At 54.0% G+C, this 65,180-nt stretch overlaps 1 protein-coding gene across 3 annotated transcripts; it reads right to left on the minus strand.

The window, feature by feature from the left end:
* Positions 1-32,196: 32,196 nt before the first annotated feature.
* FGF1 (fibroblast growth factor 1) lies at positions 32,197-54,284 on the minus strand. Of its 3 annotated transcripts, none has more exons than XM_041489952.1 (4): positions 54,055-54,284; positions 38,158-38,349; positions 34,453-34,556; positions 32,197-33,794 (listed from the first exon to the last, which is right to left on the minus strand). In XM_041489952.1, the coding sequence occupies exons 2-4, from the start codon at positions 38,324-38,326 to the stop codon at positions 33,600-33,602; spliced, it is 468 nt and encodes a 155-aa protein (XP_041345886.1). In that variant the 5' UTR covers positions 38,327-38,349; positions 54,055-54,284; the 3' UTR covers positions 32,197-33,599. The 3 variants fall into 3 exon arrangements, with proteins under 3 accessions (XP_041345886.1, XP_041345885.1, XP_041345884.1); XM_041489951.1 differs by lacking the exon at positions 54,055-54,284 and adding an exon at positions 51,201-51,526 and having other exon boundaries at positions 32,197-33,791; XM_041489950.1 differs by lacking the exon at positions 54,055-54,284 and adding an exon at positions 51,201-51,317.
* Between the last annotated feature and the right edge of the window lie 10,896 nt (positions 54,285-65,180).

Raw genomic sequence — 65,180 nt, forward strand, 5'->3', positions numbered from 1 at the left:
TTTTTTAATTTTCTTTGTTCCTCATGAGGTCTTTTTTGGGCACCTTCCTCCTCTCTGCTGTTCCTGGTTCCCTTCAGAGTTTTCTTCCTTCCTGTGGGTGGGGGATTTATCAGTGTCAGGGTCTGGCACACAAGGGACACTCACAGCACCTGCGAGGGGATGCATTTCCTCAGCACCCTAATTAGCCCTGGCTGCTGATGAACAAAAGCAGATAGTGCTTGAGATGAATGTGACTCATTCCAGTTCAGCTGATAGCACCCTTTTGTTCCTCCTTAGCTTTCTGACCTTTAACAGGACCCAGAGAGTTTGGGGAAAGCACCTCCAGAGCTCCTGTTCCTGGCAAGGAGGGAAGTGAGGCTGGGTGCTTGGAACAGGGGGAAAGGTGGGCATGGAGTGACAGGACAAGGGAATTCCCCCTGCCAGAGGGCAGGGCTAGATGGGATACAGGGGAAAAATCCCTCCCTGGGAGGGTGTGAGGCCCTGGCACAGGGTGGGCAGAGCAGCTGTGGCTGCCCCTGGATCCCTGGCAGTGCCAAGGCCAGGCTGGACAGGGCTGGGAGCACCTGGGACAGTGGGAGGGGTCCCTGCCATGGCAGGGCTGGAATGGATGAGATTTCATGTCCCTTCCATCCCAAACCAGTCTGGGATTATCTTTCATTTATCTTCAAATGGGCAGTGAGTAAACCACAGACAGTGAGCAGGACCTCACTGATTTAGGAAAGCTCTGAGCAGCCCAAGGGGTTCCTCACCTGGGCACCCTGCAGAGCCACCCTGGGCCCAGGGGAGCCTCCCCAGCCCGGGGTGAAGGGCACCAGCTCTGCCAGCACTGGCAGGACGCCGGGCTGCCTTGGCTGATCCTCTTTTACGGTGTTTTGGTTCGCTGAAAAAAATATTTTGTTGTGAGGAACTCCAGATGGACGTGAATGTTCTCAGGGGTGGAGGGAACAAGTGGAGGGAGAAAGTTAGTCATCGTCCTGGCAGGAGAGAGCCAGCGAGGACAAGCACTGGATGATGCACAGGGCAAAAATAGCCCGAGTTCCAAATGGAATGGGATGTGACGGCCGAGTTCCTCCGAGGGAAAACACTCCCGAGTCCTCGGGCACGTCCTGGCTGTGTTTGGTGGCTTTGTTCATCTGGGGGGGAAATGGGAAATGGGAAAGTAGGGAGGAGAAACTGGTGTGAATTATTGGTCCGGAATTTTGGGAATTTTGAGATTTATATTTCAGTCCAGTCTAAAACCCCACTTTTTCAGCTCTAAAACAAAGCCCTCTGTCCATCTAATAGAAGCGAACTTCCCTAGACCATCAAGTTATGTCCAGTGTCCCTTGAAAGGGTTAATGTTACAAGGGAAAAGTTATTTGTACTAATTTTTGACCTGTTTATCCTTTGGTTTTGTGAATTTCTTTTCATTAAAGCATGTGTTGAAAGAGACTTGAGATTTTACCTCAAAACTTGTGTCAGTTATCGAAGTAATTAGCACCACAATGAATAAAGTTTAGAAATGACCCTGAATTTTCATAATCAAATCAAATCTTGGCCCCCAGAATTGCCAGGAATGTTAAATTCTTATAGCTGGTCTGCAAATTGATATCCCTGACAGGAGCTTGGCAGCCAGAGGGGCAGGGAACCCTCAATTTTTTTTGTCCTATCTCAACAAGTTCAGTGATATGAGTAATGAAATGATGTGGATTTGTCCTACTTGTTTGACCCTGGGGGTGTTTTAGGCAGGAGGCCCTGGTCCAGCTCTGTGGGCTCTTCTGAAGGGCTCTGGGGTTGGAGGCTCCAAAGGGAAAGGTTTTGCTGTCTTCAGAAATTTTAGGGAGATTTGTAGAGCAGTGGAACAACACAAGGTTGAATGGAACCCCCCACCTCAGTCCGCTTTTCCTGCATTCCCCATCCCAGGCACTTTACTGCTCCGGCCACACTTTTTTCTTAAAAATATTCCTTAGAGGGTGTCATGTGTCCCTTTTCTCTCTCAGGCTCTCTTATTAAGCCTGGAGTAGCTTTAGCACCTTTGAACAAGTCAGTTTTGCTGCGTCCAGCAGAAAGCAGTGAGATTATTTAAGGACAGCCTTGAGGAGGGGCTGCGCGCTCTGCCCGTCCCGTGGCGTGTCTCTGTGAGTGTGGGGTGCCTTTCCTCGCTCCTGTGTCATTGTCCTGGTGCTTTCCAGCAGGAATGGTTTGATGTCAGCGCTGCAGGATCCCCAGGGAGCCCCGTGTCTGGTGGATGTTTGTGATCGGTGTGTCCCGGACGTGGCTTCTCCCTCTTTGAGGTTTTTGTGCCTCAGGGCTTGCACTGACTGCTCCAGTGGAACAGCGTGTATCTCCAGTGGAAGTGTTTTTGTTTTCAAAGGCAAGCAGCACATTGTGGACACATGGAAGTGTGTGGCTTTCAAAAAACCAACCGCTATTTCTGGATGCTTGAAGAGCCGGCGTCGGCCAGTTTGGGGTATTTTTAGCAGCAGAGACTGGACCATTTGATATGGAGGGATTAAGGTTTGGTGATCTGGAGGCTGCAGATTTCAGTTTCAGGTGTTGTCATTTGTTCCTTGGCGATGGAAAAGCCCTGGGCTATTAAACTCCTGTCTCTCCAGCCCTGGAATAGCAAGTTAAAGCATCCCTGGAGAAATGAGGATTTGATGCCACTCAGACAGGCTCAAGCTATTGCAAGGCAAGCTGACCCTAAGCTTGATCTTAGCCCAAAACAAAGTCCAGTCCTAGTCTTTGGCCCTGTCAGTCACTTGTGAGGTCTGAAAGGGGACCCTTGAGGTTGAAAATCTGTCTAATAAAACGTACTTTCATTAGAATGAAGCAATATTATTAAGATAACTAATGCTATTATGACTTAAAAGAGAATCTGTGCCAGCAATTTCTTCATCTGCTTCTCTTTGGAGGACAAGCTCACCCTCCTAATTATTGTGTTCCTGTTCTTAGGCATACGAGTAGTGAGAGCATGACAATAGGCTGGGATTTAATGTATGCACAGGTTAAGTGAATCCATAATTTTCAGGAGAGTGGTGAGGAGAGAATTTCCTACGTGCTGCTGACTCTGCTTGCAGGAGGACGTGTTGGTCCTGGGCGAGCTGCTGTGTGTGACAATGGGATCCCTGGACAAACAGTGCTGCCTTCTCCACACACAAAAAAAAATGCACCAAGGAATTTTTAGCACGTTGTCATGCAGCACTCTCTGTTTCCTGGCTTCTACATTCAAGCTGTGTAATAATATTTATATACAAATGCTGACTGTGATTTTCCACCCCGGAAAAAGGAGATGTCATTTAAAAGTGCCGTGTGTGATGTAAAGCAGAGATTTGACTCGCGGCCTTGCATATGGTGTGGGCGTGGATTTTAATTGTTTGAAAAGAGATCGTTTCAAAAAATGTAACAGTCTTGCTGCAAAAGCACATTCTCCTGGAGGAAAGGTCATTTTGCTCTTTAGAAGTTGCTTTTGGATGGGAGCAGAGGGTCCTGCTCTTGCCTCTCCTCCTTCCTACCTTTGGAAGCATCCTGGAGAGCAGAAGTCTCTCGCTGTGGGGCAGCTCTCAGGCTGTGCCCAAGGTGGGATCCAGTGCCAGGGGAGCTGCAGTCGTGGCTGGATGTGCCCTGGCACATGGAAGCTGGCTTCCCCACGAAGATCCACGCTGCCCCATGTCCCCGGAACCGCCGCCCGTGTCCTGGTTTTCCTGAGTCAATGATCACACAGCCTCTTCAGCTTTTCTGGAGCTGGGATTTATAAACAGCTCCAAGACAAAATCCCTGCTTTTTGGCTCCAGCCAAGGAAACTGTTCTGGTATCTTGCCAGTTGCCAGCACATTTCTAATCCTGGTGTCCTGGGGCCCTGGTTTGCACGTTGAAATCTCTGTTCCTACCAGGCTCTTGGTGGACTGAACACACAGAAAACAATGACTTGCTGAGCTGGGATGTGTTTGCTCATCTTCTGATCCACGCTTGACCAAAGAAGGTTGGATCATGGCTTTGTTTTATCCTGCTACAGTGACAGAATCCAGATGTAAGGATCCTAAATCTTCAGTGGTCCTGGTTTTCTCCTTCATAAACCCTTTGGAAGCAGGGCTGTCACTCTGGCTGTGCAGCTCCTGGTCTGGCAGGGTCCTACACCTCTCTGACTCATTGGGTTACAGGGGTACCTGTGCCCAGCTGCATTTCCAGATAATCTCAACAACAAACCAGAGGGGTCCAGAGAAGAATTAGGTATGGAATAAACAATAGGTGGCATAAAACTCATCTGCCAGCATGTCATGAGAGACTCTCACAGCAAAGATGCTGCAGCTGAAGTTTGGTTGGCAATTGTTGTATTACATTTTGCAGGTTGCTTGATCCTGGTTCCTTTTGAATGGCATTTCTGGAAGAAAAAAACATAAATATTTTTATGTGCTAAGTTCAACAGAGATCCACATCCCAGAAATGCTCCTCAGGAGAGTCAGGGCAGTGTGTTGGTGTCGGGTTGGGCTGTGCTGTCAGCAGGGTCTGTCACAGCAGAGCCAGGCCTGCCCAGGAGAGGTCCAGGGCTTTGCCCAGGGTGAGAAATCCTTGGTGGCTCTGTTCTGTGGATGTTCCTGCAGGGATCCTGTTCCAGGAGCTGTGTTCCTGCAGGGATCCTGTCCCATGAGCTGTGTTCCTGTGTGGATCCTGTCCCATGAGCTGTGTTCCTCTGTGGATCCTGTCCCATGAGCTGTGCTCCTGTGTGGATCCTGTCCCATGAGCTGTGCTCCTGCAGGGATCCTGTCCCAGGAGCTGTGTTCCTGCAGGGATCCTGTCCCAGGAGCTGTGTTCCTCTGTGGATCCTGTCCCATGAGCTGTGTTCCTGCAGTGGTGCCCGTGCAGTGCCCAGCGTGGGCAGCAGGGCAATAACCTCGTGTCAAACACCTCTGCAGCTCGTTTGCTTGGGAGTTTGTTGTGGTGGCTGCCAGCACTGGCTTCTGGCTCTTGCTCCAGCTGTGCTCCCGTTTTCTGCAGCTGAGGGCTGAGTTACTGTGCTGAGATACACAGAGTTTCTCCAGGTGCCCACATGAGGGGATTTATCCACTTCCAGTTGGAATGAGCTTTATCTCGAGGTGGGTGATTTGGGCTGCAGCAGGGAGGGGGATCCTGGCTTTGCACAGGCAGAGTGACACAGCTTTAAACCCCTGGGCTGGAAAGGACGGTGAGAGCCAGCACTTCCTCCCCTAAAGCATTCAAAAGCAGCTTTAAATCGGATTAGGATTTAACAATCACTTCATGGTTTACTCACTGCAGGGAGGATCAAAGCCCAAGGAGGACTCTTCAGCTGTTTGCTTTTCCTTTATGTAGAAACTTCACCATGGCTGCCCTTAAACCCCCACTAAATACAATAAAACAACTCCCTTCTCAGAAAAGCAAATTACTTAACCACAGCCTAAAATAAGGTGTTCATTATCTGGTGACACTTTTTTTTCTCTATTTGCTATTTTACTAAGCTCCCATTCTGAGGCAGTGCAGGAAGCAGCTCTGCATTCCCAGCTCCAGCTGGACTGATCCTGGGAGACCCCAAAGCTGGAATATGGATTTACCTTGATGTGCTGTGTCACCACTGTGCTGGGCAAAAAAAGGTTCAGCATTTACTCTGTGGAATAGTGGTGTGGTGTCTCAGGGAGCAGGGACTGCTGCAGTGCTGCACAGATGCTGTAGGGAATTTTCCTTGCAATTTGGTGGAAATGTTTTTAAAGTCCAAGAGGTCTGTGTACATTTTCCTGCTCAAGATGACCAGAGGCTCATCCTGCTGGGAGAGGCTCAGAGACCTAAGCAGCAAGGTTTAAAAAAAACAGTGGTAATGGGAGAGGGGAAAATAATTTTGTGGCTAAAACAGAGCACGTGTCTGTCCCTCTGGCTTCCTCCTATTGTCGAAATACAGATTTATCTGAAAGTGGCACAGTTGTAGAAGTGGCACTTGGGGACTTTGATTAGTGGTGGCTTAATGGTTGGACTCGATCTGGGAGGCCTTTCCCAACCTCAAGGGCTCCATGATCCTGGGGTGCTGAGCCAGAGATGCCCATGATTTGTCTGGAGGCTGATGCCTCTTTTCTCCTCCCCATGTAATGTGGTTTAGCTCAGAAAGGGAACTAAATGCAGAATGAGGATTAAACTGTGTAAGCCTGATGGATGTTTTGTAGGTGATGCTTTGCAGAAAATCATTACTTTGAAATGTTGGAATGGAAAAGAACATTTTTCAGGCTTTTCAGACATAACATGTTTTGGAGAAGAAGCTTGGAACAGATGTACCCATAGTTTATTCCATTTATCATATTAAAAATAAAGAAAAGACAATTTCAGCTCATTTACTGCTTTATTAGTTCAAACAAACAGCTTTTCTAATCAATGTGTATGGCAAGCACAATGCTTTCATAATTGGCAGTGGTGGCTCCAAAATGAATGGTTCTGTCCTTGTTTGTGGTCTGTAACAAGTCACAGTTAATACACTGGTCTAATCCAGCCTTATCTCCTGTTCATTTCTGCGCAGAAAAATTTTAACCTTATTTTTAAATTTTAAAACATTTGAGGGTTGATTTTTTTCCCCCCCATCCTTTTGAGAAAGTGCAGTTGGAAACGAGGAGAGCTGCACAGGGAGCAGTCCCAAGGAGAATGGCTCAGCTGTGTCTAGGGGAGTCTTTTGCTTTTATTTATCTGGAGGTATTTATTGATTTTACCTTCCTTTGCAAAAATACTGATTTAATTTATGAGGTGATAGAAGAGGCTGGGAGAACAATTTTACTTATAAGAGAGCAGAATTGTCCAACTAATTGCCCAAGAAAAAGAGAAAAGATCTGCTGATCTACCCCTGCAGATGTTTCTCATCTGGAATACAGACCAATTCCAGACATTTATTTTTTTGATTACTGTTTATTTTGATGCTTTATTACACGGTCATTGCCAGGAAGGAAATGGTGCTCAGAAACCCAGCAAGATGTTTTTTTCTACTTTGGTACTATTTATTCAGTAACAATTTGGGGTTTAACCCCTTTCTCCCCCTTTTCTCTGTCTGATTGCGAGCCCTCACTTCCATCCTTCACCAGGAGCGGCAAAACGCGCTGGAGCTGGGCTCAGCCCCGTCATGGCTGGTTTTAAACTCCCTGGAATTTTATAGAGACCTTAATGCTCATTTCCAGATTGTAACTAATAAGAACCTGTTGGCTTTTTTTGCCACCTAGTGCTTCTGTCCCTGCATTACTGTGTGTGTGAGGAGTGAGGAGCCCTGTGGTGCTCCCCGGGAAACGCCCGCTTGGCTCGTCACAGCAGCTTCCTTGCACGAGTGGAACAAACTCCAACCCTCCCTGGCTCTCCCCTCCAGAGCCATCAAAGGCTGTGGAAAACCTTCTGCGTGCTGAGTGGGAGAAAGCAGGGAGCACCTCCTGCTTCTGGTCTGACTTTAAGGCCGGTGATCCTTCCTCCTGGCAGGTGCTGAGCTCGCTGGTGCCTTGTGAGTTTGACAGGATGGTGCACGTTCCCACTGCGGACAGAGCTTCAGGTCTGATGGCTGGGCAGACAGAGCACCTCTGTCCTCTGGGCTGGCAGCAGTGATGCTCCAACACCCCCGAGCCGTGCTTCCATATGATTAAAAATGGCTGGAAAATTAAACACACGCAAAGCCAACAATCCCACGGCGCTTTATTTCTTCAGATTTCTCCCGTAGCTGTTGGTGTGCCAAATCTGCCTCAGGCACTTGCACTTACACCCACAGGTACATGTGATTTGTAATTTTAGGTGATGCTGTGCATTGTAGCTGGAAATGGGCTAGCCCTGGATCCAAACTGGGTGTTTGCAAGAGCCCCAGCTGGGTTTGGGGCTGTGTTCATGCCGAGGGATGTGCAGCCCCTCCTTTGCCTGTGCAGGCTGTGCCTTGAGCAAACCCCAGAGCACAATGGAGCCGTTCTGCTCCAAACGGGAGCAGGAAGGTGGGCGGATTAGGAAATATTTTATATTAGGGATTTTCCTTCCACTGAGCCGTGTCACGTTCAAGTCCCACCATTGCTTTATGGCCACGTGCCTGTCCCACTCTGCGAGGAACAGACCCGCTGCTGTCCATCTGTCCCTGTGTCTGTCTGTGTGTCCCAGGCAGGGCCCTGCTCAGGCTTGGGGTCACCAGGGGCAGTGCTTGGCAAGGCTCTGCAGTGCCACGGCTGTGGGATACAGCAGCACTGACAGGCTCCTGCAGTGGGTGATATATTGCCCTTTGGTTCCTGGTGATGGCATCCAGACCTCCCAACCTTTCATAATCCACAAATGGAAAAGTGGCACTTAAAATGAATTTATTCAGGTGGGAGCGCTGTAAAACATGAAAATAAGGCTTTTGACTTGCTGCACCTACACTTGAGTGTCAATGAAAAGCTTTTTATTTGGTTTTAGAGCCAGACTTGCAGAAGTCAATGTGCCTTGTGGTCTGGCCCTGTGCGTTACGGGAGCCAGACTGGAACAGGGCACGGACAGCGAGGAAGGGATTGGGAGTGAAGCTGCCCAGTGAAAGACCAGCAAACCTTTGAGCATCTTAGAGGGCAGAGTTTGCCTGGGGAAGGCTGAAAATGGGAGGGGAGAGATGAGCGAGACAAAACCCCAAACGAGATTCCTTTGGGATCAATAAGCCAGTCTTTACTTGCCTGCCATAGTTTTTGTCCCTGCTTTGTGCAGGATCTCCTGGTGCTCCCTGGCTGCTGCTGCCTCCCTGCTGGGCAGCACGGGAGCATCTTTTGCCAGCTCTGTCCAGCCCCAGAGGCTGTGATGGAGCAGGGAATGGTGGTGGAGGAGCAGCAGCGAGCAGGCGCCGCTCGCCTTTGACCACTTCTTTGATTTGCCACTGTCCTCAAACACAAGGTCATTTACAGCCTGCCGGGGCTGCCAGACGAGGAAGTTACCTTGCGAAGGAAGGAACCAGCCCATGCTGTCTAAATATTGTCAATTGTGTGCTGAATGGAGGCCACAGCCTGAGGAACCTCAATAGTAGCTCTTTGTGTCCCCGGCTGCCTCCTGCCAAAGTACTTTCCATAATTAGGAGTAAAACATATTTACATTCCTGCCGTGCTCGGTGCCGGCACACACCTGTACGTGTGGGGGTGTTCATGTGTGGGGTGCAAGCATTTATATTGCTGTGCTTTTAGAGTGAGCATTCCTGCCTGGAGTCGTGGGAATGGTGCAGCAGCCGCTGGAGGTAACTGGGATGTGTGGGACAGTCAGGGGTTGTAGTGGTGAGAGGAGAAGAAATCCAATGGATTCCCCCTCTGCCAAGCAGGAGCATAATCCCCGTATAGAGAGATACTGTACTTTGTCTGAATCGGAAGGTCTGGCCTGAATGCTCCCTTTTAAAATTCATTGACGTTTGCATGGAAACCAGAAAAATGGGCTTAAGTCAAGAATGCAATAACCTCACTCAAAACCCTCCATGGCAGGCACTCACCCGCTTCCAGCCGTTCTGCTCGCGGGAAGATAAATGGAGGGGTGCAATCCTGGGTATGGCTCAGAATACACTGGGTGATGCACAACAGCTTTTCCAGGCACGTTTCTCCACCTCCCTCCATGATAAATCGCAGCCAGACATTGATTAGTTCAGTTTGGGGGGGAAAAAGGAGTTGTGCAGGACAACTGGATAGTTCAGCAGAGAGATTCCTGAGCCGAGGCCAAGGGGGTCACGTGGCGCTGGCACCGCGCCTGCTTCCAGCTGCTGGGGTTCATTAGGAGACAGCCAAAACACATTAATTAGTCTTCTAACATAACTGTCCTGTGCAGGCAGTGCTATGGCTTCCGCAGGGGCAGAGGAGATGGTCTGTAGGTTGTGAGAGTGGCGGAGCCTCCGTGTCAACACGTGTCCCCTGCCTGAGGCTTCCAGGAGTCCCCCTGGGTGGTGGGATCGTGCTGGGGAGACCAGGGCAGAGGAGGCAGCCTGCTTTAGGTTTGGGCTTTCCCAAAGTTCAGTGTGTCTTCACAGCCAGGTTCTGTGTAGGAGGTTGCAGCCAGGTGGGGATCGGTGTCCTCTCCCAAGAGCAGGTGACAGGACAAAGAGAAATGGCCTCAAGCTGCAGCAGGGGAGGTTTGGGTTGGATATTGGGGAAAATTTCTTCCCTGAAAGAAGAATGGAGTCCCCATCCCTAGAGGGATTTAACAGCTGTGTGCATGTGGCACTTGGGGACATGGGTTACAGGTGGCACTGGCAGTGCTGGGGAACACTTGGACTCGATGACCTTAGAGGGCTTTTCCAACCTGAATAATTCTGTGATTTCTCCCATGATTTTATTTCTATATGAAGTCTCCTCTGACAGGTGTCCCCAACAGTGATTTCAGACAAACACCCTGAAATGGCTGCACTGGTGCTCCTCTTGCAGAGCAGTCAGAAGAGACACCCACAAATGTACCCAGGTAATCCCTGCTCCTGTTGCAAACCTCGTGTAAAAATTCTGCAGAAATCCAAGGAAAAAGTCGTGCTCAGTCTAATCATGAGTTCACCTTTCCTCCAGAAGCTTTCTGAGCTTTCAGGCACTTAATGGAAACACCAGTGCTCGCACTTGGAGGGCAGGCTGGAAAGTTTGCGTGGGCCTGTGTGTGTGCCTGGGAGTCAATTTTTGTCCGTCAGAATCCTCTTTCCATTATGCTTTTGTCAGACTTTGCCTCTGTAAAGGGAAATTTGGACTTTCCATGTCAAAGCCCTCTGCAAATGTTACCCAAGACCTCTCATCAGTGCTGTAGTTTGTACAGGAGCACATCCCAGTGCTTGCCCAGGAGTGGGGAAGGCAGTTCTAACATGCCTGCCCTTTGAGGGAAATGTCTGTTATTTGGGATTTTTCATTCTTTCCTCCCTCAGCGTTCAGCATTTCGGATGCAGCCTCATGCTCCTGCTCTCTTTAACAGTCTGTTTTTCCTCTAACCACTTCCAGCTCCAAAACCTCTCCACATCTTCTCAATGTAAATACACTTCCCTTGCCCAGAGCAGGCTGGGGAGACAGTGGTGACCTTCAGCTGAGAGCAGAGCATTTCAGTTTGACCTACTTTGCTGCAGAGTGGGTTTGGCCGTGGCAGGGCAGCTCTCTGCTCCCTGCCCTCCTCTTGGGGAAGGTCCCTGGGGAGATGTCCTGTGTGAGTGGGAGAGCAGGGCTCAAGGAGATGGAAGCTTCAGGCCCTGAGCTGAGGGGATGTTTGGGTTGCTGGGTTTCTCCCTAGTGCCAGCTTTTATATTTGCAGCTTTAGATGTTTGATTGTGCCTTTAAAACCTCTGCCACAGGTCAGTAACACAAAATGCCCATCACAAAATACTTGTTTTTCATTCACTGCCCCGTTTTTTTCCTCTTTGCTTGCTTTCCTCAAGGCTGGTTGTGTGAAGGGAGAAGCTGCAGGAGGAGCCAGGCTGCTGTGCTCCTTCCCAAGGCTCCTTGGCTGCACCAAGAAAAGCCATGCTTGCTTTGTCAGGTCTCCCTTGTCCTTGTAAGAATTTCTGGGCAATGCCAGTGCAGCTGTGGCTTTGCCTGGGTGGCACAGGGTGCCCAGAGAAGCTGTGGCTGCCCCATCCCTGGCAGTGTCCAAGGCCAGGCTGGAGTGACCTGGGCTAGGGAAAGGTGTCCTGCACACTAGGATAACTCAGCTCTTTAGATTTTGTCATTTTCTGCAGTACTGGTTTCTCAGAGGGCTGTGGGGTGGCCCCTCTGGAAGGACAATTGTCTTTTGTTAGGGGACATGTGTCTTTAAAACCAAGTTCTCTCCTTATCTCAAGCTTAAAGTGCAAAATTCCCAGGTTGGAAGCAAGTTAAAATTTCCTGTTCCAGCTGCATCTGCATTCAGTCTTGGAAGCAGATACTTGGCTGCAATTCTAAAAAAAAAAAAAAAAAGAATATAAATTGATATTGCAGGTAAGAAGGAGCAACTGAGGAAAAGATCCTTTCAGAAGCACTTCAAGCAGTTTTCAGGATAATTTTCACTTATTTCCGAATAATTCCTACCACTGGTCACCCAATAAAAATAACAAACCCAAACTCAACCCCACGTCCCTGCTGATAAACAGCGTGGACTGGCTCGTAGCTTATCTAATGCCTGAACATCTGTTTCTCCCTAGCTGAGAGGTTCCCTTGGATGAGTTAATGCAATTCCCTACGCAAAGGTTAAACAAAGTTGAGAGGCTCCAAGCAGTGGCTTTGTGCCACGGGGCCTGTGCTGCACAAACAGCTCCGCTGTGAAATGTCCCATCCCAGCTCAGGAGGGGAAAAAAGTGAGCCAGCCTCAGCCTGGGCTGCAGCAGGGTTGGACTCGATGGTCTGAGAGGGCTTTTCCAGCCTTAGTGACCCTGGGATTCTGAGTTTCTAGATGTGGAAAGGGGGCTTGCAGCGTGCACTCTCCCTGGGTCTGAAGAGCTGCTGCTGGGGCTGAGCTCTGCACCTGCTTCCCCCTGCCTGGGCTGTGCCCTCAGCTTCCCATGGGATGGGCTTGGGAGCTGCAGGCCTGTTCTTAGTGGCTGGTGTGCACGGGATTATTTACATTTTGGATTATTCAATAGGGTTATTTACATTTTTGATCACTTAATAGGGTTATTTACATTTTTGATCATTTAATATCATTATTTACATTTTTGATCATTTAGTAGGGTTATTTACATTTTTGATCATTTAATAGCATTATTTACATTTTTGATCATTTAATAGGGTTATTTACATTTTTGATCATTTAATAGCATTACTTACATTTTTGATTATTTAATACTGTTTTGTCCTGGACAGCAGGACCTTTTATGGCTGGACAGCTGGAGGTGGGGAGGGCTGCAGGGTGATGGCAGCACCGACTCCTGGAGCTGCTGGGCTGGGCTGAGCCCTGGGGGTTGAGTGCCACAGCTGCTCCAAGTGACACAGACACAGCCCTTCCCAGGGGGATGTCACCCAGGCTCGGGGGATTGTCACACAGCTGTACCCTGGTGGTGAGACCAGGGTGGTCTTTGGGGTGAAGGACCCCCAGCTCTGCCCCTCTCCCCCATCCCCTGGCAGGGCAGGCTGGCTGTGAGCACAGCAGCTCCCTGCAGCCCAGCATCCACCCTGGGGCTGTGCAGGGTCCAGGAGCTGTGCCCAAACACCACATCCACACTGTCACTTCTGTGCCCTGTCCCTTGTGTCTCGGCTTTCAGCTCCTCTGGCTCCACATCCTGCGGGGCCGCGCTTCACACGCGGGGCAGGAGCATCAAAGGGGAGACCCTGAATAAAGCCCCCACTTTATGACATCTCTTCAAAGTGCCTTTTTAGGAGTTCAAAGGACACGAGGAAAGGAGGGGATCAAAATCAAAGGAAGATTGGGGGGAGGGAAATTAAAGCCTCAGAGGAACTTTATGGCAAGTTTTCTGTAACACTTTCAGTGCCAAAATCACAAGTGTTCCCAGCACTGACTTCCCTGGCCACCAGATTTCCTGTTTACCTGCTTTCAGGGCAGCCCAGCAGCTCTGGGTAGCTTCAGCCCCACGCACAGACACAGGGCACCCACAATTTCACTTTTGCATTCATTTTTTTTTTATAAGAACAAAACTTGCCATTCTGGTCCTTCAGGCCAAGGGGGAGATGTTTGTTCCGAACTGCCTGGGAGTCCTGGGGCTGACAGCAGAGCTCACCTTCAAAGAAAATCTTCTTTTTTTGCTTTCAGGAAATGCATCTTGCTCTTCTCTTCCTGTCTTCTACTGCAGGACCATCATTTTATCCATGTTTGGGAAATTTCCATTACTGCTGGGGGAAAGGGGACTTCTCCTCCTGAGTGAAGACTGGGATCTGACTTGAAGCAAGACAAGAGAAGCAAAGCCTCTGTGTGAACATCACAGGTAACATCTACAGACTGCTTTGCAGGGAAGAAATACAAACCAGTGAGGTATAAAGTGCTTAATAGTCACTTAGCTCCCATAATTTTATCAGTTTCCTGTCTGTTTTTAAACAGAATAAAAGAAAAAAGTGATGTACAAAGCAAGGGAAAGAAATCAGGCTGGTTTCAAACCCTTTATAATGCTGGGCTGAGGTGAGCTGGACCCACATCCTGCTGAGGGGAGCACAGTGGGACAGGGATGAAGCTGGGAAGGACTGGGGTGCACCTTATACTTTTCCAGGCTGAGTTGCAATTTGGGGAGCTTTCAGACTTGTTTCTTTAAATGGAAAGACTGAGAAAACAAATTAATTGTCTGAGAAAATGAAAAGGTGTTGGTGGAGGGAGGGAAGGCTCAGCTCAGAGGAGCTGTGGAGTTTCCTTGGGGCTCCTTGAGCCATGCAGGAGCAGCCTGTGGCTCCAGTTTGGTGCTCCCATGTTTAAACCATCAGTTAAGAAATGCATTTCCTCCACAGGAGGGACTGTTTCTTCATCCCACTGCTTTTCCAGACTCCCCACTGTGTGTTCCTGCAGGAATTCTCCTGCCCAGGTGAGCTCACCTGCACCAAGTGCTTTTCCCACGAGTCCTTTCCAGGACTGCTGCCCAGAGAATGGCACAAAGCTGCTGCTGAGCTCCCTTCTCACTAATTCATTCTCCTCTTTTTGACATACTGAACTACACACCTTGCACTCTGTGCTCTGCTTTAGGTGGGCACCCAAAGTAGTTTGGAGTGGTGCAAGTATGGAGATAAAACTCAGTGTGTGCTGGACTGCTGTGGAGCTCTGGTGCTGTGCTGTGTGGGTGGTGGTCTGGAGGACAAATGCTGCCAAAAAACCAAATTAAATTGCTTGTTTTTCACCTAGAGAGGTCCCAGTTTCACTAATAATCACTGCAAAGGACACCTCAAGGTGAAAATCAGTGTTAAATATATCTCAGCAAAAAGACAGTTTCATTCACTGGTAACTGGAAGGGGGAATTTAAGGCATGTGGAGTAACTAATCAGCTTGGAACTTGCCTGGAGACTGGGGCTAGGGCCTGTAAGGTTTGTTTACAAGAGGGGATTTGCATGGAGGAGAGACCCCTTACTGCAGGCTCTTTACATCAATTGCTTTGAGGCTGGCCTGCCTCGATGAACAGATGGCTTTATTTCCCTCTCCAGGCCACCTGGGGGGATTTCCTCTCCAAGCAGTGGGGACAGGCACCCAAAATCCCATCCTGGGCTGTGCCGGGGGGGGCAGGAGCCCCAGGGGCCCCCCAGCCCCACGGCTGCTCGCTCAGCATCCCCAAACAGTGCTGCTGGGAAGGACGTGGCAGTGTCCAGGAGGTTCCTGGTGAACTCCCATGGGAATTGGGAGCCTGCTGATGATTTCCATGGACCTCGCCCAGAAACAGGAAGGGCTGGGTTGGGCTCCCCTCTTGCTCAGCCCTGGATGGGCAGCAGGGCCACGGCCGAGCTGGGAATGCTCCTGGGACAGAGCTGGGAATCTGGGAATGCTCCTGGGAATGGGCTGGGAATCTGGGAATGCTCCTAGCAAAGGGCTGGGAATGCTCCTGGGACAGAGCTGGGAATCTGGGAATGCTTCTGGGGCTGGGCTGGGAATACTCCTGGGAATGCTCCTGGGGCTGAGCTGGGAATGCTCCTGGGAATGGCCTGGGAATGCTCCTGGGACAGAGCTGGGAATCTGGGAATGCTCCTGGGGCTGGGCTGGGAATGCTCCTGGGGGCTCCTGGGGCCAAGCTGGGAATGCTCCTGGGCCTGGGTGTTGTTCTGCTGGGGGAAGAGCAGTGGCTCAGCAGGCTGAAGGCGTCCCTGGGCGATGGCTGGGGCTGTAGCACAGAGCTGTTTGCTCCTGGAGCATCTCTGTGCCCTCCTTGGGCTCACTCCCGCAGCTCCAGGTCCCTCCTGGGCTGGGGGCCCCGGAGCTGGACACGGTGCTCCAGCTGGGCCTCACCAGAGAGGAGCAGAGGGAGGCATCCCCTCCCTCAACCTGTGCCCACCCTTCTTTTGGGCTGGCTTTCAGGTAATAAAGGCTTGGTGCTCCATGGCAGCTCCGTGGGGCTACAACAGAGCTGGAGGTGCAGGAGATCAGGTGGGCTGCAGCATGGTCTGGGTTCTAGCTCTGTGCCAGGTCTTTATTTTATTTTTGTCAGTGTTGCTAAGAGATGATTCCCCCCTGGAAGCTGCAGGACCCACACAGATGCAAACTGGCTGAGGAGGGAGGGAGGCTCCCTGAAACCCAAAGGGAAATGAAAATCTGTTTGGGAATCCTCAGCCAGCTACACACAGGCACTCCCAGAAAACCAGTGCTGGGCACAGGATATGGAAGGTCCTGGAGCGTGGCACCTCCTGGCACTGTTTGCAGTGTCCTTTCCTAATGAAACTGTGTTTTTGTGCTTTTCATAGGCTGCAAATGGTTATGCACATTCCTAAATATTTTCCTACTTCCCTTTTCGGATGTCTAACATTATGTATTATTTTCTGATACTTACCTAACCCGGGAAATCTGTTTTCCATCTCACTTTAGCCAAGGTTTTCCTTTAAACCACTCCTTCCCAGTATTTTCCTTTAACACTTCTGGTTTGCTGAGTGAACTTTGCAGTCTGAGGGTAAATGAAAGTGAAAATGTATTGCTTGTCACACACTGGCTGTTCAGAGAGGGTTTGGGGTTTTTTTTCCCCCCTCTGGATTTGAAGAGGGAGATATAAATCATTGATTTAAAACCAAGGTAATTTAACAAGATTATAGGAGAGGGAAAATCCACTTCCTACCCAAAGTAACAGTCTCTTAGGTCTCTCCACCTACACAAGCCATATGCATCCTCCGAGCTGCCCAAGATCCTCTTTTGTGTTTTTCTGGCGGGACTGTGGTGTAATAATTGAAGTCCACATGAAAACCTTTCTTGGTGGGTCTTTTAATTACTTTGTAATTGGTCAGAGTTACCATCCCTCAGCCCCCAGCCTCCTCCCTGTGTTTGGAAAGTCCCAGCTCAGAGGGATGTTCACAGCTCGGAGTGCCAGACCGGAGGGATGCGATCAGGGGTTGCCTTTTTGTGCCATCTCCCTTCGTGACCAACACGAGCAAGCCGTGCTTGTCCTCGCTCTGGGATGGTGGCAGAGCAAGCTGTGACATGGGCAAGCTCTGCTTGTCCTTGCTGGGGTGAAGCTCTGGCATGGGGAGCAGAGGGATTTGTGCTGCAGCAGCGTGGGGAATGCTGGATCCCAAGGGCTCTGCGTGGGAGCAAAGGGATGGAGAGAGGGATGGTGAAGGGAATGCTCATCCCTGGCTGGAGTTCTGGTTTCCAGTCGTGGGAAGCCTTTGTGCTGACCCCAGGGGGAACATGGCACAGCAGAGCTCCTCACTCAGAGCACTGGCACACCTAAAACTCAGGAATCACCTGGGCTTAGTGACCTCATCCAAACTCACCTGGTCCTTGCCGTGATGTTCCCCCTTCTCCTGAGGGGTAGTGGCTCCCAGGTTACCCCGGGCAGGATGCAGAGGCTGTGTCTGTGTTTGAGGCCAAATACTGAGTGCTAGAGACAGGTACAGCCCCAGCTCTCGTGGCACTGCCACACCTGAGCAGGTATCACACTAAATACCCTCAAAATAACAGATATCCTGCTCTTGTTATTCCCATTCTCACCGGGAGTCAGGACTCCCACCAGGCACAGGGACTGGAATCAACAGATCTTTTTAATAGATGTAGCAAACCACACATAATCCTTTGATTCTGGGAGCTGGAGCTCAGAGCCCACAAACAGGGGCGTCTCTTGGGTTGTCAGTTCAGCAGGAATATGTCACCAAAAGAGGTGTCCTGGAGCCTGCCTTGCTCCCACTGGCAGGACAGGCTTCCAGTAATGAATTTCCAATGAAATGTTTTTCTAATTATAGCAAATTATTTTTACAAACATTTTCCTGGGAAGAGAGTTTGAAACTAGAGCCAAAAAGGAGAAGACTGAAATGTAGGCAGTGCCTGAAAAAAAAAATTAAAGATGGATTGCATGCTAGTTGGCTTTTATTATCAGGCCAACCTGTAAACTTCAAATTAATGGGTTTTAAGGAACTTTATTCCAATATGACCGGTTTGTGTCGTTGAAAACTGGAATGGCTTAGAAGAGTGCCATCAAAGCCAGCTCTTCCCTCTCCCCACAGGACACCCTGGTGGCACTGGAGAAGGGTGGTGGCAGAGGTCACTGGCAGCACTGGTACAGCCTGAGCAGAATCTCTCGTCCAACAGCCCCCAAGGCAAATAATTTTGTATTTATTCTCCTTTCCAAATTCTGCAGTGAACTTCTGTTCCTCTTCCAGAACAGAGCCACTTCCAGTTACAAATGCTCTCGGTTTTGGGGGAAAAGAAGGAGTAATTCTTAGGTACCACTAAGAGAAGTGTGACCACCCGTGTCTGGCTGCCCCACGCCCCACAAACACGAGGGCAGCGCGTTTGTGCTGATGGAGAGGGTTCAGCTGTGGCAGGCTCAGTGCTCCCTGCTTCTTTTCCAGGAGAGATTCCCACTGGAAGCACAGGGGCTGGCAGCACCATGCTGTTTGTGAGCACGCCTATCTTCCCATGGCTCTTGAGCTCAGCTGGGGAATTTAATTAGAAGACAACCATGGAAAAATCCATGATACTTACACAGAGGTGGTGTGGGCTGTGTGCAGCTGAGGGAGAATCGTAATGCAAACCTGAATGTAGGTTATTGTTCAGCAGGAAGGAGTTGGTTCATTATTTCTAAAACAGAAAAAAAAAAAATATAGAGAAAAAGGCCATCCCCAGCCAAAGCCCCAGCCACGAGCCCCAGGCAGGGCACTAACCCTGGGCAGTGGGAAGATGTGGTGCTATGGATGGCTCTGGTCAAGGGCTGGGCTGGGGCTTGTGCTCCGGGTTATTGTCACCCTGGGAGCAAAGCTGGCCTAAGGAAGCCTTGGAATAATGCAGGTGGTGGATATTTTATGGCATGTGCTTATTTGCTTGAGGAGGAATTTGAGACAGAACAAAGGGTGGTAGATGCTCCTCTGGAAGCCCCTCGCGACCGCAGGCTCTGGCTGTGGTGGCTCTTACTAAAGCACCTAAGGGTTAAAGATGGGCATTTCCCCGGCCCCCCAGCAAAGGTAATTACCCCCCATCCATTTAGCAGGGAAAGAATTTGCCATTGAGCAGGCAGGGCCGTTCAGGAGAGCCCTTCAGCCCCCAACAATATCGCATTTCCCCGGTGCATAAAGAGCGGAGCGGTTTCCGCTGGCGGGGCCATAATGGAGGTATCTCTTTACAAAGCCCCCACTTCAGGCCAGCTGAATGCCTCTGCCGAGCCTCCGAAATCCCGCAGCCCTAATCCCTTTAGCAACAAAGATCTGTTTCTTTGCTTAGCATGAAGTAGACCTCAGAGGCCGGTGTGTGCCTTGGCCTGTAGGCCAAAAGCCTCCTGTTTACAATTTCCCTATTCCTGTTTTTAATGTTGTTCTGAGAGCAGCCACAAAGGGCTGGTTTTGTCCAGCAGGAACAAGGGAGCTATTAGAGAGGGACGGAGGAAGGAAGGAAGGGAGATCCAAAAGGAGCAGCCCAGGAGGGATTAGCATACACAGCTGTTCCCTCAGGGACAGGAGCTTTATGCTTTTTATAATTTCCCTCTCATTTACATTTTTTAATATCTGGTTTCCTTGTTTCCAGCCCCCCTTCCCCCCTCGTCTCCAGGACCATCTGCCCATTTTATTGGATTTTTTTTGTTCTTCAGGCGGGCGCATCCAGCCCAGGGTGTTCACTGGCTCCAGCTTAAATCCTGCAATCCCTGTCAACCGTGGGCTTGCTCACTTTAAGCCCCCTCTCTTGCCTGGCTGATTTTGTGCCATGACTCTCCATCCAGCCCCATCACCTCTCCCTGGTGCAGCGGGAAGGCAGCGCTGAACATCCCTGGATGGGGATGCCCAAGGCAAAGGGTTTTCATCCCTGAATTCACATTGTTCTTGGCTCTGCCCAGGCCAGAGGGGAGAATAGCTGAGCTGTTTACAATATTGTTTCATAGACTGCTCAAAAGCAGTGCCTGTTTTCCAGAAGTGCAATGAAACATTTATGAGTACGGGACGTGGTGCAGCTCCGGAGCTCTGCGGGGCGCAAGGGACAGTCGGGGTTTTTGATGTGCACATCCCAGCTCATGTGGGTTTTTGGCAAAGGCATCAGCAGGACACATCTATCTCATTTTCACTCCCCTCCTCCAAGGTGGTGATCCCTCAGGTGCCCTGGTTTGAGGGCCAGCAGAGCTGGACATGTCCCAGGTCCAGGGCAGGAGCTGCTGAGGTGCTGCCCTGCTCTGCTCTCCAGATTTGCCTGGCTCTCCTGAGCTCTTTATTTCTGTAGGGTGCATAAATCCTGGTGGAAAGCTGTGGAGATGCAAAAGTCCTGTGCCTGCCCTGGGGTCCCTCAGGACAAGGTGAAACTGCCTCAAGTGGCACCAGGGAAGGTTTAGGTTGGTTATTAGGAAAACTTGTTCATGGAAAGGTTTGGCAGGCATTGGAACGGTCTGCCCAGGACAGTGGAGTCATCACCTCTGGAAGTGTTCAGAAAATATGTGGATCTGGCACTCAAGGACATGGTTTGGTGGGGAACTGATGATGCTGATGGAGTGATGGTTGAACCTGATCTCAGAGGTCTTTTCCAACATTAACAATTCCCCAACTCTATGTGATTCCATCATTTATGTCAGTGAAGGAATAGATGGAGTAAAGCTGGGTTCTAGGATTCTAAACCTTTGCTAATCCATGTTAACCACCTTAAATCTGGGCATTTATTGGAAAGAAGTGGATAGCATGGCAGGTTTTTCCCTGTGTGCAGAGGAGAGGTCGTTCCTCTGTCCTTGTAACCCTTTGGTTATTTCCAGAGCTCCAGCCTTTTTCATGTGTGGAAGTTCAGTAAGTCCTTCTGAATAATGACCTGTTCTTTTCCCAACACAGAATCCCTCCAAAGCTCATTAAGATTGTTAAATAGATATATATTTTCCACAAATAAACACTCTAAGCAGAATCGTAGCCTGGCTGTAGCTAAGTGTGGGGATAAATCAGAATTTGAGTTTTACTGTGGTATCTGTGATTGTTCCCCTGTATCTCTGGCATAAGGGACCCCATTGTACTTATCAAGTACATTGTACATCCAGGATGTCTCAGCTCTTACGTGATTTTGTCTGCATTTCTCAGGAGTTAATATTTGAGGTTCCTTCTAGGGATGGATCAAAGGAAAGCTGGATTTGAGCTCCATTAAGAAAGTTTTCCCATATCCAGAATTACTTAGTGTTTATAAAAGTAATTTGGTTCTGTGGAAGATGTTTAGTGAATCCCCTGGAAATGGGAGGTTTTGTCCTGTTGAGCAGAGCCTGGGCTGGGAGTGGGACCTGAGCAGGGCTGTGGTTTTACATCCTCTCCACTCACCCAGGGACGTCCAGCCTAAACCCTTCCTTCCTGCCCAAAGTGGAATTATCATTAACTTCTAACTAGTTTTCAAGAAGAACATTTTTTTTTTTTTTGTAGGCTGTGGAGTTCTTCCAAGAATTTTTCAATTTTTACAAATGAAAATATAAGCTCAGCCAGATGCCAGCCAACATGCAGTTCTGTTACAGCAGCCAGCCCAGGCACCACAGGCTCAGCACCACGACCTTTCAAGCAGCTTTTCTAGAACAAGCTGGGAGAACACTTTCTAAAAAGCCACAATTGCAGCTGCTCTCATTACTTATAACATCCCTGATGGAGAGGAACTTAAAAATAATTCTTAAGGAACTTAAGCTTCAACAGCCCCCAGTGGGCTTAGTTTATGTGCAGTGCAGGCTTCCCTGGTGGAATTACAGACTCGGGATGGTGATTATAGTGTTGATGATAATGTACATTTTCTAAATCATTACTTCTGTAAGAATAAAATAAAATAAAAGGAGTGAAGCCTTTGTTTCACTTTTCTCATGCAGACGAATGGGTCAGGGATTTAGCCACTTGTTTCTAAAATCAGACACAAATTTCGTTGTTGTCTCCACATATTTATTAAGCTAACAAGTTTATTACATATGTAAAATGAATTTGGACACACTGTATTTCAAATCAATTGAATAATTTGAGTCATCAGCTTTGTAGATGCATAATTACATGTTACTTCCTGGATTTTTATAATATTCCAAGCTGGTATTTAATTAAAAACTGGCACTTGGGATCCAGTTTCTTTAGGGTTTTGTGTATTGAAACCTGGACCTTAATTTCAATATTTTTGTTAATATCTTTCAGCTTTCCTGGCTCCACACCCATCCTCTGCTCTGAGGCTGGCTTGAGGGTGCAGGGTAGGGCTGTGGTCCTGTTGAACTCAAGAGATCAAACCACCATTAAATCCAATTTATTTTACTAGAACCAGCAAATATTTTGCACAAACACTGTCAGGACACTTCAGTCGTGATCGAACAACATTTTTTCTATCTGTGAATTTTCTGCACTTAAATGAATTCAAATAAATATGGTGAGCTATGGATAAGAATTGTTCTGTCCCTTCCCCTTTTTAACATGGAAACAAGATATGTTTTCATTAAACCCCTTTATTTTCGCTCATTTCTTTCTATTCCTCTTGTTACCCAGCACTTTGGTTTTCAGATTTGTCCCCTGCTACAGCCGTGGTTCTGCTGAGACTCTGGTCCCGTGGCAGCAGCAGGATATTGAAGGATTTGAGCTGAGATCTCTGAGCAGCCACAGCCCCCTGCTCCAACCCCTCCTTTCCACCCCAGACACAGCTCCCTCAGCCCTCCATTTCCTCCAGGTAAGGCTTGATTTCCTAAAGATCTCGTTTCTGACCACTCCATCTTTCCTTCACGTTGTTTTGTCCCAGCAAGAGGCTGCAGGGCTGGCTCCTGTCCCTTGGGATGCTCCCAGGGGATCCAGCCCTGGGCTCTGGTGTTTACCCCACAGCCATGGGGACAGGGATGCTGTTCCAGAGGGGAGCATGGGAACCACAGCTCTGCTCTCCAGAGGATGGCTGCTGGCTCCTCCAGCACATTGTTCTGTGCTGGCAGGAACAGCTCAGGGCTTGGTCTTTGCTCCAGGAAATTCCCTGTCTTCCCTCGCTGAGGTACCCGGCTGCCCCAAGTGTCTTTCTGCTGCCACAGCAGTGGATCCTGACACCCACACACAGGACCGGTGTCCTGGGGTGGATTTTCTTTAGGGCTGACTCGGGAAGTGTGCCCATAGGAAATGAATGAATAATTCAATAATTTGTAGCTGGTTGGAGAGCTGGAGTACCTCCACGCTCTGGCCGGGGTTTGGAAAATTGATGAGCAGATGGAATGTTGGGCTGCGTCCTCTTGCATCCCTCGTAAAATTCCCCCGTGGCTCTGGGAAGCTGCAGGCATTTGGGAAGAGGGGCTGGTGGTGGCTCTGTGCTGGTGTCCTGTGCTCTCTGAGCGGGATGTCTGTACGAGCAGGACCAGCAAGGATGGGGGAACTGGGGTGTGCCGTGGCTCTGGGCACCAGACCCAGAGGAGAGGCTTCCTCTTTCTGCTGCGCGCTTGCCAAGGCAGCCTGCAGGAGAAAACAGAGCAGGGAATCAAACAGAAAATCCGGATGTTTGGTGGAGGAGGGAGAGCTGGGGAGTGGAGTGAAGGCAGCCTGGAAAACCGTGGGGTGTTGTGTAGCCTGAGAGGGGAAAGGGGGGTGACAAGGTCTGGGGCAGTGCCAGAGAACAGGAGGAGGCAGAGACCGTGGAAAGCAGCTGGGAAGAAGCCTTCTTTGCGGGAGGAAATGTTATTATTAGTGCTCAGTTTCCTGGACAAAAGATTCTTGTCTATTTAAATACCTCAGCTTCACGGAGCTGCAGTTCTCCAGACACAATAAAATCTGCCTTTTCTCCCTGTCATTGTCATTTCCCGCTGGCAGCAGGTGGCTGAAGCCCCTGTGCTCTGGAGTAGGACATTGCAGGGCCAGGGAGGCCAGGCCCTGGGGACAGGGCTTTGTCCCTTGTGCCCCCTCACATCTGTCCACGGAGGTGCTGCTCTCTCACAGCAGGGCAGATGCTGCTGATAGAGAGATTAAGATCTATTAGATTTGAATAAAATCTGCAAAAACGTAAAAAATATGAAAAAGTTAAATGCCTTGGAAAAAACCGCACTTAAGAAACCTCCTGGGCCATCCTCAGGCTTCCTCAGCAGCAAAATACAGAAGCTCACTAATGCCAAATAATCACAGCTAATGGATAATTGGAATTATTCTTTCCATCCAGGCAGGCACAAAAGCCACACAGGGGGTGGAGTTGCTGCTGTGGGGGGAAGAGATCCAGGTTCTGTGCAGGTGATGCTCACACCTGAGCTGTCTCTGGTGAGTGAGTTGAGCTGCTGCCCTGGCCCTGGTGTCTCCATGTGATCTCCTCTCTGTGCTTCAGCAAGTCAGGCTCTTTTCACAGAAAATCCAGATGATTCCTGTGATAGGTGAGATATACTTTTCCTACCTGACAACAATAGTATGGAATTTTCTTTGTAGAATCCTGATTTTTTTTTCCTGTATTCATGTAGCTTGAGTTTCATATCAGATCTCTCCCTATAAAGATAGAAATGTGACTTTTGTTCCATAAAAAGATGGGAGATGTCTCACTCTGCTCTTTTCCTGATTATAATCGTTGCTGGTTCCAAGCCCTGCAAGACTTTGAAAAGCCAGCCTTCCTGAACGTATGACAAATATATCACAGAATCACGGAATATCCTGTGTTGGAAGGGACCCACAGGGATCATTGAGTCCAACTGCTGGACCTGATATAAATATATATTTATATTGAATTACTCCAGAAGTGCAGATGTGCCTAAAGCAGCGTGAGGGAGCCGTGGTGGGGCTCGTGGCTGTCATGAAGGACACACAGGATGCACAGTTGCTAAACCACTAAAAGCACGTCCTGTTCATCTCAGTGGGGAGCATTTCTGTGCTGGGATTCTGGAAAACTGAGCAGCTCACTCATAGTGAGTGAATAAACACAGCCAACCTGCAGTCATGCCAGTTAGACATAGATTTTAATCAGAGAGTTTTGGAAGATAACAGCAGCCATCCTTTAAATGCACTTGGGGATGAGCTGCGGGTGTTTTAATAGGTGTGAGTTTGATTTGCTGGTTTTGTCAGGGTGGGTAAAGCTTCAGCTGTGTGTGTCTTCCAGCCTCAGCACTGATGTGTCAGCCCTGGCAATTCCTGCTTTGATTTCCCAGCAGCCTGCACTGTTCTGTGCTGGACCTGTGCTTCTGCATCGGGCTCCATCCACCCCAGAGCCCCAGGCTTGTCCCCCACTGCCTGGGGGTCCTGCTGCCTTCATCCCACTGCCTGGGGTCCTGCTTCTCTCATCCCACTGCCTGGGCCTGCTGCCTTCATCCCCCACTGCCTGGGGTCCTGCTGCCTTCATCCCACTGCCTGGGAGCACAGCAGCTCCAGCTGCCCTCAGCCCTTATCTCTGGGAAAGGCTGTGCTGAGGTGTTCCTCCATGCAGCTCTGCAGCTCTGCTGCCTCTCCTCAGGCAGGGCTCTGCTGTCCCTCTGCTGTCCCCCTGCTGTCCCTCTGCTGTCCCCCTGCTGTCCCTGTGCTGTGGGAGTGAGCAGATCGCTGGTTGTGCCGTGCTGTCCCTGCACTTGGGGAGGTGACAGCTGCCACAGCTGCTGTCTTGGGGCAAGGACAGGCACCCAGGGACTCCTTCCAGGCTGTGCACAAAGACAGGCAGCAGGCCCAGTGTAGCTGAGAACGTGGCCAGCAGCAGGAGAAGCCGAGGGGGAGAACTCGTGCCAGAGCTTGCCCGTGGCAGCAGGAGCCCAGGGATGAGGGATTTTGTTTGCCCTCCAGAGCAGCTCTGCATCTCCCTGTCCCCGTGGCCATGGGGACAGCAGTGGCTCCTGGGTGACTGTGCACTGCATGCTGGCCCTGGGGATGTGCTGAACCACTCAAGCAAATCATCCCAAAATAGGCTTCATATGTGATGCAGAAGAACCCAAGCAAAACAGAGCCCAGCCAACCCCAAATTTATGCTTGTGGTTACTGGAGCTTGTGAGATCAATTTTTTGTTTACTTAAAACTGATTTCAAAGAGGTTTTTTTTTTAACTTTCTTTCTTTTAATTCTCATTCTTGATCCTTGGGCTGGGGGATGGTCATGGTACTGCTCCAGCTGGGGCTGAGCATCCTGCTGTCATCATCACAGAGCAGCTCTGCCCCAAAATGCCCAGACTTAAGGTCCTGGTGAGGTGGGGGAGCACTGTTACACCCTCAGAACAGGACCTGTGGTCGCTGTTCCATTGGCACATCCCAGCAATCACCCACAGCATCCTGAGAGATTCTCTTATTTTCATGACAGCCTGGAAAAGTTGTTATCAGTGGAGCTTTTTGTCTTTTCCTATTTCTAACTTTTGAAAATATTTAAGCTAGAAGTGTTAAAAGCATGAGATCAGTTGAAAAAAATAAGAGGGGAAAGAAAAGCAAAAAAGGGGCCAAGAAACAAAACCCCCCAAAGCCCACAGAGCCTCTGAGGAGCTGTCAGAAGCCAGAGCACAGAATCAGCACTGGCTGATTCCATCTCTTTGTCATCCCACGTGTGGGGTTTACCCCAGTGGACAGGAAAGCCTCGAAAGCCCAAACTGCCATATTTCAGGACAAAGTGTGTAGAAAATAAACACATGGGATAAATAAAGCACAGGCAGGCAGCGATGATGTGGGACAGAGACCTGAGGTGATGCTGGGGACCTTCCCCAGCCTGGCCAGGGCAGGGAACTGAGCCAGGCACCCACCTATTTTCTTTCTTCAGGAATCCCTGGCTGTGTGGCTCCCTTTTCAGCAGATAATTGCTGCAGCTCAGTGTTTGAACTGGCCGAATCCCTGCAGCAGCTCCGTCTGGCCAGCCCCCATCGTCCCCTCGGCGGTGATGTGGTGAGTGCCCTGGTGCCAAGCCCAGATGGAGCTGTTCCCCGAGCAGATTCCTTCCTCTGGCTCCTTTTATTTCTTCTTTTCTTCTTATTTTCAACACTTATTAGGAGATTTGTCAGTGTTACTCGTGGCGTCCTGGTGGCAGTTTGTGTTGGCCTCCTTGGGGTCCCTGTGCCCCGAGGGGACAAGGGCTGTGTGGGGACAGGGCCAGGCAGCACAGCCTGCCAGGGGGACAGCCCAGAATGGGGGCTGAGTGCCTGGGGAAAGAAAACCCCAAAGGAATGGAAATGGCAGGGGGGGAAAATCCTGGGGAGAACGGGGTGGAACAGGCGCTGCTGTCTGTCTGTCCCTGCGGAACCTCAGCGCTCCTGACCGCGGTTATTGTGCTGTGTAATTGCTTTTGGACGGTGTTCAGGCAGCAAAGTGGGGCAGGAGCAACTCTCCAGGCTGGTTTAACTCTTCTGTGGGGTGTGATTTCTGGTTGGTTGCAGAGGCAGGTGAGCTGCAGATGGGTGGGCAGCAGCGGGGCTGGAGCTGCGGCAGCGCCGGACAGCAGGGCTGGGAATGTGGGCAGCACCTGAGAGAGCAGTGAGGGACACCAGAACAAGGATTTTACTAAAAAAAAAAAAGAGGTCTAAGCCTGCATTTCAGTGAGGATGGAGAAGAGGTGGTTTTGAAGGGTTTGGAGAAACAGAATGGAACAACTCCTGGCAGGGGGAGCAGGACAGTCCATGGAGCTGCTCTGCACGTGCTGGGACCCATCCCATGGGTTCATTGAATTAATGTGTCCCAAGAATGAATTAATGTGTCCCAAGCGTTAGGAGGGAGGAGGATCTGTTCCAAAAGCCCAGCCCAGAGCAGGCTGGGGGAGCAGAGGGCGTTTAGGAGCCGTGGAGACCTCTCTGCTCCTTGGTGGAGACGGTGTTAATGCTGGGGCTTAGCGGCGTGGCGGGGCCGGCGAGGAGGAAATGGTTCTGTGTCTGGATGGGCTTAACACAATGTAAACTCTGTGGTGCTCACACAGGTTCCAGCCTGACGTGTGAAGGAGCTGAGTTCCCAGCACAGCAGCGTGGGCTGAGGGTTTCCTCACGGTGTTGGTGGAGCTAAAGCTGATGCACAGTGTCCGTGTGCCTTTTCCTCTGCACAAAGCATTGCAGTGACAACTGACACCCTCAGGGATGCCCTTCCCAAGCTCTTTCTTACACAGGTTGTTTGGCTAGAAAGAAAAAAAAAAAAGATTTATTTTGTACTGGGGAAAGCTTGTCCAGATTCTGAGGAAAATTGGTAAAACAGTGTTTTAGTTATAATTCATTGTGCTCTGTCTCATTTTGGAATCACATTTTTGGCCAGGGTACATCTGGCCAACGCTGCTGTGATAGTGCCCCAAGCCTTCCTCTTGGTTCTCATTTAGGTTAGAAAGTAATTAAAGGAGGGTAAAAAAAGAAGTGACAGAGTTACTGACTCCCTTTCCAAAAGTGAAGGGTTTAAGCCAAACACTCGCTAAGAAAATAAACAGAATTTCTCTTTTTTTGTTGCGAGTTCTTCCCACATATTGAATTTCCATGCTCAGTGACAAGGGGGATGTGCTCGAGTGAGCAGCAATTGGATTCTGATGGCCTTGGATTTGTTTTGGAAAGCTGGGGCTGTCCTGGGAGAGCAGGGTTTGGACCTGAGCTTGAGGCCTTGCTCTCTAAGGAGCACAAACCTTGCAGCCTGAGTTACCAAGCTGTAACTTCTGTGGCTGTGCCTGGAGATTATTTTCCTGCCCAGCGTCCTGCCTATCTGTGATAAAGCCCTTCCTCCCCGTATTAGGCCAACATTTGCTGGTCTAAGCCTAGAAACCCTTTTTAATTGAGGCACATTGCAGAGGTTGGCTTTTTTGGCACATGTGGGTGTGAATGTCCTTCCCACCTTCTCTCCTGCAAGAAGAGGAAACCCATGTTGGGATCATTTCTGCAGAAAGCAGTAAATTAGGGGCAGTGGGGAGTGTTTGAGAGTGTCCCAACCCCGGGACCCTCTGATGTGGGGCTGTGCTGGGCAGGGATGAGCCCTGGCAGTGGGGTGGGAGATGCTTTGGTGGTCACCACGAGCACCAGGGCTCCTCTGGGCACTTGGGGGTGACAGCAGATGGTCCCAGGGGAAGTGCTTTGGGAGTCCTGGGGTGATAAATTGATAAATGTGTCATGGCTCAGCTCCGGAAGCAGGGCAGGGAAGGATGTGAGTGACAGAGGATTCATATCCTGGAAACGCCGCCGTGTCACGGCCGGGGAATTCAGCAGGATAAATGCATTTGCCTGTCCTGCTGCAGACAATCTGCTTAATGTGGGAAGCAGAGTTTCCTGTAGCACCGAGCCAGCGGGAAGGGAAAACCCTGAGAGGCAGGAAGGGCCAGGGAGAATTAAGCAGGTAAACCCATTAGCAGTGACCACCTCTTTGTGTGGGGATTACACAAAGCTGCTGCTTTTGGATGCTCAGCGTCTGGGGAGGAGCCAGGGCTGCCAGTGGGGCCTCTCCCCTCTCCTGAGGGGCTCGACCCCGGAGCTGGGATTAGCACTTGCCACAAGCCACCCTCACTGGCCAGAACAAATTGCTGCACGTGCTGAGGGAGAGCCCAACCTGCAAGGACCGTGGTGATGCTGTGAGGCAGAGGTTTGGCAGGCTTTGCTCAGCAAATCCCTCCGTTCTTCCCAACGGGACCTTCCTCATGGAAATCGCTCCTCTTTAAGGAGCAGATTTACACTGTTCTACTACTCTGGACAGAGGTTTACCCCAGCTCCCTCCTCAGCTTGGGAATTCTTCAGATTCTGGCTCTAAAAGTGGGAGTCAGGGCACAAAGGGGAATAGATGTCCCAAGAGCCTCTCTCAGTCACGACATCCCAAAATGGTTTGGGATAATCTTGGGCCAGTGGGGAGGGAGCTCTGGGTGAAGGGTGCTGGGGGAGGGTGTGTGGAGGGGGGACGCCCCAGTGCAGGGAGAGCTGCAGGGATGGGCATCACCAGGGGCCAGGCTGGGGCTGTGGGGCTCCCTGGGTCCTTGCTGGAGCCTCTGAGGGGACAGAATCACAGAATAATGAGTTTGGAAGAGACGATGCTCCCCGACCTCATGGTGGCCAGCACTGCATCCCAGAGCTCCCATCCTGTGTGTGTCCTCCGGCAGCCTTCCCAAAATGCCAACCACAGGAAAGCAGCAGAAACCCAAGCTTTCCTTTTGCTTGGATTGCCATCAGTTCCCAGACCTTAATAACAGAGCATTCCAGGCTCCCTCCTCGGGGTTGGTTTGGCTCTTCGGGCCTGGCCGAGCTCTGTCTCACGGGCAAAGCAGCCGCGGGCTGAGAGGAAGAGGAAGGAGAGGCCACGTTGAGGGATGAGCGCTTTCGCCGGGAGCGCGACCCCGCTCCTGTCCCCCGCGGGGGTCCCGCCAGCCCCGGCCCTGCAGCTCCTCTCGCTCCATTCGAGGGCCAGATGTTGAGCCAGATGTTGGCGCTGCCGTGTCCGCCCGCTGGCGGCGCCGGGGATGCCCGGTCCGCGCTGCCCGAGCTGCGGCGCCTCGGCACCGCCACCTCCCGGCATCCCGGCGGCTCCCGTGTCGGCCTGCGGGCCCAGCTTATTTATTTACTTATTTATTTATTTATTTCCTTTATTCCTCGGTACCTCCCGGCATCCCGGCGGCTCCCGTGTCGGCCTGCGGGCCCAGCTTATTTATTTACTTATTTATTTATTTATTTCCTTTATTCCTCGGTACCTCCCGGCATCCCGGCGGCTCCCGTGTCAGCCTGCGGGCCGAGCTTATTTATTTACTTATTTATTTACTTATTTATTTATTTATTTATTTCCTTTATTCCTCGGTACCTCCCGGCATCCCGGCGGCTCCCGTGTCAGCCTGCGGGCCCAGCTTATTTATTTATTTATTTATTTATTTGTTTGTTTGTTTATTTATATTTATTTCCCTTATTCCTCGGTACCTCCCGAACATCCCGGAGGGGATGCGCGGTTCCCGTGCCAGCCTGCGGGGCTGAGTTTATTTATTTTCCTCATTGCGCGATGCCCCCCGCCCTGCAGCCCGGCCCTGCCCAGCGACCCTCTCACAGCACACTCGGGCTCGCAGCACTTACCGGGAAAGATATTCACGTGTAACGATTTTATTAAACCTTATAATTCTCCTTTTTTTGCCTCTCGCGCTGAGGACGAACACCCCGAGGTGAGCGTGGTTTCTCCGGGCAATGCTGGCTTGTCCCTCTGTCTGAAGCAATTACTGCGGCTCCCCCGGGGATTATTTTCAGACCAGGCGTTGACATTTTTCCCCAGCCGGGTGTCAAGCCGTACCTGCGGGGGCGGTGTCGGGGCAGCAGAAGCCCAACGAGAGAGTGCGCTGGCTTAATGAGGTGTTGCAAGGCAGCACAGCTAAATCCAGCATTGCACGGTCCAGCCTTCCAGTTTAATTAGAAACCTGGATCTCCCGCTCATGCATTAATTCACTTTTTTGACTTGAGCGACAGCTCAGCCTCTCACAGGGAAGGTGACTGCTGTGTTTAAGAAGTGTGGGTGTTGTTGGCTGTCCACATCCCCCTATCTTGCCCAGCTTTGTGCTTGCCATGGGAATATCATGCTGTGTCCACCAGAGCAGCCGAGCCAGGCAGTGGTTGGGTGCCTCTCTGGGCCCAGAGGAGCAGCTGGGACCTGCAGGACCAGCAGAATCCACCTTTCCCCTCTATTTCCTTGCAGATCCCACAGGTGGGAAGGACCTGGCACATGCTCCTTCCCAGCTGTGGCTCCAGCACTCCCATGCCAGCTCCCTGTTTGCCTGGCAGCCCTGGGATAACAGAGATGCTATCAGTGCTGTGCAGCAAGTGCAGAAGTTCAGGAGAGCAGTAATTAGCAGAGCAATTGTAAAGTACAGCAATTAGTGGCTAATTGCTGCTGCAGAAATATGCAAGGCAGCCTTTTTATTCCTTCCTCCATGTGGGGTGGCTGATCAGGTTTGCTGGGAGCAGGGAGCACTGGTGTCTTGTCCCTGTCCTTGAAGGCAGGATAGGACAAGGGGGAAATGCTTTAAGATGAAGGATGGTAGATTCAGATTTGATATTAGACAGAAATTTTTCCCCGTGAGGGTGGTGAGGCCCTGGCTCAGGTTTTCCAGAGGAGCTGGGGATGCTCTGAGTGGAGCATGGCAGCGTGGTGCCCTGCTGATGTTCTCAGCTGGCAGGAGTGGCTCTCGAGCTGCCCTCGAGCTGCTTGGGAGACGTGCATTGTGCCAGCAGTGGAGAAACTCAGCTTCACAGGGGCTTTGGGAGCCACCAAGGGGCCTCAGGGCCGTTTTTAGAGCTCCATTTGGCCAGACACAGAGGCAGCGGGAGGAATCCCTCTGGGAATGGGCATGATGCTCTGCCACCATCGTGCAGCCCCTTGCTGTTGTACATCACACCCTCACACCCATCCTCGCTGGGACAGCCTCAAGGTGCCCTGGAATGACTTATGAACAGCTTGTAGAAGAGACATATTTACTTAATAAATAAATACAAATAACATATGGCAGGTACTAGCATGAAACACACACTGCTGATGTTGTGAGGAGATAAGGTCTGAGGCTGGAGCTCTGCCTAGCTCAGCTTAGCATGCCCGGCTGGCACTTAGCAGGCTGGCCCTGGATAACGGGACTGATGCTGCAGTCTGGCACTGCTCGAGGGCATGTCAGAAGCTACACACCTGGATGGATAAATGCATCAACACACAGTGTCCAGGGAGCTTTGCCTTAGAATGCCTGGGGACACAAAGTGTGCGCTTCTCTGGGAACCGGCGCGACCCTCGGGCACATTTCTGGGTGCCTGGCAGGGCAGGTCCCGTGAGCTGCAGCGTGGTCATGGCACAGGGCACAGGGCTGAGGGTCATGGCACACATGGACACAGGGATGAGGGTCATGGCACACAGGGCACAGGGCTGAGGGTCATGGCACACAGGGCACAGGGCTGAAGGTCATGGCACACATGGACACAGGGATGAGGGTCATGGCACACACAGCTGAGGGTCATGGCACACAGGGCACAGGGCTGAGGGTCATGGCACACATGGACACACGGCTGAGGGTTATGGCACACACAACCAAGGGTCAGGGCACACACAGCCGAGGGTCATGGCACACACAACCAAGGGTCATGGCACACTTGGGCACACAGCTGAGGGTCATGGCACACACGGCACAGGGCTGAGGGTCATGGCACACACGGCACAGGGCTGAGGGTCATGGCACACACAGCTGGGGGTCATGGCACATGTGGGCACATGGCTGAGGGTCATGGCACACAGGGCACATGGCTGAGGGTCATGGCACACATGGACACACGGCTGAGGGTTATGGCACACACAACCAAGGGTCAGGGCACACACAGCCGAGGGTCATGGCACACACAACCAAGGGTCATGGCACACTTGGACACACAGCTGAGGGTCATGGCACACACAGCTGAGGGTTATGGCACACACGGGCACACACAGCTGAGGGTCATGGCACACACAGCTGAGGGTTATGGCACACACGGGCACACACAGCTGAGGGTCATGGCACACACAGCTGAGGGTTATGGCACACACGGGCACACACAGCTGAGGGTCATGGCACACACAACCAAGGGTCATGGCACACATGGGCACACACAGCTGAGGGTCATGGCACACACGGGCACAGGGCTGAGGGCAGGGGGAGATGGGGCCCCGTGGACCTCGGGAGGGCATCAGGGCTCGTCCCCTCATCTCTGCAAAGCTTCGTGCAGAGCAAAGGGGCTCTGTTTGGCTAGATTGGCAAAGCCTTGACCTAAAGCTCGGAGCTCTGATGAGCTCCCAGGAGGCAGCAGCAGTTTGGGGTTTGGGGTCGTCCCTGGGCTCGGGGCCGGGCCTCAGTCGGCCGAGACGGGCAGGGGCAGGAAGAGGATCGCCTTCTGGCCGTAGTGAGTCCGCGGGCCCAGCTTGCTGTTCCCGTTCTTCTTCAGCCCCACAAACCAGTTCTTGTCCGCGTGCATTTTGGAGACGTAGGTGTTGTAATGGTTTTCCTCGAGCCTCTCCAGGAACAGGCACTCCTCACCCAGTAACTGCTGAAAGAGAGCCCGGGGAAGGGACAGTGAGCCAGGGGTGCTCCTGACGTGACCATCCCAGCCCAGCTCTCCCCTCTGAGTCGCCATCCAGACCCACCTCTGAGATTTCCACATCCCATCTCTTATTTAAACTGTGGCGTAGGTGGCCTTGATTTACTCCCCTGGGCCACTGCTGTAGCAAGGTGTCTGTGACCTGGGAATTTTAATTGGCACCGACCAATCAGCCCCGTGCTCCATTAGCTGCTCCTGGCCCTGGCTCCTGCTCTGGCCCTGAGCTGTGTGGTGGCAGCTGCAGGCTCAGAGAGCAGAACCAGAACGGTTTGGGTTGCAAGGGACCTTAAAGACCATCGAGCTCCAGCCCTTTGCCATGGGCAGGGACACCTACACTGGGTGGCAGCTGCTGCTCCAGCTATGAAACACAATATTTATCAAATGTCAGGTAGGAAATACAATATTTGTCAGAGGCAGGGCAGTAAACGGCATTATTTGCTAATTTATTTACGTCCCCCCAAAATAAAGCCAGATGCAGAGTGGCCTTGCAGCTGCCAGAATCACAAACAGAGCCTAATTATTGCCTGTGGTTTGCATTACTGAGCTGTGGGGTGTCTGCAGCCTGCAGCCCTGTCCCTGGCTGATCCCACGGGGTGCTCCCACCTACCGAGCCGTAGAGCAGCCCGTTGGTGTCCATGGCCAGGTACTGCCCCGACTGGGTGCTCTTGATGTGCACCACCCCCACGCTCTCTGCACTCAGCTGGAGCTGGACTGGAGCGAAAATAAAACAACAACAGTGAAAGGAAAGTAGGAAAAGGGGAAAAAAAAGAGCTGCCAGGAAGTTTAGTGGGGTATTTTGTTGAAGTCTGGCTTATAAAGAGTTTATAGGAAACAGTACAGTGTGTAATAAAAGTGTCTCCTTGTACCCTCTTCTTCAAAGAAATCCCACAGCCATCCTTTAGGAACCAAAGACCAATTTTTCCCTTATTTTACATCAAAAGAAGGGCAGCCTTTTGGTTACGATGCTGGAATGGGACACAGGAGATTGGGGTTTTAATTCTGGCTCTAATTTACAAATTTCTCATGTGGTTTGACAAGACACTTAAGGAGTGACATATGAAGAAGTATTTTGAGAGCTAAGCCAGGGATGGGCAGACTGCAGATGCCTGCACTGCAACCCCCTGATCCAAAGCATCCCACCCAGCTGTCTGCTGCAGCTGGATTTATCCAGAGCACGGAGAATGGAGAATGGGGAAATAGAAAAGGCTGTGGCTGCAGGCACAGTGACTTGCAAATTCCAGCTCTTCCCAGTGATCCTTCCCATCTCATAGGCAGCTTCTTTCCCTAAGATTTATAACAGCAATATTTAGGTTGGTTGGAATGAAGTATGAACGGATGTCTCGGCTCCAGCTCCTTCCTTCCTGTTTATATTTAATTTATTTATCCTTATTTAGATGAGGTAAAAGGCAGTGTTACCTCTTGGCCTGGTGGAACACCCATTGCAGTGAAATCTTTGCTCTAATGGTTCACATTCTTCATTTCTGGCATTTCCTGCTCAGTAAATGATAGTTAATTAGGAAGTAGTGTTGTGGGTGCAGGTTTGCAGGAATACTTGGCCCCTGTGCTTGCCTGGTTTAGGCTGGGAATGTGCACTGGGAAAACCCCAGCCCACCTGCATTCCCTGAGGTGCTGCAGACCTGGGACCTGGCCAAGGAGCAGTGCAGGGAGGAAAGAGGGAAATGGGATGAAAATGATGATACTGTTCTAAAAACTGCCCCTGAGAGGGGAGTGAGGGACCCTCCTGCTGCCAATGGGATGCTGAGGTTTTTGGACCACAGGAGGAGGGAGAACAGCGGGTCCAGAGGAGGGAGCTTGTGCACTAAATTCTTTCAGGTTCTCTTCCAGATCTGTGCAGAGATTTCCTTCCACGAAGTAATGGGATGAAAGCGGGAAAATGAGGCTTTTTGTAGAGATGAACATGAGCTTCATCCTGGAGAATCTGCAGTGTCCAGGTAAGATTTCCTTCCATTCCTTAGAATGCCCGTGTAAAGGATGTAGGAAGTGGATCCTGATGTGGGGCTGGACACAAAGGCTTAGAGAGAGTGACTCCTTCTGCTGTTCTTAGAGGTCCTCCCTGATGCTGAGGCCATTTAAGAGAAGAATAAGGATTCTTGATATTTGTCTGGAGCAAAATGCACGTGGGCACAGGCAGTGTGCAGAGACCGGTGCAGCTGGAATGCTGCTGTCCCCACTGACCTCCCAATGAACCCTGGGTGTTCCTGTGCCTTGTCCCTCCCTGGGGCTGGCAGGTGCCTTCCCAGCTGGGTGACAATGTCCCACAGTGCCAGTCATGGTCTGGGCTGCTCCTCTTGCACACCAGGGAATGATGTTGAGTGGCTCCATCACGTCCCAGGGGCAGCACCGTGGGCAGGCACGGGTGCTCAGAGCAGGGTACCTCTCACCAAGGCTGCTCTGCTGGCACACAGCCCTTCCAGGAGTTTCCTCTGTAAATATTAGTATATTCCTATATCCCAGTTTATGAGCTCATTTACAGGAGGTTCCTTTCTGGCAGAGGTTTGCAAACACGCGGCCCCGGGCCAGCAGCCAGGGAGGTGTGAGCGTGCTGGGATGCAGCACTGCCTGCACTCCCTGCCCACGGGCACAGAGCAGCCCTGGGGACCATGACAAGGTGATGGAGCTGCTTTTCCAGAGGGAAAGGGACTGGGCTGTGTGACAGCATCCAGAGGGAAAGGGACTGGGCTGTGTGACAGCATCCACGCTGTGACACAACAGCCTGGGCCAGGGCACAGCAGTGGGCTCCTGGCCTTGGTGGCTCCCCATGCCCCAGGAGATGCCATCTTGATCCTGACCTCTCCTGATTCCAGCAAAACCTCTGGAAAATGCTGCAGAGACACTGCCTGAGCTCATACCACCTCTCCTGGTGTGTCTGTGAGCCCAGTCCTGTCTCTTGCAGATCTCTGGGTCATCACCCAGCCTTTCCAGGGGTTTGAGGGCTACGTGCCGGGTTTATTCCTGCCTGGAGGCTGGAGCTGCACGCTGTGTTTATCCAGCCTCGGGGGGCTCATCTTCATCCATCCCCCAGCACTGCCTCGTGCTGGGGAGACAGTGTTTGTAATTAAAACTCGGCTCTAAACCGCCTGTCAGTAAAACAACAATAGCGAGAGGAAAGGTTAAGTTTGGGGGTGAAGCCACATGTGTGCTTGTGGTTTAAAGAAAATAAAAGTGCTTTTCTTAGCACTTTGTAAGGCTGGCTTGGCTCCTCCCAGTCCTTCCTGCTAACGAGATAGGAGCCTGGCAGGTCCCAGTCCCATTCCAGTAAATGTTCAGGATATGAACCCAGAGGCTGCTGCCAAGAGCCGAGGGGAAGAGCCCAGCCCTGCTGCCCGGGGAGCCCTACAGGAGCTTTGCTGCCTGGCCTGTGCAGCTCTCCTGGACAGCAGGTTAAAACACCCTCTGAAGAGTTTTTGGCAACGCAAGAGCACAAAAAGCATTAAATTCCCAATGATTCCTCGGTGGGACAAGTGTTGGAGTCTGCAGGAGCAGCTCCTCCCAGCAGAGGGGCCAGAGTCCCACGGGCTGGAGCCAGCGGGGTCACTGACTGCAGGGATGGGGAGACCCTGGCCGGGGTGACCTAGGCTGTGGCACACGGATGACAGTGCAGGGACAGCACAAAATGATGCTGTGGGTGGGGTGCCAGGCTGCCCTGAGCCCCCCTGGCAGGGCCAGCCCCCTGTGTGAGCCAGCCCTGCTGTGCCCGTGTCTGCTGTGAGGTGAAGCCAGTGTCAGGTTCAGCTCTGGAGATATCTATGGCTGCACCCCATATCTACACCTGGACAGCACACGTGTCACACCTGCCCTGCTCTGTGCCCCAGCTTTGGGTGTGCCTGGCCCCAGGAGACGTGGCTGGGAGGTGTGCTTGTCCCCTGGAGGTGTGCTTGTCCCCTGGAGGTGTGCTTGTCCCCTGGAGGTGTGCTTGTCCCCTGGAGGTGTGCTTGTCCCCTGGAGGTGTGCTTGTCCCCTGGAGGTGTGCTTGTCCCCTGGAGGTGTGCTTGTCCCCTGGAGGTGTGTTTGGCCCTGGCAGGCGTGTTTGTCCCCTGGGAGGTGTGTCTGGGAGGCGTTTGCCCCTAGGAAGTGTGTTTGTCCCCTGGCAGGTGTGTTTGCCCCCAGCAGGTGTGTTTGTCCCCAGTAGGTGTGTTTGTGAGGTGTGTTTGTCCCCTGGCAGGTGTGTTTGCCCCAGCAGGTGTGTTTGGGAGGTGTGTTTGTCCCCTGGAGGCGCGCTGTCCCACCAGCCCCACCCAGATCCCGTTTCCCCCCCTCCCCACCTCCCATCCCGCTCCCCGTGGGTGCTCACTGTGCTGGTCGCTGCGGTCCCTGGTGCCATCCACGGTGCCGTCGGGCAGGATGCGCAGGAAGTGCCCCCCGTTGCTGCAGTACAGCACTTTGGGTTTCTTGTAGTTGCCCGCGGGCAGGTTGAACTTCTCCGTCAGGGCGCTGAAGGTGGTGATCTCCCCCTCGGCCATCCCGCAGCCTCTCCGGGGCCGGGCTGCAAGGGAGGTGACAGCAGGGTGACACCGAGTGCTGGCACACGCTGCTGCCGCCGGGCTTTAAAGGCAGGCAGGGAAGGAGGGAGGGAGGGAGCCCGGGGGTCCCGGCTGTGATTCACAGCCCGGGGGGATGCTCCCCCAGCGTGGGGGCTGTGTCCTCGCTGGGTGCGGCTGGCCAGGAGGGACTCTGTCCTTTTTAATTTTATCGCAGTGAATTCTGTTTTTGTTCTCCTTTCTATTGACGTGCGGGCTAAAATTACACACTCAGAAAAGCGGTTTGAAAAACAGCCGGTGTCTGATTGGAACCCGCAGGAGGCGGGAAGGGAGCCCAGGTAAAACCCTCTCTCCACTATTATAACTCTCAAACACAATTATGAGCAGGAATTGCAACACCCACTGCATGTCAGGTAGTAAATATTGCTCATCTCTTGGCACTCTGCAGCTCACCTGCCCAGGACACGCGTGGAAAAGGTCAGGACACACGTTAGATGTGGTGGGACATGGGCAGGGGCAGGAGCTTTCACTGCCTGGACTCAGCAGGTTTACCCAGACACTGATCAACAGTGTTTGGAAATGGGAATTTTGAGTCCAGGATATGCCATGAGTCAACCAGCAGCATCTCAGTGCCTAAAGGGGCTCCAGGAAAGGGGCTTTGGTCAAGGATCTGGAGGGACAGGATAAGGGGAATTCCATTGCCAGAGGGCAGGGTTAGATGGGATTTTGGGAAGAAATCCTTCCCTGTGAGGGTGGGCAGGCCCTGGCACAGGGTGCCCAGAGCAGCTGGATCCCTGGCACCCTGGATCCCTGGCAGTGCCCAAGGCCAGGCTGGACACTGGGGCTGGGAGCAAGCTGGTCTAGTGCAAGATCACATTGAAACCTCATTTTGCTGGAGACTGTGGTCACAGTCCCTGTTTAAGCAGATGCTGTGCCAAAACCTGAAGGCATCACAAGACCAATCAAAGAAAGATGCTGTGGATGTTGGAGGCTGGGAAGTGAGAATTGCTGTCACAGAAGTGCCATCACAGGCGTGGCATCAGGAGATGCCACAGGTGAGGGCCAGAGTCCCACGGACATTCCTGGTACAGTCATGCTTTTAGCCTAGAAACTACAGTAAAATCTCCCACAGATTCATTCTGTCTTTCATACACAGAGTTCTGTAGTGCTTGGAGAGAAGTGGATTTATGAACAGAAAAAGACATGGCACAGAATAACTCTAGATACAGGAAGTCACTTTAAATGTCATGTATTCCCACAGCTATACTACGGAAAATATTTTATAGTCACTGTTTGTATGTGTTTATAGATTGTAAAAATGTCTCTTTAGGACTGAGTTGTGCTACTGGTACGTTGGGATGGAGCCAGCACCACACTGTGTGGGTTTGCTGTGGTGCTTGGAGTGCCCTGGGAGATGCAGAGGGTGGCAGCTCTGCAGCACGCACACTCACACACATGTACAGACACACAGAATCTCCAAACACTCGGCTCTAAACTCTTTAGTATTTAAAAAAAATCTGCAAAAGCAGCTGCAAGAAGGGGAAACTACTCCTGGAAATAGATCCCAGATGTAAATTTACCTCCCCAGAGGTAAAATTCTGATTTTCTGAAGGTAAAAAAACCTCTGGAAGTTGGATTGCTGAAAGATGGATCCCTGGAGATGAAGAGTGTGGCTGCTGGTGAGAGCACCCCAGCCACTGCACCAGCTCTGCCTCGAGCACAGACTCCAGCCCAGGCCCTCAGATGGCCCATTTGACACAGACTGGGATTTTGGGAGGTGCTTTCTGGAGTGACAGCCCCCAGCCCCACCTATTGCTGGAGATGCAGCCTCAGAAGCTCTGTGGCTCCTGGTGGTTTCCAGAGCAGGTGGTGCCACATACAGACTCAAAATCTTTGTTTAACGCCATTGTCAGGTGAAATTGTTTCCTAGAGTGCCTGGTCCCTACGTTTATTTTTCTCTCAAGACAGCATCCTGTTTGCGTAGTTGAGTTTGCTTGCCAACTGCCAGCCTGTCCCTGAAGAAAAGCCCCAAGTCACCCAGGGTGGCACACGGGGCTCTGCTCCTCCACTGGGCTTTAATCAACAGCAGCAGCACTGGGTAATTTCCTAGAGCCAAAGCTTTTCTTGAGCCTTTATCTGAGGGTGAAAGGCACCCAGAGGTCTCCTGTGTTGGTGGTGGGTGGTACTGAGAAGCAAATATCCCAGCTCCAAGGGCTCTGAGCAGGATCTGCAGGCAGGAGTGAGGAGCAGGCTGGATTCCAGCACAGTCACCTCAAGGTCTGAGGGCATCTCCAGACAGCTTGAGCAGAGCAGCTCAACTGGAAACAGCTTCTTCATCATCACTGCTTTCCTCTAAGGTTATTTTTGCTATTTTTAGTGCTTGCCAGCTGCCCTGAGTGCCCCAGCAATGCTCAATGAACATTTTCCACTCCCCTTGTCTCCCCGTGCTAAATGCTATCGCTGTTCTTAGACTTTATGGCCATGGAGTTGTTCCTCTACAAACACAGCACTCATGGCCCTAGCATTATGCTTTTGGCAGGAACATGTTAGGTTTTTATGGGAATTAAAAAGCTCGAGTGAGAGAGGGAACCTGAACCAAAGACAACATAAAGGGCCTTATTTCTTTGGGTAGGAGCCCAACAATGCTATTAAATAGCTCAAAGCAGAACAGAAAGCTCTCTCAAATATGCAAAGCTGAGAGACACCACACTCCAGTGGTTAGCTGGAAGAGAAGGGAAATGGAGAAAGGGCAATATTCCAAGAGGAGATGGCTGTAAGGGGCATGGCTGCTGCTGAGCTCTGACCCCGTGGGTCACACCAGGGCTGGATTTGGAGCTGGGTCTGAGCCTGTTTGTCCACGAGCAGCTGTGCTTGTGGCTCCTCTCTCCTCCAGCTCTGTGCACAGCCTTGCTGTGCTGCCTGAGAGAAACCCACAGCGAGGAGGGGTCCCTGGGAGCTGCAGCAGGGCACCTGCTCCAGGACAGCCCCAGCTCCATCCATGGCATGGGGAGCTGAGGGCACCCAGCTCTTCCTCCTGGATGGAGAAATCAGCACCCCGGAGGACCAGAAATCATTTCTGAAGGTAAAAAAAGCCTTAAGAAGCGAGTTAAACCCGAATGTTCGTTTGATCCAGGTCCTGCTGAGCCGTGGGGGCTGCGCTGTGCTGCTCCCTGCAGCTCTGAGGGAGAGGAGCCCAGCTCAGGGCTGCAAGAGCCGTGAAATTCTGAGAAGTTTGGGGTCGCTTCCAAACTTTATCACTGGCCAAACCAGTGGCTTTGATGTGAAATCCCAAACTCTGCGAGCATCTGACTGTGAGCATCGAGGGCTGGTTGTGCTGCCAAGATCAGGCGTGTGAGCTCTGGAATAACAGAGCCACGGGAGGAGGGGGCTCTCTGCTCTCTGCTGTAAAGCTGTGCAGACTTCACTGCACAGCACCTGTCTGCATGACAAAGGTGGTGTTGATGGAAATCTGGGGGTTCCCTAATGGTTTTTTGTATGTCAGAATTGCCAGGAATTTTTGTGGCTTTTTTTTTTTTTTTTTAATGGCTCCTGTGGCACAGATTTAGTGGCCAGCAAAGACTCAACCCAGAGGTAGGCAGCTAAGGTGAGCCTTCTTTCCTTGGGTATGAAATACCTGGCTGCTCCATGGAGGAAAGCACAAGTATCTCAGCTACTGGGTTCAAACCAGATTGGATTGATTCAAATGCATCAAAATTGTCCTTGGCTTTGGACACAATCTTTTGTGTAGGGTTGGAAAGGAATGTTCTGCATGGCCTCTGAGTGGCCACGGTGATGAAAAGTGCAGCTAATCACAATTGTCATTTAGGTGATCAGCTAGAGATCACACAGAGAGCTCCAGAGAGATGAGAAGATGCTAAACCCAGGAGCCTCCTGAGGTTTTGTCCAGCTCTGAGTAATGAGATCAGCGTCTTGTGAACCTGGCTCTGGTGAGTTCAGTGGAAAGACTCCAGTTGGTTTCACTTTGGAAAGTGTTATTTTCTCCATTAAAGCAGAAATGCTGTTTGTTCCAGGGCGTGTGACTCAGCTGGGATCAGACACATCACCTCCTGATGGGCTCCCTTCCCATTCCCACTGCTGCCTGCAGCCACCTGAGCAGAACAGCCACTTCCCAGGCAGTTCAGACACTCCACTTGGGAATGGAGAGCTCTTAGAACAGGTAGAATATTTTTAAGGAATTCAGGCTCTGAATTGCCTTTCCCAGGGGTTCCTGTGGGCTTTGGGGCAATCTGAGATCTACCTGGGCATGTGGAACAAACACCTCTCAGATAAACAGGGATTTTATTCATTGGAAGTTTTAGAGAGCCATTTCATGGGATGGATTTCCTCAGCCAGGAGAGGATTAGAGACCAGGCAGAGGTTTCCTCATGCTCGGTGGGTCTGGGGTTATCATCAGCATGGGCAGCCTGCAAGGGCTGCCTGCCCTCCCGAGGGCTGGCAGTGCAAGGCACAGCTCGAATTCCTTGGACTGCACCTCCTCTCAGGATTTAATAAATGAGTAGGCAAAGCATGTGATAAATATTAATAGATCACTCTGAGTATCAGTGGAATGCACTGGCTCCTTTCTAGGCTTGTTTATGGCCAGGTGATTTTATCTCTAGTGATGTGATTAACTGTTTAATGAAGTATTTATCAGCCAGGTTTTACCCTTTCCAAGTGGAATATGTTGTGTGAAGTGCAACCAAAAGCATAAAAATCAATTCAACTAATGCCTGCTGTCATCATCTCCTGCTGCCCAGCAGAAAACAGCCATTCCACTCAGTCCCCTGGATTTGTGGCAGGTAAATCAGGGGGGCTGTAAAGCTGAAACTTTGGCAGTTCCCTCAGTGGGTGTCACTGATGGCTGATGACCAACACAGCAGCATCACGGCAGGGACAGGGTTATCCCATCCCAGCCCTGTGCCCTCAGGGATGCCCAAGGGGAAGCCCCATCCCTGCCCGGAGCCAGGTGTGGCTTTCCCAGAGCTCTGAGCCCGGGACACCCCAGCTGCTGGGACAGCAACCTGTCACCAGGCTGCTGCTGTCCTGGGGAGGCAGGAAAACCACGGCATCCTCCACTTTCTAATTACCTCCCACCCACGGCCCTTCGCCATCCGGTGATTAAGTTAATTGCAGTTCCAGCCGCAGAGCAGGAGCTCTGCCGGGAAGGCCTCGTCCCTGTGTCCTGTCTGGGCTCGGAGCAGCAGCAGGACACGACCCCAGAGCTCCCGCTGCCTCCGGGGGTCTGAGCACTCCCTGCCAGGGCAAGCCAGGTGTGTGGGACCTGCTGGCTGGGGACAACACCTGGGCAGAGAACCAGCAGAGCTGGGTGCCTGCAGCCAGGGATGGGCTGGAGGATGTGCTGCTCCTCTGGGCTTGGCAGCGGAGCCAACGCAAGCACCCCTCGCTTCCCCGTCCCTCCAGGTCCTGTCTGCCCTTCCCAGGTGCCCTCTCCCTCTCCCAGGCTTGTGCCAAGGCCGGTGGGAAGCATCATCCCCCTGCTCCTGTGCTTTGCTGCCTCCCAGCACGTGGGGCTGGCTGCGAGCAGCCACTGACAGGCGCCACCGGTGCCACCAGCCTCATCCCTGTCACCCGAGGAGGAGGAGGGTGGCTCTGTGCTGCTCAGGGATGATGCACCAGGCACAGGTTTGGGTTTGCCACCTTGGTCATGGCAGGGCTGTGGGTGCCTCTCCTCCCTGGGTCCGCCTGTGCTTGGCTTCCCGGGAAAGGCACCGGGAGGGAGTGGAAACCCTGGGAGAGGCAGCGGATCAGGTGTTGGCTGAAGCGTTTTGTGGTGGTGTGGGAATCCCCTGGGGGCAGGGGGCACTCCGTGTGCCCCTTGGCTCCTTCGGGGGGGCCCTGCAGGGGGGTCCCAGCCCGGTCACACTGCAGTGACCTCTCCACTGTCCCCATGCCCCGCCTGCCACCCCCGCTGTCCGTGCAGGACACTGGGCACAGAGCCAGAGCACAGAGCCTGGCTGTGGCTGTCTGGGCTGGCGCTGCAGGTGTGGCTGCCCCGCACACCCACGGACGGACGGACGGACGGACGGACGGCGCCGAATGACAAAGTCCAGCCCAGGAGTTCCCTCTGTGCTGCGCATCCCAGCTGTGACCTGGCTCTCCTGTTCCACGTGAGCCCTGCAATGCCAGCCCTGTGCTGAGCCCTGCTCAGGAGCCTGTCCCTCTGTCCTGGCACCCTCTGCCAGCCCTCGGTGCCCAGCGCCTCCCAGGCTGTGGCTGATGCTCAGGGCTGGAGCTGGGAGTGAAAAGCAGGAATGCTCACACGGTGTCAGGCTGCCCTTCCTGCAGCTGGCCCTCTGAAGGGTGGCCAAGCCCAGCTGAGGGTTGGCTCCAGCTTCAAAACTGGGATTGGAGTTTGGGCCCAGCCTTGATACCCTGTCCTTCCCCGGGGAGGCAGAGGATGCTGGAATCGAGGGTTTCATCCCCAGGCCAAGTGAAACCCCACATCCATCCTGGTGGTTAACCATCACTAGACGTATCATGGCTCAGAAATCCAACTTCCTCCAGCACAGCCTCGCTCTGGGCTGCTCCAAGGAAAATCACTTGGTTTCTGGGCTCACCGTAAGCTCAGCAGCGATTGGCTGTGAAAATGTGCAGGCAGTTAGTGGTGTTCATCCTGCAATGTTTGTGTAAGGCTATACAGCTGCTCTTTTTAACATCTAAGCGAGCCTGGCTGGAGGAATCCTGTTCTTAATTCTGTTGCCCAATGTCTTATTTTAAATTCAGTCTCTAGTAGCCCTGGATGCCAGCTCCAGCTTTTTTCCTCCAAGCTGCCTGAGTAAGGAGCTTAAGCTGTTGCTCAATAACAGTGCGATAAAAGCTTGAGTTAATAATGGCTATTTCCAGGAAAATCCTCCAATAAATAATTTTCTTATCTGCGTGACTTTGGGACTGGAGAAAACGCCTTCCAGTGAAAAGCAGCAGCATGCAGGAGTGGGCAAGGAGTGTTTCAGATGAAAGATCAGAGCAGGGCAAGCTCAGGGCTGAATCTTGCTAAATGTAGATGAGTGGGTCAGCAAAAAAAACCTGGAATTAGTATGGCTGAGTAGTCACTGGAGTAAACTAAGGAGAGCAGCTGTGCCTCTCCACCTCTTGTGGTCTAGAGGCAGACAGGTCACTGCTGCTCTGTGCTCTTCAGGCACAAATGGGGGAATTCTCGTGGCAGTGGGTGGCTCTGGAGGCCAGGGGCACCTCCGTGTGTCACCCTCAGCTCTGGCCTAGGAAGGAGCCTGAGTCACTCACTGGGACCTGTGGAAGGCACAGCCCTAATTCTGCTCCTGCTGTCCCAGACAGGGGCACAGCCGTGTCCCTGCAGAGCTGGGCACCTCTTTGCTCCTTGCTGTGACAGGTGTGAGCACAGGCTGTGTGACAGCAGCAGGAGCAGGCAGTGCAGCCACGCTGCCCCACGGAAAACAGAGCCTGCCTTGGTTTCCATTACAGAGCCCTCCGAGGGACGGGGATGTGTTTTGGATGCTCTCCTCCCCTTCTCATCTCTGTAAACAGCAAAGCACCACAAAGGGCACAGAGCAGGACACAAGGCTGCAATTTTAACAACCTGCTGAGGCTCAGCCCCTGAGGTTTCACCCACGCTGGCTATTTGCAGCCCCTGAGTGGGCAGTTCAGAGACACCACGGCCTTTGTTGTGCCTGTGTTTCCACAGCTGCTCCGGGGCCAGGCTGGCCCACGGGGATGCAGCCAGGGATCATGGAATCACAGGATGGTCTGGGTTGGAAGGGACCTTAAAACTCATCCAGTGTCACCCCTGCCATGGCAGGGACACCTCCCGCTGTCCCAGGGACACCTTCCCCTGTCCCAGGGACACCTTCCCCTGTCCCAGGGACACCTTCCCCTGTCCCAGGCTGCTCCAGCCCCAATGTCCAGCCTGGCCTTGGCACTGCCAGGGATCCAGGGGCAGCCACAGCTGCTGTGCTCTGATCCTTGTGACAATCAAGACATGAAGATGCCCTGGATTGTCTAAGTGGAAAAAACACCCCACACTAAACCAAAAATGTTGGGACTACCAGGCAGATCAGTTGCTGTGCCCCTGCCCAGCCGGGGGTGCCACAACCAGGACCCCACTGGGTTTTTACCTTTTCCTTGCTCGTGAGCTGCACATTCAGCCCTGCACTGGGATCCCCAGGGAGGCAGTGAGCATCCCCTGTGGTTTGGGGAGGATCACATCCCCAGCAGGGGAGGTGTGAGCTCCACCATCCCCATCTGGAGTCTGGCAGCCAGTAACTCTTCCCATCACGTGGAAGGGACCCTGTTTCTGCAGAATCACAGAACCCAAGAGCTGTTTAGTTTGGAAGCTTTTGTGAACACCCAGCAGCAATGGGAATACTGAGGAAGGGGAAGGGAGGGTGTTTTACTTGGTGTTAAATACTTTATGTCCAAGATTTGACCTTCAATAGAGAATCAAGTATCGAGGGAGATGGAAATGCCAGGGGAAGAAGTGCACATGGGGGTAGTTTTGTGTACAGCACCCACACGTCCTGTGGGGCTGTGCAGCTCTCAGAGAAGTAACCATGGATCTCTCTGGGGAAAACACAGCTGGAGGGGGGGAAAGCAGGGCAGCCTTGGGGTGCCAGTCATGGACAGAGAAAGGCCCTGTGCCAGCTCTGGGGGTTTGGCAATGCATGGAGGGGCCAGGGTGGAACATGTCCTGTGTGGATGGCACAGGGATGCAGGATCTCCCTGTGCCCACGGGGACTGTCCCAGGGAGGGGGGCAGGCAGCAGATGGGTTGTCTGGCACTGAGATCCCTGATCTGCATCATTTCCAGGGCTTTGTGTTGTGCAGAGTCTCTGAGGGATGATGTGGAGTTCATCTGGGGATGCACAGAGCAGGATTTGTCAGGGGGAAGGTCTCCCCCTCCTGTCTGCCCCTGAGCGAGGATGGGAGCAGGAGGGAAACCTCCTCAGGCTCCTGCTCCTGAGCACAGGACAGGAAATCCCAGTGTGCAGCTGGGGGAGCTGCCTGCCTGACCCCCTGGGCTGGGAATGCCTGTGGGACCACCGGGGTGGGCAGCTGTGCCCCTCACAGGGGTCCCTGCCAGCCTGGCTCCTCCTTGTGCATGTGGCACTTGGGGACATGGGTTACTGGTGGCCTTGGCAGTGCCGGGGGAATGGTTGGACTCGGTGATTCCAGAGGGGTTTTCTAAACTAAACAGCTCTTGGGGTCTGTGATTCTGCAGAAACAGGGTCCCTGCACAGGTGAGAGCTGGCAAGGCTGGTCTGCAGGTGGGACAGGCAGCCCTGGAGCTCTGGAAAGGGAAGATCCCAGCTCAAGGCTGACACCCAGGTCTAAATTAAGAGGCAGGAGCAAGGACAGGCTTTGTGAGCACAGCGGGCCGTGAGTCATGGATGAGCTGTGTGTCCAGACTGCTGTGGGCAGTGGGCAAATCCTTGGGAGGATGGCTCAGGGCAGACAGCACCACTCCCAGAAGGAGTCTGAAGGGGACAAAAGGGTTTTAGATGCCATGCCATGAGTCAGTGGTACCTGGGCACAGCCTGTGAACCCTTTCTGCCCTGTCCTCAGGGACAGCTGCCAGCCTTTGATGCTGTGGGCTTGGAATCTGCCTGGGGGATCCCAGCTTGGTCCCTTCCCCAGCAGCCCTCTCAGTCTGCTGCTTTCCCTGGGCAAGGGAGAGAGTCTGGGGGTAGGGAAAGCACAGACAGAAGGGGAAAGGGGTTCTGAGCTCACTCCTGAGGTCAGCAGAATGGGGTTTGTTACCTAATTAAAACTGAGGTCAGGCTTTAAGCTGGACCATGGGTGCACGTTAATGATGCTGTGCTGGGCTTAGTAGAACTTTATTTAGCACTGGCTGTGTATTAGCTGTTCTGGAAGGGAAGTCCTAAATATTGACCTTGGCACTGTCAGAGTCTGTCTCAGCCTTTCTCTGCCACCTTCACCAGATGGAAATGAAGCACTTTTGTTGTTCAAGGTTTTAGAGGGAAAAGCAGGGCCTGTGGCAGACAGTTTTGTCACTGCAGATGCCAGGTGCAGACTGTCCCTGCCTCCTCAGGGCTGGAGGCCAGAGCTGCCTGGAATCCAGGCACGAGCACAAGTGCCATCCCTTGGTGGGCAGTGCCACCTGCCCCGTTAAACACTGACAGATTTTGGGGAATGCAAACCCTGCAAGTCACTGATTGCTGCTGCTCTGCACGGCCCTGGCCCCTGCTTTGGTTCTCCAACAGCTTTAAACCAACAGATTCTGGTGTTGGAAACAAGGGAAGAATTAGGAACTGAACACCGAGTCAGGCACCCTTCAAACAGGGGGGAGGGAGGATTCCTGCAGCAGCAGAGACCGTGACAAAGCCATTGTGTGCCACTGAACTGGTTATCAACAAATCCTTCTGCAAAGACATTTCTAATGCGGGGTTTCTCTTTGAAAGACAGACCCAGCCAGGCCCAGCCCCCACGATAATCCCCAATAGCTCTGCAGGGACAGACAATGCACACAGGATTCCTAAAAATGCCCCGGCTGTGAGTCAGTGCCTGCTGTGCCCAGGAGGGACAAGTGCTGGTACCCAGGGGCAGCCTCGGAGCTCAGGGCAGCCTTCACCTCCCTGGAATATACATTTATTTTCAGGGAATATTTACTAAAAGGGTTTGTAAGATCCAGTGCAAGTGAAAGACTGAAAGAGAAATGGAGGCTAAAGGTGAGAAGGAGTCACAAGGAATTGGAGTCACAAGGCTGGGAGGAAAAAAAGTAAAGGCAGAGGAGTGCAAGAGAAAAAAAAAAGTTCGTCAGAAATAAAAACAAGGACAGAAAAAATAGAGGCTGCAAAAAGGTAGAGGGCCAAGAAAGTGTGGGAGGGGGAAAGAAATGCAGAAGCTGAAAAGGGCAGGAGGCCAAAATAAAGTGGGAGGCCAAAAGAAGAGAGAAAAAAAGTGGAGGGTGAAAAGGGGTGGGAGGCTGAAGAGGCACATGAGACAGAGGGGAAGGCCTGCCCAGAGAGGGGTCTAAAGTTTAATGGGTTCCTCAGGCAGGACAGGGCTCCCTGGTGATAAGGCAGCACAATGTCCAATTGTTCTCCCTGCACACCGGGTCAGGCCAGCTTCCTCCGTGCCTGGAGCTGCAGGAACACACACTCTGGGTTTGGGCTGGACTGTGCCTGCAGGAACACACACTCTGGGTTCGGGCTGGACACAGCTCAGCTCTTCCCCAGCCAGACCCAGAGCTCTGCAAGCCCTCTGGATAAACTTTCCTTCCCAGCTCCACCCCAGCCCAGGGGATGAACTTTTCCTCCCTTGCTCCCTGAATGACTTTGGCCTTCCTCCCACTGCTGAGACCTTGATCTTCCTCCCAGCTGAGGCAGCCCCTGATGCAGCTGGCTCTGGCTCCTTGCCCTTGCTCCCAACCAGCTGAGCCAAAGCCCCACGGTGCCTGGGACCCCAGCATGGTGGGGACAGGGACAGGGAGCTGCTGCTGTCAGGGGGGACAGGGACAGGGATAGGGACAGGGACAGGGACAGGGACAGGGATAGGGACAGGGACAGGGCTAGGGACAGGGACAGGGAGCTGTTGTTCTCAGGGGGGACAGGGACAGGGAGCTGCTGCTGCCCTGTCAGGGGTTTCACCTTTGCTAAATGGCCCGAAGGAGCCAGCAGGCTGCAGGTGCTGGCAAGGGAAGGGGTGGTGGGGACAGGTGGCCCCGGGGCCATGCACAGTCTCAGCCTGACACCTGCACCCCCAGGCGGGGAGATCCGAGCCTGCAGAAATTTGTGTTTGGCATCTCTGGTCTGGCTGAGAGCAGCTCACAGCTCAGAGCATGCTGGTGATGAGGAGTTTTGGCTGTCAGGGCCATCAGGATAATCCCTGTGGTGTTATTTCAGTCATAAATCATGGAATCACCACAGAATGGTTTGGGTTGGAAGGGACCTTAAAGCCCACCCAGTTCCATCCCCTGCCATGGCAGGGACACCTTCCACCATCCCAGGCTGCTTCATCCCCTGTCCAACCTGGCCTTGGGCACTGCCAGGGATGGGGCATCCTTAATCATACTTAATTGCCCAGAGAAGCTGTGGCTTCCCCAAACCATTCTATGGTTCTGTGATTTATTTATTTTGCATCAAAAATGATCCATTTATAGTGCTGTGTCACTGCGACAATTTTCCTTTCTGTTTGTTGTTCTGTCTGATTGGGGTTTTTTTAGTTTGGTTTGTTTTCTTTTTAATGGTCCAAATATTGTGTTTTGCCATTTTAAATATTTGGGGTTTAGTATATTTCTATTCAAATCCTGATCTGGGTTTCTGCTTCTACCCAGAGCTTCAGGTGAATTTGCAGCAATTTGGAGATTGTCATTTGGAATGATGCTCCCATCACTGAGCCACTCCTCCCTCCCAGCATTTGGGGGCACCTGCAGGGTTTTGGGGGGCTTTGTCCCAGCTGGGGGGAGCAGCACGCTGCCACCCTAAAGCTGTCCCTGGGGAAGGGACCTGCTGCCTCGCCCTGCACTTGGGAGCCTCCCTGTGCCCGCTGGCCCTGAGCACGCCGGGGGTCTGGGCAGGGGCAGAGCATCCCGGGGATCCCGGGATCCCAGAGCCTGCAGGGGGAATCCGTGCCCTGGGTGTGTGTGAGCATCCCGCGGGCTCCGTGGGGAAGAGCCTGCGGGGGGAATCCGTGCCCTGGGTGTGTGTGAGCATCTCGCGGGCTCCGTGGGGATGTCAGGGATCCCGTGGGGCTCCGTGGGGATGTCAGGGATCCCGCGGGGCTGTCAGGGATCCTGTGCGACCATCAGGGCATCCCGTGGGGCTCCGTGGGGCCATCAGGGATCCCGCGGGGCTCAGCCCCCTCCTGCCCGGCCCCGCCGCCCTCCCGCCGCCCCCCGCACCTACCGGCGGCTGCGCGGCGCTCCGGCTGCGGCTCCCGGGAGCGCGGGGAGAAGCGGCACGGAGCAGGGCGAGCGGGGATGGTGAGGATGAGGAGGAGCTGCCTCGGGGCGGGGGGGGAAGGGGGAGGCTGATCGCACCCACCCCCACGGCGGGGCCGGGCACGGGCGGCGCAGGGGGCGGCGGCTGCGGCTGACCAAACCCCCCCGGAGGGGATAAAACCCCCCAGGAGACGGAGCAGCATCGGCCCTCCTGCCCCTTCCTGCGGCCCGGGACATTCCTGCGGCTCTGGGTGTCTCGGTGCCCTCCGGGAAGGCGATGAACTCCCTCACCCCAGCCAGCCCCGAGCGCCCCGGGCAGCGGGGAGGGGGTCCCTGCCCTCCCCGGGGGGTTCCTGCCCTCCCCATGGGGGTCTTTGCCATTCTTATGGGGTTCCTGCCCTCCCATGGGGGTCCCTGCCCTCCCCATGGGGTCCCTGCCCTCCCCATGGGGTCCCTGCCCTCCCCATGGGGGTCCCTGCCCTCCCCGGGGGCAGCTGCCGGGAAGGGGCCGGGGCAGCCCCGGGGCCATGCCGGGCACGGCCGCGTTCCGCTGGCACCGGGCGAGCTTGGCCTTAAAAGCCGAAGTGTTCGGGAGCGCTGTCAGGCGGATGAAATGCAGCTCCGTGTCCCCAGGGACGGGCGCTGGAGCCTGGGTGGCCCTGGTGGCCCTGCCCTGGTGGCTGTGCTGGGGCTCTGCCCTGGCTGGGGGCCACTGGTGGGCTCGGGGGGTGCCAGAGTGGACTCGGGGGGTGCCAGGGTGGGCTCTGGGCTCAGGGGGTGGGCGCAGATTGGGGTGCGGCTGTGCGGGGTGCGAGGTCGCTGCAGCAGCACTGATGAAGCAGCACTAATGAAGCAGCACTAATGAAGCACTAATGAAGCACTGACGGAGCCCGAGCGATGATTTCAGCGCTTGGCCGGGCTCCACGAGCCCTTTGATGTGGTGATGTTTGGGCTGCGTTATCTAAAGCTCGCTCAGAACAGGCTTTTAGGCGGCTCACGTGGAGCCAGCGTGTTTGGACAGGCATTCCGGGCTGGAAATGCCCGCAGCCCAGACGTTTGGATAAAACATTCCCGAGCTGGCCGTGGTTACCAGCGCCTGCTGGGGACAGCTCCTGGCCCTCCCCACAGCAGGTGGATTCGGAGCTTGCGGGATATATCAATATACTTTTTGTTTCCCCCTTTATTTTTAAGAATCCCGCCCAAGATTTCATCTTGCTTTTTCAGAAAATAAAAATTAGGTATAGCCAAACATTCCTGAATCAAGCAGAAGAGCAGGCCTGGCTTTGCCTCAGGCTCTCCTGGACTAAAGGCATGGGGGTTGTGAGGATGTGGGGAAGATGATTCCTGAATCAAGCAGAAGAGCAGGCCTGGCTTTGCCTCAGACTCTCCTGGACTAAAGGCATGGGAGTTTGTGAGGATGTGGGGAAGATTAGGAGATGCTGGTCCATTTTCTCACTCCCTGCAGCCCAGCCCTCCCCACTTGCCCGGCCGCCCTCGCCCCCGGTCGTGGCTGGCACTCAGCAGCCCTGCTTTGCAGACGGTGTCCTGCCAAATTTGAGTCCTTTCTGCCTGTCCCCAAGGCCGATGGCTCCGGGATGGAGCCAAGAGCCGGAGCGACGCAGACACAGAGCAAACACGGACTTGGGCAGCGGGATCTGCGCCGGGCTCGGGGGAGAGGAGGCTCTGCCAAAACCCAGGCACCGAGCGTGCTGCATGGCCCCGGGCCCTGCACCGAGAGCCACAGGGATGGGGACACTGCAGGGGTGGGGACACTGCAGGGGACACTGCAGGGGACACTGCAGGGGACACTGCAGGGGACACTGCAGGGGACACTGCAGGGGACACTGCAGGGGACACTGCAGGGGACACTGCAGGGGACACTGCAGGGGACACTGCAGGGGACACTGCAGGGGACACTGCAGGGATGGGGACAGAGTGGAAATGGGGAACGCTGCAGGGGTGGGGACACTGCAGGGGACACTGCAGGGGTGGGGACACTGCAGGGATGGGGACACTGCAGGGGACACTGCAGGGGTGGGGACAGAGTGGAAATGGGGAACGCTGCAGGGGTGGGGCGCATTCAGGGGTGGGGGCACTGCCTTGGCAGCAGCTCTGTCTCCCCCCTGCCCTCCCCAGTCCAGCCCTGCGTGGGCAGTGCCAGCAGCACCTGCAGCAGGTGTCTGTGCTATTTCTCAGCTCTCGGGATGAATTTGATGGGTGCTGCTGCTCCAGCTCCTCTCGTGTCCCTGCCTGTGGTAAGCAGCCTGCTCACCTCACGCCCACCAGTCCCACCAGTAACAGCTCCGGGGCTGTTGGGAAGCACAGTGAGTAATTAACCACAGAGCCCCGAGGAAGCTGCAGGTGCTGCCCTGCCTGGCCCCAGGCATGCAGGCAGTGCCTGTGAGGGCAGCAGAGCCTCAGCCCTGCTGTCCCGGCAGCTCCTCATCCCCCAAACCACGGTCCCACAGCAGAGACCACTCAAGCAAAACTTCCTGCACGTTTAGAGTGAGACTCTCGAGATCCTCCAGTCCTGCTTTGGTTCCATCCCTCCTGAAGTGATGGTCCTGGGGGCACGGCTGTGCCCACAACGAGCTGGAACAGAGCCCCCTCCTGCTCCTGCCAGCTCCCAGAGCCGGGGCAGAGGAAAGGAAACCCCGGCTCTCCTCAGCACCACACACATGGACGAGCTGCTGAGCTCGGCCAGGAGCTCAGGAACCAGGAACGTGCCGCAGACCCTGTGGGAAAGCGCTGCCAAACCCCCGGGAATCAGTGACGCTGTGCCAGGGTGGGAAGCGCAGGATGCTGGAAAAGGCACTCACCTGGGGAGGCTCGAGGTGCGCAGGGCTGGGCGCTGGGGGCGGCTGGGGGGCAGCGATGCTGACCCGCCCGGGGGAGGGCAGGGATGTGCTGGGGTCACCCTGCCCCTCGCTCCACCTCCCGAGCCTGGCAGGGGCACAGCCCGGCCCCTCGCAGCACTCGCGGCTGCCCCCGAGCCGGGAAGGCACCGGGAAGGCGCCGGGTCCCGGCCGGAGCGGCCCCGGGGCTGGCACTGCCGGGCTCCGCAGCCGCGCAGGACGGGGAAGTATGGATGGATTATCCTTCGCCTTGCTATTTTTTTCCTCTCATGTGATCTTGTTTTTGGACGGCTATTTTGGGGCTGGACTCCAGCCCAGGTGAAAGACAAGGATTGAGTCCAGCCTCCCCCTTCCCGGAGGCGCTCCCAGGACCTCTGCCCGCCCGGCGGCGGCTCGGGGACAAACCCTGCCACCAGCCCTGCCACCAGCCCTGCCACCAGCCCTGCCCGCGGCCAGCTGTCCCCGTGCTGCTGCAGAGCCCTTTCTGTGCCCTGCTGCCCCGGGCAGCGCTCGGGGGGCTGATGGAGCACCCCGGCCCGGTCACCGCTCCGTCCCGCGGCCACCCTGCCCTGCGACATCCCCAGGGCTGGCGCTGGCACCGGCGCGGCTGCGGGCCCGCAGTGTCCCAGCAGCGTTTGCCTCTCGGTGCCCGTTTCCCCCAGAGCAGCCTGGCAGGAAGCTGCCGGGAGATAAATGCATTAAAAATATGCTCGGAGCGTGCGGCAGCCTGGGGACGAGCCGCGGCGAGCCCTGCGCTGCCATCAGCCCCCGGTGCCACCAGCGCCGGCAGGACAGGGACAGGAGGGGACAGCGCGGGAGAGGCACGGCAAGGGACTTATTTAATTGTTTTATTATTCCTGCTTCCCATTAAGCAGTTTTATGTGAAATAAGGAATTGATCATTTACTCTCACCAGGGCCAAAGCTTTCCTCGTGCAGTCTCTCCACATTAGGGTGTTTATCATAACAAGGGGGATTTTGGTGACCAGAAACTCCTACGGAGCCACTTTTCCCTTCAACAACCTTTGAAGAGGGAAGAGGGGGAAAGCTGCTTTATGAAGGTAACGGAGGTTTTAATGAAGGGAAAGGCGGATAAAACGGGCCGGGAAAAGCCCGAGGCGGAGGGAGGCGCAGGGAGAGTCCGGGGCCGCCAGAGGGCACCGCGGAACCGCAGCAGGCACATCTGGCACAGCTGGATGGGAGGGCACAGCTGGATGGGGACGGGCACAGCTGGATGGGGAGGGCAAAACTGGATGAGGACGGGCACAGCTGGATTGGGATGGGCACAGCTGGATGGGAGAGGGCACAGCTGGATGAGGACGGGCACAGCTGGATGGGATGGGCACAGCTGGATTGGGACAGACACAGCTGGATGGGGACAGGCACAGCTGGATGGGCAGGCACAGGGCAAGGCAGGGGGCACAGCTGGATGGGGACGGGCACAGCTGGATGGGGAGGGCACAGCTGGATGGGCGGGCACAGGGCAAGGCAGGAGGGCCCTGCCAGGGTGCACAGCTGGAGCCGGGGCACAGCTGGTCTGGCTGTGGCACATCTGGCAGCCGTGGTGCATCTGAGGCCCGCGCAGGGGAGGGTGCAGCATCCACAGCTGGAGCACAGCTGGGTGGCAGCAGAGCTGGCTGCTCTGGCCCAGTGGCAGCGGGTGCAGCCGTCCCTGTGCACAGCTGGAGTCACACCGAGTGGACATCTGGCGGCCCAGGGTACCTCTGGGGGCTCCCCAATCTGCTGCAGCTGCCCCAGATGTGGGCTCTGTTCCTGAGTGAGCACGGGTGGGGTTGGGGCTCTGCCAGGCAGGAGCCTGGGCCTCACTAAGAGCCTCTTGCCCTCCCTGATCCCTGCCAGAACCTGTCACCGGCCCAGGCAGACACAGGACAGTGATTGTGTTTGTCTTTGCCATGGTGTTGAACGTGACTCTCAGTCCTGGCTCCTTGTCCAGGATCCCTTTGGAGTTTCCCAGTCCCTGTTTCCCAGGAGGGAGCAGCCCCTCCTGAGGAATGACTCCCAGCCTTTGTATTTTAACAAATGACCTGAGACACTGACCCCAGCGTTGTTTACTCGGCTGGGCATTAGCTCAGAGTCAAGAGCTGCCTCCCAGAGGGCTCTCCTGGATACCCTGACCAGGAGGCTCTTCTGTAATTACATTCCAGGGAAAACAGACATCTCCTGATTCATTTAATATGTGCCATGTTGCATTTAGATATGTAACAGAAGCCCCATTACCTTAAAAGTCCTGCTGTTATCAAGTACTGACTTAATTACAGTTTTATCTAAAAATAGATCAAGTTAGCTTGACAGAAGCCATTTGTCCTCCTCCCCTGCAGTTCCTGCTCCATCATGAGCAATCCCCTGCCACAGCCACAGTCTTGTCCCAAGAGCTGCTGAGATCCCACGAGCATGCTTGCTTTTCCCTCAGCACAGTCTTCCAAAACTTGCCAAACACAGAAACACAGACTCATGGACTGGTTTGGAGTGGAAGAAACCTTAAAGCCCAACTGGTTCCAGCCCCTGCCATGGCAGGGACAACTCCCACTGTCCCAGGCTGCTCCCAGCCCTGTCCAGCCTGGCCTTGGGCACTGCCAGGGATCCAGGGGCAGCCACAGCTGCTCTGGGCACCCTGTGCCACTTACATATAAACACAAATAGATAAAAACATGTATACATACATAAATATCTAAACACAGAGAGCCCAGGAGGCTGCTCAGGCTCAGCTTATCCAGCTCTGGCTGCTTTGAACCTTTCTGACCTTGGCACCCAGGGAGTTCCCGTGGGCAGGACGTGGCGGTGCCCGCCGCTCCTTTGCCACAGCTGCTGCCGTGCCCAGCTCCCAGCCAAGGTGGGGCCTGCAGCCTGCATCTGCTCCTCAGCATCACTTTCCTCTTTCCTCGGACCGTGGTGTGCTTTCCACAGCTTTTGTAGCTGCCCCACTTCCCTGGAAGCCAAGCCAAGGCACCTTGGGAAGGAAAGGGCTGCGAGCCGTGTCTGTCACCTGCAGAGGTGGCTCTGAAGGAAAGGTGGCAAAGTCCCATCTATGAACATCCCCTCAGAGCTGTCCCAGCTGCTCCCTGTGCTGTGCTGGGCACTCTCTGGCTTTCATTTTATTTCCCAAGTGCTTGACAACAGACACAGACCTTTCTCTCCTCATTTTGGCACGAGCAGGATGAGGCTGTGCCAGTGGGACTGGCTGGACAAGGATGGATGGAGCTGGAGGATCCCGGGCCTGGGAGGATCCCAGCTCTCCCTGTGTGCCCCTGCTGGGTGTTTCTCTGCCTCAGAAGGTTTTTGCTGCCTCGCTGGGTGAGGGAGGGCAGGGAGGGCAGCTCACTCAGGAATGTCAGCTCCGCTCATTGCAGCGCTGGATTTTCTGATCTGAACCCATGAGGAAAACAGAACTGGGGCTGCTGTGTCTGAGGGCTGCTCCAGGAGATACCTCACTGCCCAAAACCTCCAAGAATTCCCCATTTTGTCTTTGTCAGCCCAGCTACTTGTGCAAACACTGTCAAGCCAGGGCTGGGCACACAAAGCAAGGTCGGTTCTGAGCCGCTCTCCTGGAACAGAAGCACCCGGGGCCGGCACAAAGGAATCTCTGTCTCTGCCCTGCACTGGCATCCTGGCAATTAACGCGGAGAATTGCAGCGTGCCTTGTCCTGGGCGCTGAGTGCGGGGCAGGGCGGGGCCGTGCGGGGCTGAGCGGGGCCGAGCGGGGCTGTGCGGGGCTGAGCGGGGTGCCGAGCCGTGCGGGGCAGGGCGGGGCCGAGCGGGGCCGTGCCGAGCCGTGCGGGGCAGGGCGGGGCCGAGCGGGGCCGTGCCGAGCCGTGCGGGGCTGAGCGGGGCCGAGCGGGGCCGTGCCGGGCCGTGCGGAGCCGTGCGGGGCAGGGCGGGGCTGAGCAATGAATGAATGAATGAAGGAAGGAAGGAATGGGAAGCTCACCTGCTTCCAGGAAAAGGGAGGGAAATCTTCTGGGCTTCTACACTGAGCTGGGTTTCAGAGATGTAGGTCTGAAAAGCAGAAAAATTCGGAGTCACCTAGGCAGAGCATCATGGAAGGGCCTGAGCTGGAAGGGAGCTCCTGCACAGGACATTCCCACCAAACACACCATGGATCAAAGGTGGGCGACCTGGCAGGGGCACCGAGCCGGTGCCACCCCCATGGCACAGCTCAGTGCCACCCTGCTGGGGACACGGGAGTGCCAGGGGAAGGCCAGCCCTGCCCTGCCAGGCTCCTGCTCCTGCCATCAGAGCTGAGCACAGCGCCCTGGGAAGGGCTGCCGAGGCAGATAATCTGCAGGCACAGGCTGTGACAGCCTGCTGAGTATGTCACAGCGCTGTCACCACCACTATCAGCACGGTAACTGGGTGCCCAGGCTGGGCTGATGTGTGTGCAGGGGAAGGACTCCTGAGTAATGAAGAAATAGTCTGTGTCTGTGTTTTGGGGTTGTTATTTTCACTTTTTAATTTAATTTTTTACTATGTAAAGTCCCTGGCAAACCTCCCTGCAGCCGATAAAGGCACGAGGAGTGAGGGAATCAAAGGTACAAAAAGGAAGGCAATGAGAAAAAGTAATGCTTAAAGGGTATTGTAGAAACTGCAGTTCACCCAAGTCCAACCCACTAGGAAACAAATATTTAATTGTACAGTAAATAACATATTTTTATGGTTCCAAACCAAATCTCAGAAGCCACGTGAATATAAACAGGCATGAGATCAGCTCAGCCCTTTCTGCCATGGGATGCCATTACTGCGCTGTGTCCCCCCGTTACGGGGCTGTGTCCCCCATCCCGTTACGGGGCTGTGTCCCCCATTACTGGGCTGTGTCCCTCATCCCATTACTGCGCTGCGTCCCCTGTTACTGGGCTGTGTCCCCCCGTTACGGGGCTGTGTCCCACCCTTTACTGGGCTGTGTCCCACCCACACATTTACTGGGGCTGTGTCCCACCCACAGCTTTACTGGGCTGTGTCCCCCCATTACTGGGCTGTGTCCCCCGTTACTGGGCTGTGTCCCCCCATTACTGGGCTGTGTCCCCCCGTTACTGGGCTGTGTCCCCCCATTACTGGGCTGTGTCCCCCCGTTACTGGGCTGTGTCCCCCCATTACTGGGCTGTGTCCCCCCGTTACTGGGCTGTGTCCCCCCATTACTGGGCCGTGTCCCTCCCCACGCTGCTCCTGGGGATGCCGAGCTCCGGCTCGGATGCTCTCGGCTGGAAGGAGCCGCATCCCCGGACAGGACAAAAGCTCCTTGAACTCACAGCCAGAGCCGCGCTGCCCGTCCTGTGCCAGGCGGGCTGGCACAGCTCCCGGAGCTTGTTTTTCTTCTTCTAATCATTAACTTTAAAGATGCGAATCCGTTTTCTCCTTTTTCCTCCCTGTTCTTGTAAGTCAGCCGGGCTGCCGTTCCTGCCCTCGCTGCTGCTCCAGGCCGGCGGGCTCAGCCCTCGGGGACACCCAGCCCCTGGGGACAGCCCAGCCCCTGGGGACACCCAGCCCCTGGGGACAGCTCAGCCCCTGGGGACACCCAGGGCCCCCTCGGGCTCTGCCACCGCTCCCGGCTCTGTGACAGCTCAGAGCAGGGGACACGGCACCTGCAGAGCCCGGGACAGGCTGAGGCACACGGGCACAGGGGATGGTGACACCACAGGGGTGCAGTGACACTGAGGGTGCAGTGACACTGGGGGTGCAGTGACACTGGGGGGGGGTGCAGTGACACTGAGGGGTGCAGTGACACTGGGGGACCCTCCCTGGAGGCACTGGGAGCTGCTGGGATCCTCCCTGGAGGCACTGGGAGCTGCTGGGATCCTCCCTGGAGGCACTGGGAGCTGCTGGGACCCTCCCTGGAGGCACTGGGAGATGCTGGGATGCTCCCTGGAGTCACTGAGAGCTGCTGGGATGCTCCCTGGAGGCGCTGGGAGCTGCTGGGATCCTCCCTGGAGGCACTGGGAGCTGCTGGGACCCTCCCTGGAGGCACTGGGAGCTGCTGGGACCCTCCCTGGAGGCACTGGGACTTGCCTCCAGCTCCTGTGAGGCCAAAGGCTCTGGGATGGGACATGTGGGTGTCTAATGCAGAGGGTGGCCAAAGCTTTACTGCCTTGGGGTTGGGCTTGGTGCCCCTCTGGGTGCTGCCTGCTGCTGTTCCACCTCCAAGGGGCTCAGGTGAGTTTTTTTGGGGCAGGATGAGGCACCCCTAGCCCCCCAGCTCCCTGGGGTGCTGCTGCTCTGCCTGGTGCTCCCTCTGCTCCCCACACCCCTGTGTCACACCTGTGGGGCTGTTTACCCACGGAGAACGTGGAGAGGGGCTGATCTTTTATGTCTGGAGAGGAAATGAGTGGCAGCTGCCTGGCTGGGCCTTTGGGGGGATTCTGTATTTCTCCCAGTAGGAACAGGCAGACTGTTCAGCCTTTCCTGACAATGAGACTTTGTCATCTTTGTAATTAACCCTGTTATTTAACTACTTCTTCCACGGATATCACTGACAATTTCATAGCCCTTGGTTCCTTTACTTTTCCATTTCAGCTTCCTGCACTGCAGTGACTCCCAGGGGCGTGACTAATTTCGCTTTTCCATTTAATTGAGATCTTGTTTCTGACTTTGTGTTTAACTGTAGCTTGGCCAGCTGCTCGATGCCTTGCCACTGCCCAAAATGCACCTGTCAGGCCTTTCCTTTTGTTCCCAGGGAATTTAGGGAATATCTATGACCAGCTCTTCAAAACCACTTCCATCACAGTGAGGTGGTGTGGGTTTTCTGTATTGCTGTGTGCCCACCTCCCCCCTTAAGGAATTCACCCAAAAAATCCTGAGCTTGAAACTCGTTGTACTTATCTATCACTTCTATTTCTCTGTCCCTTCCCTAAGGGCCTGTGGTGATGTTTCTTTTGCCACGTCTCTGGCAGCTACAGGAGCGGATTCCCTTCTTCCCCTCCCTTGCTAAATATCCACCACCCTGCTCTGCAGAATGCTTGTGCCAGTGATGCCTGGATGGAAAAGGACCTGGTGAAGCTTGAGAACAGTGGAAGGTCAGGGATGAAGGGAATGATGCTGCTGGCCTCTCAGGATGAGCTGCAACCTGGACCACAAGCAGGGGGACAGTGATCTTCAGCAGCACTGACCCTGTGTTGGCCTGGAGGGTGAGTGAATATACAGATACACACGTGAAAACAGTGGAGTGTGGCTGCCCCATCCCTGGAAGTGCTCAAGGCCAGGCTGGACAGGGCTTGGAGCAGCCTGCTCCGAAAAAAAGGAATCGAGTAGGTGGAAATTCATGTGTGACTGTGCGAGGTGCAACGCAGCAAGGAAAAGTACTGTTCCTCTCTGAAATATCTATATCTGAAATCATGTTTGCGGGAAGCTCGTGAGCGCTCGGCGGAGGGAGCGCTGTCACCCTGGGGGTGTCACTGAGGTGTTTGCTGCAGTCACATGGAGAAGTGTCAAACAAGAATATACCCACAGCACGCTTCAGGATAGCATGGGAGAAGGGGAAGCCCTTGGTGTCTACCCCAGAGCTGTGTTCACAGCCAAGGAAAGGCCCAAGGTCAAGGATCAGACCTCTTGGAGGGCTGTCAGCACAGCAGGTCAATCAATACACACCCTTTGCTTGACAAAGGGGAATTCAAGGAGGTTCCTCATGATGTTCTAATGTATTATCTGGAGCAGGGTTGTTTTACTTTTGCCATCTACAATGCCTCATCTGTGTCTAGCCCAATAAAAGGAGTCCTGGGAGCAAGCAAGATGTGAGTGTGATATACAGCCACATAATAAGTAGACCTTGAACATTGCTGCCCGAGGGCAATTCCAAGAAAGCTCCGGTGTAGCTCCTGCATTCTGGCAGTCAGGATGCCTGCTGCTGTCTCCTGGGGTTTCACGAAATGCATTAGTGCCCAAGTTGTGAAACCCGGAGCAGCGGGTGGGCTTCCACCCTCCCTGCCCCTCTGACACGGCTTCCACAGGGTGGGAACGCTGCTGGGACGGGGGCAGCTGTTGGAGGGAGGCTCCAAGACCCCCGAGGACAGTCGGGGATCAGGGGTCAGCTCCCTGGCCGGGCCCGGGGTCGCTGTGCGGGCTGAGCTCGGAGCCAGCCCCTCGGCGGGCTCTGCCGCTCCGAGCCGCCCGGACGGAGCCGGGAGCTGCCGGGGCTGGCTCCTCACCTCCCGCTCCAGCCTTCCCTGACTGCTGAACTTCACCGGCAGAAAGCTTTCCCGGGGAGAAGGGGCTCCTCTGCCGCGTTAGCCGTGGATGTGTCACGGCAGCCGGGTGCGGAGGTGGAGGATGCTGCGCTCACACGAGGGAGCTGCTCCAGCTGAAAGCTCACTCGGGGAAGGATTGCTGTTTTTCAAACAAACCGGTTGGATCCAGCTGGTTGTGGGACCCACGAAGAGATAACGCTGGGGCTGAGCTGAGCTGATGCTGCTGCAGGCAGGGAACCCCAGAGTGGTTTGGGCTGGAAAGGGCCTCAAAGATCACCCAGTGCCACCCCTGCCGTGGCAGGGACACTGCCACTGTCCCAGGCTGCTCCCAGCCCTGTCTGGGAGCACATCCCTGGGCACTGCCAGGGATGCAGGGCAGCCACAGCTGCTCTGGGCACCCTGTGCCAGAGAAGGATTTCTTCCCAATATCCCATCTGCCCTCTGGCAGTCTCCCCCTTCCTTCCACAGCCCCCTGCACCAGCAGTTATTTGATCCATTTTTAATTTTAATTTTAATGCTGGAGTAGTTTTCTGCAGATGTTCCCTGAGCGAGCGAGCTGTGGGATGTGGGCTGGTGAGTGAGTGAGGAAGAATGTGCTAATGTGTGGTCAAGGACGGCTCAGGGGTGGGAGTGTGGGATTAGGGCAGCCACAGCTCTCCTCTGTGGGAAGGCTGTGTGGGCACAGCCCTGCAGAGGCTGGCAGGACTGGCTGTGGCCAGTGGCACGAGCTCTCAGTGGCCAGGGCTCTGTGCAGTGCTGCTGGATCCCTCCATGCTGTCCAGCTGACCTGGCTCGCTTGGGGTGAGACAACCCAGCTGCTTGAAAGAATAAATCAAAGCAGGCAGATATGGCAGGGATTACAGAGGGAGGCAAGCTGCTGTCATCCACAGGCAGGAGGATGTGGCAGTCTGGTTTGCTTATTTTTCCCTTCAGTGATAAATGTTCTGAGGAATGTGGTGGGATTCTTGGGGTGTCCTGTGCAGGGCCATGAGCTGGGCTCGATGGTCGCTGCTGGTCCCTTCCAACTCAGGATTTTCTGTGATATTCTTTTGCAGTTTGGATGCACAATCCCGGGGAAATGGGGCTGGAAGATGTTCATGGCTGTTCCTCCCCAGTCCTGCTGCCCTGCTCTGCTCCCACGTTTGGAGCTCAAACACAATGAGTGTCTCCTGATGAATACAGCCAGAAAAAGAGGAGAATATTCCTGATGAATGCAGCCAGAAAAAGGGGAGAATATTTCTCACTGCCTGCCTGAGGCCTTGGATCCAATGGTATGCGTGGTGCTTCATGTGTGGCAGAGCTTTGTATGGCCTCGATTCTGTCCTCTTCAGAAAATGACAGTCTAGGCATCATCATTTTCTGTGGTTGTGGAAAAGTGCTGAAAAAAAATTCAATTTCGAGCCCCAGATATTTGCATCCTCTAAGGCAGTGTCCTATAAATCTAGTTACAGGTTCTTCTCTATTAGCAGTAAGTGCTGGAACACTTTTGAATGTGAACAATGGTGATGGAGAAGGATAAAACCAAAATAGTGCTCCTGTGGCTTTGTGCAGGGTAGAATTAGGGAGCATAATCCAAATAATAACATCTCATGCTTTTATGGGGCTGTGTGCATATGGCGTAAATGACAGCTCATTAAACTTTATATCCTGCCTACAAGATAAGCATGTAATTAGTATTACATCCTTTTTTATAATTAGGAGGCCTCATCCAAAAAAATGTGGCTCACAAGCCATATTTGAAGGCGGTGACTCAGCCTGAATTAGGCTGCGCTGTGAGGATGGAGAGAATCGTGCTTTGAGGACTAAAAAAACAGAGACAAAAGGTTGAGCTGGTGTCAGGTTCCTGCTGGAAAACGCAGGTGGATGAACTTTTGAACACTCCGTGGGCCGGAGCCCGAGCTCGGTGCGGAGCATCCTGCGGGAGCGCGGTGCCGGTCACGGCGGGGCTGCAGGAACGCCCGGGGCCCGCCTGCCTTCCCCTGCCGCCCGTGGGACGGCTGAGCGGGGCGAACGGGGACTGGCAGCCGCTGGGATTGTTCGGCACAGCCCGGGGCACCGGGCACCGCCGGCATCCCTGCTCGGCACAGCCGGGGCACCGCCGGCATCCCTGCTCGGCACGGCCCGGGGCACCGCCGGCATCCCTGCTCGGCACAGCCCGGGGCACCGCCGGCATCCCTGGCATCCCTGCTCGGCACAGCCGGGGCACCGGGCACCGCCAGCATCCCTGGCATCCCTGCTCGGCACAGCCGGGGCACCGGGCACCGCCGGCATCCCTGCTCGGCACGGCCCGGGGCACCACCGGCATCCCTGCGGCCCGGCCGCTCCGTTCCTGCCCGGGTGCCGGCGTTTTTGCCGGGTTTATTTCTGGCGCTGGCGGTGTGTGCCGCTGTCCTGCCATCAGCCGCCCGGCCCCGCGGCAGGAGCAGCTGCTCGCTGCGGCCCCGGGCAGCTCCCGGCCGGGAAAGGAGGCGGCGAGCCGGCTGCTGAGCCCGGGCCGCGTTCCTGGCGTGCTCTGAGGGAAGCGGGCGGTGGGAGAAGCCACGGGGGCTGTGTGTGCGGTGACGGCATCCATCATCCCCGAGGGCAGCGGTGACAGCCGTGCTCCGGGGGCGATGCTGTTGGGGACACGGCGCAGGGACAGGGCCGCACAGCTCCTCCCGCCGCCGCTCTACATCCAGCCCTCGCAGGAGATTACGGCTTCAGTCTCTCAGACCGCACCGCTAAGCCGGGGCAATAATCTCCCGCACAGATGTGCGATGATGGGAGCAGAACCGTGCGAGCCGCCACCCGGCGGGGCGCGGGGCGGGCCGGAGCGGCGCTCCCGCAGGCCGGGCGCGGGTTTCCCCGCGGCGGGGCCGGGCCGGGCAGGGTCGCGGGGAGCGGGGCAGGGCCGGAGCGGGGCA

The sequence above is a fragment of the Pyrgilauda ruficollis genome, unplaced genomic scaffold (genome assembly GCF_017590135.1).
Source record: "Pyrgilauda ruficollis isolate IOZ18807 unplaced genomic scaffold, ASM1759013v1 scaffold97, whole genome shotgun sequence".
Classification (NCBI taxonomy): domain Eukaryota; kingdom Metazoa; phylum Chordata; class Aves; order Passeriformes; family Passeridae; genus Pyrgilauda; species Pyrgilauda ruficollis.

What these genes read in the sequence shown, in the direction of transcription:
- FGF1 (XM_041489951.1), bottom strand. Translation starts at nt 51,438, where the DNA reads ATGCTGCTCCGTCTCCTGGGGGGTTTTATCCCCTCCGGGGGGGTTTGG. An exon ending in GGAGCGCCGCGCAGCCGCCG is followed by an intron (nt 38,350 to 51,200) that starts GTAGGTGCGGGG and finishes CCTCCCTTGCAG; the next exon opens with CCCGGCCCCGGAGAGGCTGC. An exon ending in ACGGGCTGCTCTACGGCTCG is followed by an intron (nt 33,792 to 34,452) that starts GTAGGTGGGAGC and finishes CTCTTTCAGCAG; the next exon opens with TTACTGGGTGAGGAGTGCCT.